Source organism: Pseudopipra pipra, chromosome 1 (assembly GCF_036250125.1).
Source record: "Pseudopipra pipra isolate bDixPip1 chromosome 1, bDixPip1.hap1, whole genome shotgun sequence".
Taxonomy (NCBI): domain Eukaryota; kingdom Metazoa; phylum Chordata; class Aves; order Passeriformes; family Pipridae; genus Pseudopipra; species Pseudopipra pipra.
This window is the reverse complement of record NC_087549.1, coordinates 17,785,273-17,857,361: the sequence shown is the minus strand read 5'-3', so window position 1 is coordinate 17,857,361 and position 72,089 is coordinate 17,785,273. Positions and strand designations below refer to the sequence as shown.

Genomic DNA, 72,089 nt, shown 5'->3' with positions numbered 1-72,089 from the left:
ATTTTCAGGCCTGAGGCACACCTTCCTCTGTTGTACACAGCCATATAAGACCTTTGGATGCTTCGTTCCTAATGAACTGTATGAAATGTAAAGACATTTCTGCTCACAGAATTGCAGAGTTACTATATATCTCTACACACCTGCCTGTGCCCTACAAGAAAAAACGGCCTCTTGGGGAATGAAAAGAATATACAGCTGAGACTAACTGAACAAAGCACTTAATACAATATAACTTCAGGAGGGTGAGTTGGCTTCCATGGAATACCCAAATGCTTTGTCTCTTTAACTGGCCGAAGAGTGGTCTGCATTCTCAGGAGGAGCAAGGCTTCCTAGGACACATCCATGGACGCAGAGTGGTGCAGTGGTTGATGCTCCCAGTGAATCTGGGAGTCAAGGAGAGGAGCTGCCCTTCTGTGTGGCTGCACTGGGCAGTACCAGTAGGGCCTGTCCAACAGCAGCCAGAACCACCAATGACAGTAATTACCTGCCAGTGACTCCCTCATCCCACATCAGAGTAAATCCAATTGTGGGCATCATAGTACACTTTAATAACATGTATCTGATTGCAAAGAGTGAAAAATCTTTCTCTTCTTGAGTTTATTTTCACCTTGAGCAGCATGAAATAGGAAGACCATTGAATGAATTTGCAGCAGGGAATAAACAAAAAGTTATTAAGAAGCTTTTAAATATCTTGGTTTTTTTCAGCAATCTAGTTTACAGATGTACCACTTTAAATGTAAGTCTCAGCTACTATTGAATTCTGTCAGAACGTGACACATATTAAAGAGTATTGGACAGGCTTTAACCAGTTCCTCTTACCTTGTTCAATAGCAATTTTGCCTAAGAGCGCTGCAGGGCAGTTATAGCTTCAATATAGGTAATGTCTAGGGAAAAGAGTAAAATTCAGTGAAAAATGACAACTTTAAATTTTTTGTCTCGAAGTTTATCTATTAGAATACTTTGAGACATAAAGTATTGTCAGAACAGAAGTCACCATGGCTTCTCACTTGCCAGCATAGTCGCTTCCATGCTCTTCCCACGCAGAACCATGATAAGCAGCCTGAGGCCACAGTCTCCCTGTTGGAGCTGCAGACAAAACAGCATGTACTGCTTTGGCTTTGCTCTAGACCAGCTCTTGTTCTTGCTAGAATTATATTTTCCCATTTCTGTGCACCAGAAACAGAAACTGAGGAAGGTGCCTTGTTTTTCATGAACATTTTGCACAGCTCTTGTATATGACATTTAGAAACTTGAAAAAAGGCTTTTCTGTTCTGGTAAAAAATCTATCCAGAGTGGGATGAAAGAGCCCCTCCAGCATTGTAAGGCTTTCCTGTCCATATTACTTTGCACACCCTGCCAGCCCATCACTTTCATTTACATTCAGCCATATTTGCAAACTTAAAGAGATCTAAAAATACCCTGATAGGCCTCCAATTTAAATGTTAAACTTGTGAATTGTGAACCTCTGTCTGCTGCATCTAAAAGATTCTATTCAACACTCTCTGTATGGGAAGAAGAAAGTGAATAGATTGCCCAGAGATGTTATGGAGTCTCTCTCACTGGAAATATTCCAGAACCATCCAGACGCAATCCTGTGCTATGTCCTCTAGGATGACCCTGCTTGAGCAGGGAGGTTGGACCAGATGATCCACTGTAGTCCCTTCCAACCTCAGCCATTCTGTGATTCTGTGAACAGTCTGTATCCTGCTCTGTCTGCACCCTTGTTTTAACTCCTGTTTTAACTTTGAAGAGCTCCACAGGGACTTTCCAGCTTGGCAGAGTGATGGCAAGGACAAGGGAGGGACCAACAGTAGGAGGTTTTAATCAGCAGTATAGGTCTGACCAACTTCTAGGAGCTGGCAGAGATTTGGCTGGAGCAGACCCAGCTGCAGAACCCATGCAGGCTGTGTTGCAATCTTTCCTAAATCCTCTGCATTGTGGCTCTTCCTTATTTATGGGGGGCTGAGGCTTGCCAGCTTGTCTGCCTCAGCAGCATAGACCACCAGGCACATCCGGTGGGGTCTGTTTCTGTGCAGATGCTCCAGCACTGTGGCACCTGAACACCCACATGACTGGAAGGGGGCTATCCAGACTACTTTTGAAATAATAAGGAAAAACTAAAATGACAGAGTAAGGCACATGCACCCAAGTGAGCAAAGTTGGCTGGGGTTCAAGAATCAGAGAGAAGGATACCAATGTATTCTTGAGTTAGTAGCTAGCAGTTGTCTCATAAACAGAATTTATAGCTGTGACATACACTTTGAATAAACTTTTGCTTCATAGAGCTTGATGTGAAATGACAGGGTTCTATGGCACTTTACTGCTCACGTGTGCTTAAAGCTACAGTTTGCCACCACAAGTGCAAGTCAAGGAGAGGTACCACCACCTGTGTAACATTTCCTCCAAAGCACCTATCAGAGAGAAATTAAATTATCTGGAACCTTACACAGGAATTTATGTTTGCTTAGCCAAGAGACATATTCAAAGTCAAAGCAAGCTTCTGTATCTGACTGAGCAAAGGCTTTGTGTCAGAGAGCCGGTACCACTTGGAGCTGATGAGAGAAAATCCCCAGATCTGAACTGGAGGCAGAAGGTGTAGAAGTGGCCACAGCTGGCGCCAGTGTCGGAAAATCCTTTTGCTCTTCACATGCTGTTTTCAGTCAGGCACCTTTCAGAGCAGGCTCTGCTTTCCAGGCTTTTTAAAGAGGTAGTAGAACTAGTTCCTTTTCTTAAAAGGTGAGCAGATGGGCAGGACTCACATCAGGCAAAGCGTGCATTACACAGAATCCTGACTGTCCAGAGAGGAGCAAAACTGCCAGGGTAAGGACTGAGCTCAGTATTCATGTAATGACAGTAACACAAACACTTTTATCTCAACGCTTTTCAGAGCACAGACTGAGCTACAGCTTTTATAGACTGACAATATCAGAAGTCAATTCTGCTTTCTCAACCTCTCTTCCATAATTGTTTTTTCTTGTTTCAGATGTTCAAGTGAGGTATTTAAGTCCATATTCTTAGTGAGGTTTCATCAAGGGCTAAAATCTATGTAGATGGTTTTGTATGCACCATCCCTTGGAATAACAAATTAAATGGAATTTTTCTGGTATTTATTTGTGCAAACAGAAATGATGATGCTTGTAAAATTGTGTGCAAAAATGCAATATTTAAAATTGCAGATTTTAGTTAAGGTGTGATTTGAACGCATAACATGCTGTGATTGTGTCTTTATAGATGTTAATTATGAAATCCACACTAATTATATACTGATTCCCACAGCTAACACTATGAAACTTTGTCAGGTACGCTAATGTGATTTTAGATCTATTTCTGTGTTTGCCCTTCTGTTTATAGCAGCAATCAACCTTTTTTCTTGTACCTAGATGTTGTAAATTAGACATGTGGGCATGTGTCTATTTAAAAATTTGAGTGGATTTAAATTTATTGATAATGATATCAAACTTCTTTTACTAGAAGTGAAAGTGACTGAATGTCAACTACTGACTGCAGTAATATAACTGTTTATCTTTATATACTTATTTTGTGGATAGTAAATTCCTCTGCCACATTTAGTTTGAAAAAATTGTCTGATTGGTACCAGTATTGAAATCCATGCCTACATCCTTACTTAATGTCTTTGATGCGAGAGATTGCACTCTTATTGCACTTTTATTTGGAACTTTACCCAAAATGTAACAGAAAAGATGATGCTGTAGCATCTGGCTTCTGGGGCTCTGCTGCTTCCTTTGTGAAATACTGAGATTTCAGAAGCTTCTGTGTTGGTAAATTGTCCAGATGAGAAAGGTCAAAGATATTGAAGCAGCTCCAATGTATTGTGAAGGCGTTTATGACACTCCCGTGGAAGTAAATGGCATAAATCAAATGATACAGGTCTCATTAGCATCCCTTCAAAAAGAACTATCTAAAAAAATGTCCTGAAGGAATGATCCTACTTCAGGAGCTGCTGCCGTAACTCCCCAGCTACACAGTAAAGGCTCAGATCAGTTACTTAGCCTTCGGAAGTAGACAAATTTTTCTTCATTGTTTTTTATAAAGCTATTTAAAAAACATCAAAACAACCAACCAAAAAACCCCAGATCTGAGCATTGTCACCATGGAAAAAAATATATATGATTTCAAGAATGTGCAAAGCTAAATTGTTCCGTCAATGATACTGCATGTGCCTATTCATTTCTTAACTACATGTTTGTACAGTTGCTTGATTTGGTACAACCTGCAGTGGAATTTAAAAATGACCTTTCAGTGTTTTGTTATCTCTTCTTCAGGCAGAATTGTTTATTTGATGTTTCTTCTTTTCAATAAGAGTTTGTTTTCTCCTGAATCTTTTGTTACTACTGAGATAAAGTGATACTTCAAATAGAAGTGAATTGGCCCAGACAAAGTGATTTAAGTTCCAGAATTCCTTAATTTGGGAGCTGAATCCTGGAAATCTGAATTCCCACAAACCATTTAAGAGTAACTGGTTTAGAAGGAATTTCTTTTTCACCTAGGCAGAATAATTCTGATTTCATTCTGACACTGCATGTGGTTTATACATTTGTTTATTAAAATGACTGTAAAATTGTGCAGAGAAATGTACTATTGATAAATGTAGAACAATTTTTGTTCAAAAGAAGCATTTTGTAATTCTTTGGTGCATTCCACTGCTGAGATTAGTCTGTGATGGATTTTTGTTGCTACTCTAATAAAATGTCGAACAAGATAATTATACTGTAAGTCTAATTTTTTGAACAACCACCTTTTGTCTTGCTGTCCTTGGCAATGGACAGATAATATAACAGCATCCTTTGTCATCTGTAGGAGAATGAGCATCCTGAAAAAAGCAGGCTTTGTTTCCTGAAGAAAGTGTAGTTTGTCAGTAGCATAGTAGTAGTTACAGTGCTTAAATAGGTGAATCCTTGCCCCTGCTACAAGGATTATTTATACATTTTGTTGGACAATATTAAACAAAATAAAACAAAAAAGACCCAAAAGGACCAAAAAAACCCAGACCACAAAACCAAGAAAAACCCCAAAACACCAGATCTTTGGAGTAGGGACAGAGATCAAAAGCCACTGTCAGTGTAGTTGATTCCTGTACTTAATGGGTATTGCCTTGCTTTTCTGGTGATGGTAGCCACTTGTGCTTGGACCCAGCCTCAAGAGGATAAGTAGAATTACATGGTCTGCTCTGATTTTCCTCAATGTAATGCTTAGGAAACTCAGTTTCCTGGGAATTGGGATATACACAAAGTCTGAATTCCCTAGAGGCTAGACTAAAGTCAAATGCATGTCTCTCATTTTTTGGGTAAATGTTCTATGCCTAGTAAAATAAAGACAGAGGGCTCCATCTCCATCTTGCTGACTTTTGTGAATCCCAGTTAGTAGGTTTCTTAGTCTTTTCATTTGTTCCCAGCTCCAGTTGACTACATGGGCCTGGATAACCCATACATTATTGCACGGTGGGGGCTGACCAGATGCAGAGCTGCTGTGCAGATATGAGGCACTGTGGATCCTGGTGAACAGACTGAGCTTGAGGCAGGAAAAGGCCTCTGCAGCAGAGATAGTCATGAACCTCCTGGGCTGCACTAGACAGAGCATTGCCAGCAGGTCAGGGGAGATGATCCTTCCCCTCTACTCAGCCCTGGTGAGATACACGTGGGGTACTGTGCTGTGCCTCTCAGTACACGAGAGATGTGGACATACTGGGATGAGTCCCGTGCAGGTCCACAGAAGTGACGAAGCAACTGGAGCATCTGACATATGAGGAGAGGCTAACAGAGCTGGGATTGTTCAACCTGCATAGGAGCAGGCTCAGGGAGATCTTGCCAGCAGGTATAAATACCTGATGGGGAGAAACTCCAAGGCTCTTTTCAGCAATGCTAAGTGACAGGGCAGGAGGCAATAGCTCCAAATTAAAATACAGCAAATTCCACTTAAAAACTGGGAAAAAGCTTTTATTGTGAATGTGGTCAAACATTGGAGCAGATGTCCCATAAACATTAAGTCAAGCTTAAGTTCTGCCCTATAAACTTCACTATTAGCTTTCCCTAACTGCTCTAGATTGTATCAACTGAGTGTTTATTCGTTACCACTCAGACGAACTTTTTTGCTTTGATGAAGATGCATAATTGCCCTATTCCTCTGCAGTACATTGCATTTCTGTCTCTTTTATTGCAAGCGAAAGAGGTGATTTTTCTAATTGTTTTGAGTCTTTTTACAATGTTTATAATACATGAATTTTTATTTATGATTTGATGTATAGAGCTTAGCTCTGCTTAGCAGAGCACTGCAGTGGGCACAATCTGGTCTCAGCCAAGGGCACTGGGCTGCTGGTGGGGGGGGGGAAATGCTCAGCAGGATGGGGCAGGGCACTGGTGTCTGGCAGAGCACTTGCCTCAGGTGGGATCCTGAGGGCCTCAGCATCCTTCAGCCACATAGAACTCCAAGTTTTAGCCCACACTTTACTGAATTTCCCTCCTGAAAACACGAGCTTACATTCACCACTGGATGCAGTTTCCAAAAGCAATACTAATACAATACCCCACACTCTGCAGACATGCACTATGCCAGCACTGACCTACACAGATTACAACTGCCTGATGGAGCATTCCTCTTTCATCAGAACTCCTCAACCCTTCTCAGGCATTTGGAGTCTCTTTCAGCTCTTGATTTCAGCAGGGAAAAGTTGAGGGAAAGCCAAACTGCATCTGTACTGGGAGAGCTATACCCTGGCTGCATGTCAGACAGTGAGGTATTCCTGCTCTGCACACATTTAGGATCCAGGCAGAGGAGAAAAGCCTTGGTCTGCCAAGGCTAAAGCTTGGGACAAACAGACAGAATGCATGAAACCATGGAAAATAATAACGATCTCACATGGTAAACTTCTATCGTGTATAAAGTATATGAATGCTCCTTCTCATTGTTAACAATTATTTATGTCTTATAGCTTGTATATATCTAAATAGGGAAAAATGAAAATAAGATTATAAGTAGAGACTTTCACCCAAAAGCTTCACTTAACTCATAACTTCCAATAAAATAAGTACAGAAAACAAGTAGAGTCTAAATTAAGAAGCACCCGTCCAACATTTGTGAGGTAAGAGATATCATGGGCATATCTTTAGTCTATATCAATTTCAGAATGTAATTGTGCAAGTCTGCTGCCAGCTCCACAGATGTAACAATGAAAAAAATCCCTGTTGACCACAAACTGATTTTTTTTTCTACTTCTGGACAATAACCACATAAAAGAAAACAATAATATGAGGCAGCTCCCAGTGTCTGGGGAAACTACAGGCAGCAAATTGGGTTAACGAATTTGTCTCATTTGCCACTGATTTTTATCTGAAATACAGCAAAGCATATTTAGAAGGCAATTATGGAAAGATTTAGGGTATCTAGAAATGCAGGTCACACTGTGTTCAGGTAGGCATTGTCATTCAGGAGGAAAATTAGCAGAAATTACAAAGGATTGCTAAGTTATTTAGGGCATAGGACACACATTTAGAAGTTAAATGAGAAAAGACAGCTCTGATGGGAGGAAGCCCCTTCAAAAACTGACTCTTTATGATGCAAACATGACATTTTTAAAATATAATGATAGATCCTATCCTGTTTATGCAGAACAACACTTAAAAGAGTGAGCAACACTGTGAGAGGATAAAGTGGATGTGTGGGAGAGGCAGATGGCCATGTCTCTACTAAAGTGAGAACAGGTTAGTCTAATTCTTTAGAAATCATGTCTAGTAACAAGTTGCACATCAAAGAAACTTCAAAAGCTATTGCTGTTACACTAAAATAGCATGCAATAAGATCTTGAAAGAGACTGCTTTGGCTGATGTACTAGAAAACATAAGGGGCTGCGGTGTGAGCTCAGGCAGCAAGATTGCATTTTTAAATTACAAACTCTCGTTTCTTTTCCCTAGTGCTATGCCATTCTGGAGTTTCAGACTGAAGTTCAATAGACCTCTTCTGTTTTGGCTTCTTAAAATAAATATTTTGGTGCTCAGGAATACTATTCTGCAGGTGATAATTGTATGTAGTGAATAGCAGTGAATTCAGCGGCAGCTCAGGACGGGCTCTGTTCTGCTGCTACCAACACTTAAGCTGTGGTACAGTCTCTGGAGCACATCTAGCCCCTGGCAAGTTACACTTTCACAGGGAAAGGATGGGAGTTAGGCTGGCCTGGCAATATTCCAAATAAGAACTTTGTGTGTTGCCACCCCCTTGTTGAAGGTAAAAGAATTTATATGGTACAAGCATGGACCATGTGGTGCCTGTTGGGTCTGAAGCTAGTGAGCAGATGGTGGTCCAGTTCGAGCGTTAGCACAGGCACAGCCACTCTCCCTCGTGGGAACTAAATGACTTTATTATTTTTTATTTATGAATTCTCTTCTCCAAAATGAAGTTAAACCTAAAGCGGTTGTTTTGTTCTCTGCCAGTAGCTTCATCCTTTACATCCAGATCTGAAATTGGACTTGTGTTCTAGAAAATTTGGAATTTTATTTTTCATAGAATAAGTGTTTTATACTGTTTGCAGATTGTGCTGTTCACCAGAAGCTAGTAAAAGGACAAGAGAAATGAGCTGTATAGAGCAAAGAAAGAAGACTGACTAGACATGGTTAAAAAACCACTATAGAAGGGGCATATGGCGTGTAATTATGGCACTAAATAACTTCAATTTTGTAAGTGCCTTTCTCAAAGATTTTAAGTTTGTGCTGAAGTGTTATTTAAGTTCTTTGTACCACCAAATTGAGTAAACACAAGCATATGCTTAGTGACTTCTTTGTGCTTAAAAGCTTTGAGGAATAGCATTGGCTAATTAATTACAAATTTATTTTTAAAATCGTATTCTAGTGTCATTAATCCCCTTGGCTTTTCACTCTGTAGGTCAAGCTCACAACTCCAGTTGCTGCCTCTGGCACAAAAAGCCTACCACTGGTGCCCTGTTTTCTGCCACAGAAAGCACAGAACAGCTCCACCTTGATCACACACATCAGCTCTCGAGATCACGACCCCTTCCTGAGATCCCTCCCTGCACACAGGGAAGCATCACCACTGCCTACATGGAGACAGCACCTTTGCAGACAATGCCTCCCCCTTCCTCCCACTCTCCCATGCTGGTGTCATGAGCATGCTACAGTGTACCTGGATAAAACAGGAGTTGTGACCCTACCAGCAATGGCAGCACCATTTGTCACATGCCTATAGCAAGCAATAGATGAACTCTGTCTTTTGTTAAAATTTAAGACTAAATCTGGAAATGGGGGTTATTTTCTCCCTTTACCCCTGTAATAAGACGTGTCAAACTTTTCAAGGCTGATGGAATCTTAGTCCTAAACACTAATCTCATTCTGGGGACAATAAGAGAAGACACTGGAATGAATTTTCCCACTTAATGAGAGATGTCTGAAGTTAGATTTTTCTGATTATGGTTTCAGTAAAATAGCTGGACTTCTGTCAGTATTTCAGAAATCTAATCTCTATGACTGTGCCAGAAGCAGCAAGTCTACATGAGTGTATTAGATGCACAGTAGGGGAACAAAAGACTGCATCGAAAAATACCTCAAATGGGAAATAAATGCTTTTAATTCCTTCTATTTCAATACTCAAAAGACACTGTTTGAAGGGATATCTCTCAGTAAACCAAGTGAACACACTGGATATGTAGGACAGTTGCCATCAGTGAGGTAGCTAAAAGTAAATTTGTATTTTATATCTGGTAAGGCTAATCACTAAAATCTGTGTTTATTAATAGTGGGTGTAATCCACATTGGCATCAGTAATAGAAATGAACAACAGGTAATCTCTGAAGCAGGGATTCAATCTCCAGACTTTTGAGTGAAGATGTTTTTCTCTCTAGTCTGTTCAGAAGGATTTATTTTTTATTTTTCCCCCAAAGGAAGCTATCTCATTCATCCTTTCCTTTTTGCTCTAGGCCATTTATCATCCCTAACTGTGCTGTTCATGCTGCAAACCCCGTTCGATGGTTTGTGGCTAGGAGGGAGTTAAAGTTTGATTTTTGACTTAATTTTGTTTCATTTGTTCACTAACACAAAAGAGTGAAACTCTTGGGGCACATAAACCTAGCACAAGTCCCCACAAGCCAAATGTCCCTTCTGCTCTCCAGAACACCCTCTTTGTGGAGCTACTTACATTTGACAGGTACATGTAAATCATATGCCTCAGTTTCATGAATGATGCTAGCCTCTTGATTTTGGCATCAGTAAGGATATTGCAAGGACACTGTCCTGTGATCTGTGCTCTCTATCACTATGGTTGTAAGAATCAGTGAGTCTTTGTGGGAATACCCACGCAAAAATGTCTTTGAGCATTTATTTCCATGCGTGTTGCTCTGATGTTTTGTAATCTGGTTATCTCAGTCTCTGAGAAGCTCATGGTCTTGGCTGCACTTATTGCCACAGCACAGGCAGAGAGAGGACGAGATTGTGCCTGTGATGAAGGCACAACACATTTATAATCAGACACACAGGCAGCTTGCAGCATCCATTCTCAGCCACAAATTGGTTCTGCCAGCACAAGGAGAGCTGTGGTGGCCAAGTTGCTCACATCCCTTGATCCCATGCCACAGGGCAGAGTCTGCTGCTGAGGCATTGACACAGCTCCCCATGGTGGGGTGCCCTATCTGTGCAAAGATCCTGAAGAAATCAGCTTCTTGGAGAGTTTTCCCGATGCCAAATGAGGAGTTGTATTTGAATGCAAATTCTTCTTGCAGTTAAAATTTCCAATCATCTCAGTGTCTTTGGATTATTTCCAACAGAAAATTTCTCCCAGTTTGTTCATTCATTTTCAGGACAGTTTCCACTACTTAGAGAGGCTGTATAGATCATTTCTTGATGTCCTGTGTTCTATTTAACTTATTTTCTTCAGTTGTTTAATTGTTGTTTACCCAATAACATGTCTGGAACAGGCTAATATATCAATTGCAAAGTGTATAGCTAAATAACAGATGCTTTGCATTAACAGGGACTGGGTTTTTATGAGGTTTGAGTACTTAAAGTTTGCAAAGCTCCCTTGGGAAAGAAGTAATAGAAAACTGATCATCAGTACAGCCACCCTGCTGCTTGTTTCCCCAGGTAACAAGTCTGTAAAAGAGAAACGAGGACTGAGGGGGAAAGGGGTATATTTTCTTATTAATTAAATTATAAACCACTGTAGTGGTCAAAGTGCTGTGTTACTGTGGCATTTTTTGCAGAATGACTAAGGGGTTTGAAACCTAATTTTTGTGACATGAAGAGAGAATATCACATGAATCATTCCCTGCCAGCAGAAGCAGGAGCTGTACCAAACTAATCCATCATTGCTCCAATCTTTAGAATGTCATTTTCATAGTCCCTCTTTTGAGGAAATTATTTGAAAATTAATTAAAATTAATTAAAATTAAAGTAATGTTTTACTGATCAGGAATGGAAGGGCAGGGCAAAAACACCTTCTGCTTCTACATCTGTTACCATGAATCCCACCAATAAACAGGAGTAGGTCAAAAATTGGTTTGAGATTTTTTTTAAGTTTCAGAAGTTGGTTGAAACAGGCAGTATTAATTACTGTCTCTTGTAGAACAGCATTTGTAGAACAGAATTTGCCTTTCGGAATGAGTAGTTTCAGAAATGCAAAGTATTGGAGCAAGGGAAACAACAAGATTGCAATACACTATATGTCCTTTAATAATACCACATGAAATTGAAGGATAAAGTTTGGTAAGAAATATTTTTAATCTGAATTTTATATCAAGAACATGGTTCAGAATTTGCAAACTGAGGAGACGAGTGTCTGGACCTAACTCCCCAAGATCTTAAAGATGCCAGAATCCTTCACAACGTGTACCACTTCCAGCTCCCTTCGGCTTCCTCCTTTCAGCTGCCACTGCTTCTCGAATAGCACAGCATGAGGACTAGTCAAGGAGCATCCTTGATTATACATAGACTGTTTCTATTGCAGGTTCTTTCACATCAGAGAAACAGCAGATGCACTCTGAACAAAACATCTGTATAATTCAGAAATTGCTTTCTTCAAGTAACACATTTTAGCATCTCCATGATATAGCACCAAATGGGCCAGAGCATGTCAGGTCTCTTGAGAAGAAGAAATAAGCCTTCATTTCTGTTGTTTTCAGATCAAATATTTGCCTTAAGTTTGCTACAAATATAATCTTTCTGTATTAAAACTAGAAACTCTTCCTAATGGATGAGTAATCAAAGCTGCAAAATGCTTATATTTGGGTAGCTAATCAGAGCTGCAGAGTGCCTGGTTGCTTAGAGCTAGACATGCTTTCATGTTCAACAAAATAATTAAAATGGAATGTTTTTCTGTGCAAAATGAGATACTCAGGGCCTAATTTGCAAAATATTTAAGTATTAGCAGCTTGAATCCTCTAACAAGATAAAGAGGAAGAACCAAAGAGCTTTGTAAGTATCTAGGCTTTGAATTAGGATTTGTTTTCTGCCAGTGGAAGTTTAACTTTTCAAAGTAATCAAAGCTGGGGGAAGATGTCTCTTAAAAAGTGCCTGTGTGTCTCAGAGATTCCATCTGTTTCAGCTAGGAAAGATTAAAAAAAAATTCACACAATCAGGTGCACTGCTTCAGTCACAGTAAATATCAAAGTAATGGAGGACTTGGCAATTTTTGTCACCAATGCCTGGTTCTTGTGCGGGTGCTTTTCAGTTTTGGGCCCTTTGCAAGACTCATTTTTCATCATTGGGAGGTTATGCTATAGACTGGGCCATAAAAGTGTCTTCCTTTTGGAGTTTGAGAATACGTGACTCCAGAGTGACTTCCCTCTGATTCTCCAGCTCAAAGTACAAGAATTTTGACTGACATGTTCAGATCCAAAAATAAAGTGAGAATTAAAGGCAGAAGTAGATACTCAAAATATTTGAATCCCAATTCTACGTATGGAAATTCATACATCTACAATTTAAAATTTGCATAGAATCTCGACAACTTCATAGGTTGCATGGAGGCAAATTCTACTGGGATACAGAGCTAAAATACCCAAACTGGTGGCAATTGCTATTCAGACACAGGAATTTCAGGTAAGTTCTTTTGGCAAAATTGCATATAGCCTAACCAAGCATTGTCAAAGTCAAATTTATGGAGCTTGAGACACAAGAAGGGGGAGTAAAACACTCACATATGTGGCAGAATCCCCACAGATGTCAATGGAACAAGGACTTTCCTCATTTCAGTGTCACCTTACTTTCACTGGAGTGAGAGTGACAGGCTTTACAGATTTATGAATGAACACCAATGTAGAATTTACAACTGTGAATGAAAATTTTAATCAAATGCATTTGTAAACGTTCCTCTATAGAAAACTCTACTTTGCAACAGTTCAGCACTTTCAAAGGACAAAAATTTCCTATCATCTCTGGATATGTCAAGGCAGCCCTCTGATTTGCAATTGGCCTGTGACTCTTAGTCACTTCAGACACAAAACAGGGTCACAGGCAGGGTGGATGAGCATGGGGGAGGAGACCTTTAAAGCAGTTCGATGCATCATCCAAGTCCTGTAGGAGAAAGCAGACAACATCCAGAACTGAACTGATGAAAAACAGATATGAGCAGCAGGGGAGGAAAAAACCCCAAACAAAACCATCAACAGGTATCTGGGTCAGGACCTGAAAAGGCAGAAATTTAATTAATTTCAGACCTGGATAATTAGCTAGATTTTTAGCCATGATAATTTAGAGTGTAATTTGTGATGTCTTCCTGTCATCACTGCTGAAAGTGAGCCTGAACAAACCCACTCTCTCTCAGAAAATAAAAGCAAGCCATCTGAATGAACAAAGAGCACTCAGGTGCTGCAGCGTTTCCTCTTTAGCCAAACACTAATCAAAGCAGAGGTACTCTTGTTTTCTACTCCTTATCTCATCTGAAAATCCTCCTGCATTTCAGATGTGCCAGCACATACAGAATTCCATCTGTATGATAGTGTTTCTGCCCATGTAAGTTATTCACCTGCCTCAGGGTATCCTATCAAATGTTGAGTTTCTAAGATTTCCACATACAGGCTGATCCAAGGCCAGTTAGAGCTAATATGCACCATCATCCTGTTTAAAAACTTTCCTCCAGTATAGGTCCATATTGTCCAGGAGCCCAGTATCCTTCTCATCCTCATGCACTTTCATGCTGTCTCTGCAATTCAGTCGGGCTCCAGACTGACACAGACTGTGCCTGTTTGTTTTTAAGTATTTAGCTAATGATATACACATGCTTGGGAACAAATTGTTCCACAGGTATTAAGAACAGAGAAATAATTTCTGTTTCATAGAAATTTCTTTGAGGGACTTTCTGGCACTGGTACGAAAGAAAAGTAGCTATGACTGATGCCTTTGCCTAAGCTGTGGCATTCTTGGATTTCTTTCTTCTTCCTAGCAGCTTAGTTTATTAAAAGTTATAAAAATCTTATTTTGCAGAGTTCTTCATGTCTCTGCTGAACTGGGTAGAAATCAGTCAACACAGAAAACCAGGCAAAAAATAAACTATTTTTTCATTTAGTTAGAGTGTACATCTTTCAATTTAGCTGAGAGCATAATCAAGCTGAAAGCATCTTTACATTTGATGAAAAGATATTTATCTCCCAAAAATTCAGTGACTGACAATTGTAAATGGCACTTGAAAGCTATGACATATCAAAGGATTAAAGATTTATGTCATAGTGAATGAATGGCTTGTGTACAACACACTAGATGTAGTCTTTGTGTCACTGAGAATACCACAGAAAACACACCAATTTCCTTCTGTGGATAAAAAGATGAAAAAAAGAGAGAGAGGATAAACCGGGCTGCTGAGATCCACCTTTTTTGATGTAGCAAAAATAAAAAAAACTGTCAACTTGAGTCCTTCCAAGAGTCACAGAAAAAAAGGTAATAGGTTTTATTACTACAGAGGTGATAATTCTAGGATATGAAAGATCTCCTATGTTTTGTCCTCATTCTCAGGTTTGGATCGATCCAAATGGATCGATTCCCTTCTCTCCTCCAGTCTTTCTAGTAGCCCACTGCAGGTGCCAACCTCCTCAGGCAGACAAAAAGTGAGCTCTCATGGGCTGGTTTGCTGCCAGTAAAGACATATGAAAACCACAAAAAATTATGTCTCAGTTTTGAGTGTCTTCAATATTGTGTTCTGCTGTGGCAGCAGAAAGGGAATATTCTCTACTAACAGAGAATTATCCCTTGGAATGAATCCACACCTGAAGGTCTCTGAGTAAGGGTCTCAGAGTGCAGGATAGAGCTGGGAGGAACTTCCCTGACTCCACAGCAAATTGCAGCAAGGAAAGGTCCATGCACAGAACCCAACACACTGAAAAGGAGAGTTTTCTAGAATAAGTGCATTTTCAGATTTTAAAAAAAACACACACCAAAAAGAAGGTCTAAGAGTGCTATTCAACCCATCTCAAAACAAACCTTTGCTGTGAGCTTCCAGGGCTTTCTAGAAGAACACAACAATCTCTTTTCAGCTACTTAACTGAGGAGCTATTATAAAGAAACACCTAAACCCCAACTGGAGAACCAATTGGAATAAAGGGTCTCCAGCCTCCATTCATGGCATAAGTTTTAGCACATCTTCAGTTATGGTGGAGCTGAGTATTCACCAGAAGAACAACTGCTTCACTAAGAAATGTTTCATACTGTAAATCAAATGCTTTTAAAAATATAATTTATTGAGAAAGCAGACCACTAATTTATTTCTCAAACATTTTGCAAACAGCCCTTCATCTTTCTTTCATACACAGCTGCAGTGATGAACTCCAGAACTCATTTGTTAATGATACTGACCTATATCCAGTTCCTTAGTTCTCCTTTGGCCTCATCCTAGAAGGACTGACTGTAAAAGTTCTCCTTTGGCCTCATCCTAGAAGGACTGACTGTAAATGAGTAAGTATGAATCCTTTCCAGGAAGGAGAAATCCCAGCAGCTGCAAAGTGCCATAATCTGGCATGAGACACTGTGCTAGGTGTGTCGGAGCCAACACATGTCAGGGAACAGGCAACCCATACATTCATTTCTCCATCTGACTCACAAGCACCTTCACATTGTTCATCTCAGTCAATGCCAGAGCAGACTGAAAAAAGCAAGTTTTAGCATTTCCCCTTGGGTTAACTTTTTAATCTTGCATCAATAGCATTTGAGCCCAAGGGAAAATCCAGCCCAATACAATTTAGCATGAGAGCTATGGCCTAATAAAACTGGTGCCACCCCTGCCACCAGAGAAGACCTGTCGTGGTTTCACATACCTGTTTTTTAAACCTAAAAATGAGAAGAAAAATTACAAGCTCTGCCAAGTAAGACACCGATTTCATATTTATCAGAAGACACCATAAATAAATGCCTCTGCGTAAATAAGAATCACTAGATCCTCTAGTTTAAACTACCAATTGGAAAACAGTGTGAGGCTGTAGTTCATCCTACATATTAATCCTCAGTAAGTGGTAGCTAAGCATTTCTATTTGTATATACAGCTGAGTGTACAGAGTACCTTACAAATACATGGATCGCAAACAGCTCATGATGTTAAGGCCTGAACTTGCCAATATTTACTTTTTGGCATGCAAGTGAAAACCAGACAAAGCCCCAGAAGCAAAAAGAAGTGACATCCATATAGAGAATATGAACTGAACCGATCAGTTGATGATTTATGTCATATCCTTACAAGAAACATCTTTCTACCCATATTGGATCTTGACCTATGTTTTCACACTGTTACCCTGAAGGCTTCTAGGGATTTTGAGTCTTTACAGTTTGTTGAGGAGACTACTGAGTTATTGAGTTCCTGGGCTTCGGCATCAACAAAGCAGTTAAAAAAATTAATCTGTCTAGTAATGTCACAGGCAGACAAATTAAAGTTGCAGCAGTGAAGAAGCTGTTTCAGCATCCCTATACTCATTTAAACTTTTATTAACTCACCAAAGCCCCTTGAATTTGGATGGTATCACATCAAACTGTGGGATTTTTTTCCCCTGACTTGCTGCAGTCCCTGTTTGATGATTTGCAAGAAGTGGCTGCCCTTTGGCTGAAGCTAGACACATCCTTCTCTCTTGATTACAGTGAAATTCAGAACTCTGTGTAGATCCACGCTGTGACACTCAGCCTGACTAGGAACTCCTCAGCCCACCATTCATGTTTCCAAACAGCTAGAATGGTTATTAAAAAAAGAAAAAAAAACCAAAAAAACAAAAACCAACAACAAACCAAAACCAACCAATCAACCAAAACATGAAACCCACAAACAAACACAAAAACCTCAGAAGATGGCATCTGGACAGAATGACCACAGAGTATGTTTTTGTAGACAGGACAACTAAGAACTTGATGTAAAAGAATATAGGCAGAGAAGGAAGTTATGATGGATATGCACAGCTATTTCATCTGCAGATAAATGCATCCTGTATCCCCCTCCCCAAGAAAAACAAAATAATTTAAAATGCCAGATGATGTACATATGTAAAAAAGTGCTTGTGAACAGAAGTTATTGACAGTCACATCAGCAAAGGGTTTGAGCAATGGTTTGAGACTAGAACACATTCTTCATATTCACCACTCAGACACATACAAGTCTATGGGGCCAAATGGGACCTGGCAGAAGTGCTCAGCAAGTCACTTTCCATCATTTACCAGCAGTCCTGGAGAACCAGGGAGGTCCCAGTTGACTGGAGGTTAGCAAATTGACACCCATAGATAAGAAGGGGCAGAAGGAGGACTCAGGGAACTACAGACCTGTCAGCCCGACCTCAGTGGTGGGGAAGGCCATGGAGCAGATCATCTTGAGTGCCATCACATGGCACATGCAGGACAACCAAGGGATCAGACCCAGCCAGAGTGCGTTTGTGAAAGGCAGGTCCTGCTTGGCTAATCTGATCTCCTTCTGTGACAGGGTGATCTGCTTAGTAGATGAGGGAAAGGCTGTGGATGTTGTCTACCTGGAATTTAGCAGCCTTTTGACACCACTTCCCATAGCATTCCCCTGGAGAAACAGGCTGCTCATACCTTGGACTTGCTGGAGACACTGAATGCTGATGGTTGTCAGTCAATTAAGATCTGATTACATTTCCTTATAAGTTTAGTGATACCACTCTCCACTCTCACATGAATATGATGTGATTTTTAACATTCCTTCAGAGCAGACCTAAACAAACAATGCAATGCACTATTGGTGTTTACCATGCCTGTTTGTTTTCTTTCCAGGAAAGCACAACATTAAGAAGTCCAGCTCACGTGGGGTTAGGGCACAAAGGCCTTGCAAAGTCTTAGTTGAAGTGCAAAGACCTCACTATGGAGGAGCTTTGCTGGGCTGTTTGTGTTCTGCTGGGGGGATAGCTGAAATATTCTCCATACAGATCCCACCCTCGTGCTGTAACAGTTTCAACATATTCCCCCAGGGAGAATATTATCCCCAACAGCAAAGTAAAACATGTCCCTCATAAGATGGATATGTGTCCTGAAGAAAGAACTCCAAATATCTTTGCTTTGAACTTACCTTTGTGCAGTTTCCAGTGCATTTTTTTCCTGATAAAAGTTTGTGTTTTTGACAAAGACACAGGAGAAAGGAAGGAATCTTGTATAAAAAGCTTTATGGTTTTTATGAAAGGGGAAAGCATGTATTTTGAGTAAAAGTGACTGATGTGTCTAAAGGATTTTTTTAATTACTCTGATTCAGTACTTAAAGATGTTAATATTGATTTAATAAAATATTTTTACAGGGTAAGACAAAAAAATTGTAAACATAGGAAACATACTTTGTAGCTACAGGGCAGCACAAATATATAAAGATAAACAAGCTCATTTTAATCTTACTTGTATTTCAGTCTTAGCTGAAGCCCAGACCTTTTTGATAAGTAGTTTTTAAGGACTTCTTCTCTGAATTTTTAAACTTGGTGCTGGCTTAGTGTTTTGTTTTTTAAATGTTTGTTTATTGATTCAGCTGGTTTCTCAAAGCACAAGCATGAGAACATGTGAACCCCAGCAGGCCCACATATATCATTGCTTAGAGTATTAATTTCCCTAAGCAGTACAGCCATTTGTAACCCACTACCATATGGCTGTCTTCTCTCCTCATCTTCTGTGCACATTTTCATACATATAAACACATATGATACTCAATTTATTTAAAATATATGCTTATTTTTCTCTGAATAATTTCCTCAGTTGGCAGCAATCATATACCCTGTTTCCACTCAAGTATTTTAATGTGAAAAAATCAAAACATTTTAAAAAACAACACACCTTCCTTGGCCTGACTTTTGAAAATTTCTCTGAATCTGGGCTCTGTGCTGCCATCACAGGAACTCTAACCCACACCACATCTGAAGGCACAAAAGTTTCCTCCATAAAAATGAAGACAGAATAACCAACTGAAAATTAAATACTAATGAGAACTGCTAATTATCTCCAGTTCTGAATTCATGTTCTCATATGTTAATCTACAAGTCTGTGAATAATTCCACTAGAAAATTTGAGATCTGGGAAGTCATTAATTATAAACATTAAACAACCTGAAGTCAAAATCATGTAACTGATTTGTCATGGTATAAATTGCATTTGATATAGAAATGTATCTCCAAGAATCTAATGTGTGCTCTTTCCTTCCAAAGTAGTTAGCAAATCAGATAGCAAGTTAACTTACTTCTGCTATCATAGAAAATAGATTTGTGATGTCGGGTAACTGAGTAAGAGCACCAAAATCTGCACAGACACATCGGATGGGTTCACACAGTGAAACATTGTGCTAACTAGCCCACAGCTCCCCCTTTGGGTATCTGAGACTTTCCAGTATGTTGAATCACGTGGACTTCAGAGACTGCAGCCATGCAAACAGATACAGTGAACCCAGTAAAAATAAGCTGACCTCACTTTTCCCCCACTTCCCAATGGAACAGCTGGCAGTTTAAGCAACTTGCACACTAATTTTTCTCTGAAACACAACTGAGTCAGTCACAGGTACACTGCTGTGCCCATGGCATTAAGACACACCAGGATCAAACTTTGAGGATATTGCATCTGTTTTTTATAGCACAGGACAAAGATTTCTAAAAACAGAAAGAAAAAGGTATTTGTGTACTTCCCAGAAAAAAACAGTGAAACAACAATAAAGCAACCTGAGTTTTAGGTGTTTTGGGGTGTTTTTTATATGGGTTTTGTTTTTTTGCTTGTTCAAGGGTTTTTTTTTTGTTCATTTGATTTATGAGAAAACTGTGAAAAGGCAGATTTTATCAGATGTCACGTTGGATTCAAAGAGGTTCAGAACTGTGCTGCTAACAGTAGCAAATACTTTTTGCTTAAATATCTTGTTAACTACTATCCTTGTGAATTTTTCAGACAGCAGCAACCATCTGGAGCTGCATCAGGCAAGAAACAGCACAAAAGGAGTGACTCCAATCATGCCAGCATCCTGGCAGTTTTGCTGATGACTTATCCTTGCCAAATGCATAAAAATGGCAACAGAGGAAGAAGATCACAAACGTTCTCTTTCTGATTGATCCAACTGCTTTGAATGCAGTATAAGATTTTAAAAGGCAGCCTGTGTATATCATATCTTGCCTAAGCAGGCTTATTCTCCTGTGAAGACAGGCAGAGAATGTTGGGGTTGTACAGCCGGGGGAAGAGATGGCTCCTGGGAGACTTTACAGCATCTTCCAGTACCTAAAGGGGGCCTAAAAGAAAGTTGGAGAGGGACTTTTACAAGGGCATGTACCTATAGGACAAGGGCTTTAACTGAGAGTAGGTTTAGATTAGATAATAAGAAGAAATTCTTTACTGTGAGGGTAGTGAAGCACTAGGACAAGTTGCCCAGAGAATTTGTGGATGTTGGTCCAGTGAAGTTGGTCCAGTGAAAGGTGTCCCTGCCCGTGGCAGGAGTGTTGTAACTGGATGATTCTTAAGGTCCTTTCCAACCCAAACCATTCTATGATTCTATGATGATTCTGGACAGATTCCCATATTTTTACTCTTTTTAGAATCTGACATTGCAAATCACAAAAATGTCTTCAAAGCATCAGTTTTTATTTTTGTTTAGATGGTCACCAGCCCTTGATCAAATCAAGAGCCTGAGTTCCTAGTCTCTTTTTGACTAGATGTATCCATCTTGTACCTCATGCCTGCATGTTAGATAGTCCATATGCAAGTCTAATTCAGTTACTCAGAACATTCTCATAAATTGTTAAAACTAAAATTACCATAAGGTACTCTATATTTATTAGAGGGGAATACATGAAATAGGGAGAACTAATAGCTTCAAAGAGAAAAATCATTAAAGGCCAATCAGCTCCAATTTTCATGCCTGAAGTGACTGAATTAGTATTCAGTGGATCTTATTTCTTTTCCTGCTAAACATCACTTGTTTTGATAAAAATAAATGCTTATTATTCCTGCATCATTTCTGCCAACTTGAGTCTTCTACTCAATACTTGGCCTCTGAGCTGTTTAAGTTTGGGTATAATGAAATATTGAGATATATCATATTTAATCCTCAGCAGAAAGAAAACACCACAAGATTGATGTTTTCACATAAAGCAGTTCCTATGACATTGCAATATATTTATGTCAGACTTATAGGTGTTTGCATTTTGATGTGGGGCAACACACACAGGAAAACCTAAACAGTAAAAAAGATAAACCAAAACCATTGCAATGCAGATTCCAAGGGCCTTTGAACTAATAATCAGCATTTATTCACATTCAAGAACTTATTCCCAAGTGTAAATCCATGTTTTAGAATACAGCAAAGTATTTATACTTAAGCTTCACAACAGAGTCATGAACAGGTTAATAAAGAATCTGTGCTTTGCTGTCAGTAATGTTAAAAGATTCTCCTCTCTGGAAGTGTGTGCATATAGAGATGTAGATGAAAATACCAATGTACATACACACACAACTCTTCAGAATGTAATTAATAGATTAAGAAATGTATTAGTGGAATACACTAGTAGTTAGGGTCTATTCATCATAGCATAATGATGAATTATGTGACAGTCTAAAATGATTAATTTTTAAAAAATTTACGTTCCCCTGTTGTTCTTGACAATTCTTTGCAACTGCCAATTGATTTGTCAAATCATACTGAAATATAAAGGATATTTTGCCTAGAGCATTAGATTAGTAAAGATTACAACAAGTATTTTCCAGGTCTGCTTCTGAAATTGTTAATTATATCTATCATCATATTTTGATACTCAGCTACCACTTCATGATAAATATCTTTATGAAAAAAAAAGTAATTTTTTCAGGAGTAGCTTAAACCTTTTATAAAGCAAAAAAAAAATATTACTCCAGCAAATACTTCTCCAAGCAAAAGGGACTAAACTTTGAGTTTGAAATGCTTGCAATAGTCTTTGAGGTAGAAGAGCCAAGCATCAGCTAAGCCTTTTGGTCAAGATCAGTTATCTTTTGACCTTGCTGATCTTTATCCATAGCACAGATAAAAATGGGGAGGAGAAACAAATCCCACCAGATTTCCAGAAATGTGTTACAAATGGCACATAGGACTGGCAGCACAAATTTTTAAACCAAAATTAATGTGTGATTGACTGCAGGCTTCAAGTTCTTCTGGGCTGCATAATGAGAAGTGAAAACATAAATCGACAGAAGGCAAGGAAATGACAAAGTTCTAGTGGTGCATTATTGAAACAAAGTACAGAAAACTGAAATAAAATATAAGCTTCAACCTTATTTCTACTCTCACAGGGTCTACTGCTTCATTAATGAAGAGCCACTTTCTGACACAGGACATACACACAGATCAAATCCTTCTTCTTTACTTTCCTGCAAAAAAGGAAGTGCTGAGGTGGGGGAGAAGAAGGAAGGGCAGATCTCCCTCTTCCATCTAGAAGAGTTTGCCCAGAACATTTGGGTCTTGCACACAAAAGAAGACACAGGATAAGAGGTGCAATGTGCACTTTAAAACAAGAACACTTATCAAACCCCTCCAGTAACTACCTCTGTAAATTTGTATGTTGGCAGAAACAGAACATTAACAAGATTTCACAGAGATAAGTGAGGAGTGCAATAGTGCCACAGTCCTGCAGCAGACACCCTTTAGAACTTTGCCCTAACAGAAAGCTCCTTAACATAAGTCTTACTTTAATGATTTATTTCTATTTTTCTATTTTATTTCAGTAGCATAAGAAGGATACAGATTTGAAATAACATAAATCCTTTAAAATAATTAAAAAACCCTTTATTAATAACTTTTACATTTTTTCCATTTATTTAAAGTTGTAGAAGAATACATGATACATTTCAAACATGCAGCCAAGGAAAGCACTGAAAAAGAATACTAAAAGCAAATAATGCAAATCTGTAATAGCCAAATAATTTCTCAGAAATTCTGTAAACAGATTGTGATTGGGACCTCTCTGGAAGAACTGTCTCTTAAAATGTAAGATTTCAAGAAATAAAATCCTAGAAAAATTGAAGCACGATTCTCAGTTCTCAGAAGACCATTTATTTTAAAAATCCACATTCTATACTTTGTATAAGCCTACTCAGGATATGCTGAATAAATGAGCCTTAAATGTAAGTGAACGCAGAAATGGAAATACTGATAGTGAGTGCATCCCAGTGGCTTGCAGCCATTTAGTTAGTATTGAATGGTTTGGGTTGGAAGGGACCTTAAAGACCATCTAGTTCCAACCCCCCTGCCATGGGCAGGGATACCTTCCACTAAACCAGGTTGCTCAAAGCCCCACCAGCCTGGCCTTGAACAATTCAAGGGAGAAGGCAGCCACAGTTGCTCTGGACAACCTGTCCCAGTGTCTCATCATTCTCTAAAAGTAAGCATTTCTTCCAATCCTAATCTAAACCTACCCTCTTTCAGTTTAAAGCCATTCTTCCTTGTCCTATTACTACATGTCCCTGTCCAAAGTCCCTCCCCAACTCTCTTGCAGACCCCTTTAGGTACTATAACGTCTCCCCAGAGCTTTCTCTTCTCCAGGCTGAATAACCCCAAGTCCCACAGGTTGTCTTCATAGCAGAGGTGCTCCAGCTCTCTGATCATCTTCGTGTCCCTCCTCTGGACTTGTTCCGACAGGTCCACGTCTTCCTTATGTTGGGGAGCCCAGAGCTGAACACAGCACTCCAGGTGGGGTTTCACCAGGGCAGCTGGTTTCACATTTTCACCTGGTTTCACCAGGGCAGAATCACTTCCCTCGACCTGCTGGTCATGCTTCCTGTGATGCAGCCCAGGACGTTTGGCTTTCTGGTCTGTAAGCGCACATTGCCAGCTCATGTCCAGCCTCTCACCCACCAACACCCCCAAGTCCTTCTCTCCAGGCCTGCTCTCAATCCATTTCCTGCCCACCCTGCTTTTGTGCTTGGGATTGCCCTGTAACAGCATGCCAGGTTCCTCAAGATAACAAATCTTTTAAATAATAAAATATCCTTAAGTCTCATAGAAAGCAAAATAAGAGAGAGAGTATTTAATACATCCCTTTTGAGAACACCATGATTGCAAACAGATGAGTAACATGGAAAAAGAGATGTTCAGTTATTTCCAGAGTAAACAAGAACTCCCTTGAAATGGACACATATTTGGGCAGAATGTGAGTTTTAGTCATTACATATTGTAACATAGCCTCTGAAGAGGTAACCATTTTATTTGTTTCCACTGTTGCCTGAGACAGCAGAGAATGTTTCCAGATATCTACCTCACAGCAAGATGAATTTGACAAAGCTACAATTCTCATCTATATTGAAGCTTCCTGCAGTAGACACAAGGTGACAAAATCATGTTGCCTATGAATCCTTCACTCCTCCATTTCCCAAATATCATGTTCTTAACTCCCTGTTCACAATGATTAAATCTCAGGTTACTAAGTAATATTCATATACATGTAAAAACACTTTATGCTGCAAAGTAATAAGCTATATCAAATCTTTTCTACAGGACCTCTGCAGGAATTCTACCACCTTGTTTGACATTATTGCCCAACAATTAAAATTTAGATGCAAAACAGTCATGAAATGGTAATACGTTCACTGAGCCTTTTGAAAAAGCATTTCCAAGATAGTTTTAAAAGAGCAAGGAAAAACTTTTCAATATTAGATATACGACATAACCCTGCTGTAAGGAGAAGGAAAATCAGGTTCCTTGGAAAGTTTCTGCAAGGGTTTTTGCAAGGTACAAGTGTTTGCCTCCCTCTTAAATTCTCACTCATTATTTAATCAGTTCACCAATACAAGTCTGGAGAATTTACAGGAGAGTAAAAACAATCACAACTAAAGAAACACTTATTTTTCTCTCAATACTCTTAACAGAGTTCTGAAATGATATCAGAAGAGAGATGCAAACTAGAAGGCCACTTGTATTTGTGACTCTCTCAGTACTTTGGTACCACAGATAACAGCAGCATTCCTGCCAGTACACAATATATTAGGCATTCTTTGTTATGGAGTTTTAAGCAAACTATGAAAAAAACCCCAACCCAGGGTGGAGCTGTCACAACTGACCCTTTGGTTTAAATGTATTGACAATGCCAATTTAAAGAAAAAAAAAAAAACAAAACCAAAAATCTTCAGACACAACTATTGAACTCAACCACAGCTGTTTGTTAAACCAAAGCATCCTCACTGGTCTGAGTACTCTTACGTTGCAAATATACCACACCTGGACTTGAGCATCACAGACAAAATGGTTAAGTAATAACACAGCATTTACAGTGGGATCAGAGGCAGAAGTAGCACTTCTGAGTTTCCCATCCCAGGTTACAATACCAGTGCTTTTTACAACATTGGTGCTTTTTCTGTCAGCCATTTTCTCCTTGTAAATTAGTCACTTGAGATGAAGTACAAAGTCAAATGAAAATGGCACAACTGAGAGTATAACCAGACCTTAACTAATAGCATTCAATGTGTATTTGCCAGCTATACTTTGACTCTTACTTCGCTTCTGGAAAAAGCTACTAGAAGGTATTCTAGTGTCTCTTAAAATATGAACAGATTGCACTGCAAGCATAAGTAAGTCCCAAACCAATAATCTAAAATGTGCATATGCCATGAAATTGCTCCACTTAAGTACCTGTATAAGATACATAACACTGCATTAATTTCATTCACATTTTACTCAATACTACTGAATGTCAAAATATCAAAAGTTTTTGGTCAAGAGTATTTGAATTGGGGATTTTTTTTTTAATGATACATTCTACTTTGCACATCATACGCTTGTAACTCTTTATCTGACTACTTTTTTCATAGGTAAACAGTGGCATTTAAAAACAGAAGTGAATTCTCAAAATTCAGAATTATGGCAAACAAAGTCATTTGGAACAAACAATGCATAAATCTATTCACATGTGCAGTAGCAGCCTCTGTCAACTGCTTTGACAAAGCTGTTGACGCAGAAGACACTTTCCCATAGCTCTGAAAAAACTTATTTCAGTGGCAGCAAAGTCGAAAAACTTTGTCGCTATCTTACAGACATATTCTAATGAAAAAGTTTGATTCCCCTGTAAAACATCCCCTTTTTGAATTTCAGCAAATTGCACTGAACTTGTCAGATCATCTACCTATCCAGTTCTACAACAAATTGTTAACACAAACTACAGCAGAGCACACTGAATAATTAATTTCCAGAGTTCACCTTTATTAAAAACAAGGTTTTTGTTGTGAGAACAAATAATCTCTCATTTGTAGCTTGAAAGCCTAAGATAGGATCATTTGATTCCAGGGTTGCTACTAGCTGCTTAGCAACCTGTCCTACTTGTCTTCCTTCCTTCCTGTTGTAGAGAACTGTGGCCAGAGGTGTCGGCTGACGGTAGATGAAAACTCGGCGCAAGCACTCGCAAAGAGCAGCATAGGAGTAATCTGGAGCACAAGCCATGAACTTCTTGTCTTGCTTTGATGCTTGGACATAACCTGTGTAGCCCAAAACCAAGCAGAAGGGATAAGTAATATACTGGTTTTGAGAGCGCTTTAACTGCCTGATACAAAACCAAGCTTAACTTAAAAAATAATATGCAATTAGTAACAAAAAAAAAGAAGATATATGTTCTTATTACATAAGGCAACAGTTTCTGGAGGGATGCATTAACCATTTTAATGCCAATATGCAATTCTTCTGTACACCATCTTAACTGGTGTTTTTTATACATATGTATGTACAGCTAGATAAAAGCCCCACAAGGTCTTTCATTTTCTCAGCAGGATCATAAGGCACAGATATGGCCTATAAGGGCAATCTTGACCCAATATTAGCAGAATAACTCTTTTCTCTCCCTTTATCTCCCAGTGTGTAATTACATCTAAAAATTAAGATTTCTGAGCCTCTCTAATCTCGAACAGACACTTAAAACCTGTTTTCTATTTAAAACTGACTGAAAAAAATGAGTTACTTTTCAACACACTGTAATTTCCGTTAATATTCACTCAGAAGGAGAAAAATCTTCCTTTTTCTCTTTCATTACAGGACTCTATTAGCAATCAGACTTATTTCAGACTGATTTCTTTTCACACTTTTGTAAAGAGGCTTGAGACACAATCTTTGCCAAATGATCTACCATCTTTCTGAAAGGTTATTTGCTTCACTCCCATTGAACAATGCATGGCAATGGTTATGACATGGGACGAGACAGCAAAAATCTAGAGGTCTCTTATTAAAACATCTTACCTTAAGTTTACATATACCTAGACACATAATCAATTAACTGCAGCTATTTCCTGGATGTTTTCTGTGTGGGTGTTAATGTGGTGATTGTGCTTTTCAAGTCTCTAATTCAAGTTCACTTATCCAAGGAACTCTCCTTTTAACTGTGCAGTACTGTGCTTGCATCCTGTACATGGTCTGAAAAGGCTTATTTTCCTTCCAGAGCATAAACATTTTATTTCTATGCTCTCTTATGTCTAAAACTAAGCTACCACGCTGCTATCAACAAAGTTATAGTAACTTCCAATTCAGATTTAAGTAAGAGAAATATCAACAGAAGCCATACTAAAAGCATTCAGATAGAAAAGTTTCAGGTGTGTGACACAGAAGTTAATTTCCTACCTAAAGCATTAAAAGTTGCAATGTGTTCCCACATGTTCTCTGGTTGGTCAGAGTGAGGTTGCCAGAGAAGAGCATCAACATCGTGTCTCAGGCAGAAGCATGGCATTTCTCTGGGATTCACAACAACTGAGAAAAGATACTGGTTGCTTCCAAGATTAATCTGAAAACAAAACAAATATTGATTCAAAGCATAAAAAGCAGATTCTGTTACACATATGCTAAAGTCAGATGATCAACGTTTTCATGTCTGTTAGTTGACAAAATGTTTGAATACATTATGCTGCATCCCCACTGGTCAATAGCTCAATACATCACAGATACCTTACACATTTCAAACAGATGCAATTAAGTTCCTTGGGATAATATTTAGAGAAACATTACGTCTAGTATACAAGCAAATGGGAATGTGTTTTGTGCAGAAATGGTTTTCTAGGATAGAGGATCCTAACCTGCAACTTCTAATGTTAGGAAAAGGTTCTCTCTAAGTAATCATGTCTGGTTTTCTGCAATGCCAACAGGAAGGAAATACTGTCCCTCTGAGGTAAAAGCTGGTAAGCACTGAAACAAGGATTAGTCAGAATACTAAAACTAGAAAATGTCAACATTTTTAATTTAGTTACAATCAAATAATTACTAAATATCAGATTGGCACACTTGTCAATAAATATGTTTGTAGGAGTTGTGGGTGAAAAGCTGTACCAGCCACATTGTGAAAGAACAGGCCCCTGAAATGCTAACAAAAAAACCCCCAAACAACTTGAAAGAAGAACTAAATAAAAATGAAAATACATTTCTGTAAGCTGAAAAATATACTGAAATACTCATATTCCTACACACTCCAACAAGGACCAAAACCACAAGTTCACATAGATGAAGTTGAAACAAAAATTTCCTATCCACAGTAACTGTCCTTTGTCCATAATGCTTGACACACATTAACCTTTGAATTACTTTTATGCCACCCATTTTAGGAACTCTTTACAAACATTTTGTGGAGTTCAAACTTGCACCATAATATCTTGCTGCCCACTAGAAAGCAACCTTTCTTGATGCCATGATCTCATGTTTCTCCTGATCTGGGAAATGTCTCTGGGACACAAATTTCTTACCCTTCATAGTGAGAAGCAGTAGTTTAGGCTCAGTTATTTAGGACTGTATCCATGCTACAACAATGGTTGTTTTTCCTTTTATTCAGTTTGAACCTCTTATTTCTACTTATGCCTGATGTGTTTGGTGTATCACTAATAGCTAAAATCTCTTTGAAATGAGTTTCTGTAAAATATCCTCCTACCAATAACAGATTTTTTCTACAACAAATGTCTGTCTATCACACTGTATCCACAAAACAGACTATTTTCTTGGTGGAGCCATGTATCTGTACTACCAGAGAAAAAAAGACAAGAGATTAAAAAAAAAAATCAAGGAAGAAAAAAAAAACCCAAACAAAACACCAAGCTCTCTAAGATACAGACTTCAGACTTCTTCTCTAGCTTTTTCAGAGGAAACAGAAAATTATGAACTGAATCAAATCTTATCCTGTAACTATGATATGTTTGTACAAAACAGGTTATCCTACATGTACTTTGTGTGACACAGAGTAGTGATGGGGTGCAAAACCAATGTTTATTACAAGCTTAATAGAAACATCTTGGAAAAAAACCCAAACAACCACGAGACAATGAGTTGATCTGTAATGTTTTTGTAAGATTTTGCTGTTTCCCACTCTAGCCAGATGACCAGATCAGGTTCTAATTTTACCGTTAGTCAAGGTTGCTTACAGCCCAGATCAAGTCTATTATTAAAGTATTTTGCCTACAATCTGTTATTTTCAGTGTGATTGACAAAGAAGTATCATAAAGTGATCTATGCTCCACCTTCTTAGTAAAAAGGGTCCACTTTCTACCAGGCTATCTGAAAAATTATTAAGAAAATTGCAAACTAAGCCATCTAAAGAATATTATGCCACTGAAAAAGACCCTTTTCTTATAATTATTTTGACATAACTTTGCTTTTTCAAATGGCTGACTTGTGAAAGTATATATATTTTTAAATCAGAACAAAAGGAGCCTTGCTTTTAATATTAAAATGACACTGAAGGACACATCTGGGTGAACAATTTCTGTTGCTACTGTGATATGATGTTATGGAAGAAATTTATGTGTTTTCAAGAGTTTGAAATTTTTGTAATGATAATAGAATTCAACTTGCATATAAAAATGTTTTAAAGTATTTCTGTAGTAATTTGCAGTACTTACTATATGAGTAACTTTCAAGGTATCGCCATCAAATCTGCACAAGCTTGCGCCATCTTCAAGGAAAGCATCACATTCTTCTAATTCCTGAGCATTACAAGGTGGTTTTTCCTTTTCAGGGTTTGGATTCTGAAATAAAGACAGTGGACTACACTGAAAATCCAAACTACAGAAAAAAAAAGTATAAATCTCTTTACATAACAACAATAAAAAAAAAATCAATAGAACTGGAAGAATCATTTGCCTATCCATACATACTGAAAGATTAAGCTATTATGAAATTATTCAAAATTAATAGAACTGTTTCTGATGTGGAGGATAGCATGAGTGGTAGGTATAACAAAATCCATTTCAGTTTGAGGAAAGGCACATAAGCAACTAAAACATGGTCAATAAATTCCCTTCTCTAAGTAGCAAAAGTATACAACCCTGAAAACCTATATATATTTAGTAAATGTACACCAGTGTAAGCTTGTTTCAGCCCGTTATTGAAAATGCTATTAAAAAATGGATTAATTAATTTTGTGAGGAGCTCTCAATACATGCTTCCTTTTAGCTTTGCTAATAAAAATTTTAATTTATTTAAATATATTTAATGTTTTTAAATTAATGAAAACTACAATTAAAAAAAATCATCATTTTAACCTCAGTATGGGGTACAAAAGAAAAGATATTTCAAGTTCCCAAAGAATCTATAGTCAAAAGATATACTACAATATTTTACTCACAAATAGTAAGGGAGAGAGGAGAGAAATCAATTTGAAGTACTAAACAGAATTTACTAACACTTTTCAGCCTTATTTAAAAAAAGTAATAATCCAAAACTGATACATCAAGAACCACAAGGAATCACTTCAAAAATTTTAGATGAGATGCCATTTTCTAATTAAACCAAAGGGGAAGTATCAAGCAAACAGCAGTTAAAAATTACATTTTATTTTGTTTTAAGTAGACTTCCTGCATAACAATAATGCCAGAAAGTTCATGAGTCATGTTTTTGAACAGGTCATTTACGCTCACAGCATGTAGGTCAAATACAGTATCCCTAAAGTATTGCTAACCTATTGATAAACAAGAAACAGACAGCCTCCAAGATCAAATTAACTTCTTTAAAACAAACAGCCACATCCTAAATGGTGGGAACAAAGTTTATTTTCAATGTTAAATCAGGCTTCTGTTTGGTGCACAGACACTATCATGTAAGCTAAATTGAGTCTCATATGAAGATGATATTACTGTTGAAAATACATTCACAACTCTAGTCCCATTTGTTTGTTAACAGTTTCAATTAAAAATGAATGTAGTTAGGAGTCTGAATAGTAAACGAACTAATGAACCAGGTCAATGAACTGCAAATTAGGATACCAAGAAAAGACAACATGCAAATGTACAAGAATTTTGAATGCTTTATTTTCAACTCTTTACCATTACTTCAGAAGTCAGATGCATCAGGCTTTCAGCTATTTCGGAGCATTGGGAAGGGTCCATAATGAATTCCCCTCTTGTGTCACCAACTATTAGCTCTGGCCACCGGGATCCCTCATTTTTCTTAATTAGAGAAATTTCCAAACTAAAATGCAAAGAGAATACAAAGAGCAGCACATGAAAACACTATATCCATTTGTCAGATTAGTAAAAAAATCCTCTAGATTAGAGCACTTCTCTTCAAGTTGAATTAATAATGAAAATCACAGAAACTATTAGCATTCAAATTATAAAACAAACCATTCTAAGAAAAAATATTCTAAAGAAAAACAGACCAAGGATTGATTTCTAAAAGCCTAAGCACAAACCTCAGGGTTTTCAATGTAAATGCAGTTTCCCCTAAAGCAGACTCATTAAAATATTTCATATACAGCAGGAGATCACTTGTAAAGCAATTTTTTCAAATACTGCCAGACTTTTAGTACAGCAGTTTATTTGAAACATAAGTAGTGGTTCCTAGGGCTACTTAAGTGTGGACATCTAGGACAAAAATATTTGTTTTAATAGACTTCGGAAATACTACAACAGTTAATTATATAAACTATCTAAAATAATATCTCAGAAGAAGTAAGATTTCTGTAACGTAAAAAACCCCAACAGAATAATCATTTCTCAACAGAGAATAATCTTTAAATTATTAGGGATAACTAATTAACTAAACGCAAAATAAGACACTTAGCCCAATGCACCAACACAGCAATTCCATTTAAATGCTCTCTTAGACAAACACATAGATATAACCATAAAATTAAAGTTAGTTTTATTACACTCAGTTTTTAGATACACTTACAGGGTCTCCAGCAAAAACAGCTATAGTGTTTCTGACAGAAAAACTTTAAAGTTACTAACTACTGTATCATAGCAACAACTATTTGGTGAACTCTGAATCAGTTTCTGAAGCAATTTCATTGGTATTAGAAATAGCACACTTTTACAGAAGACATTTAGAGCAAGTTTTAGACTTTTAATCAACAGATTTATAGTGGCACTTCAGTATAAACGTTAAGAACTGAGTGCAACTAATTACACTGAAATATGGAATTACTATTTCTCATTAAAGTAAGCTTGAGATTCATGTAATATCACTCACTCAACTGAATAAAAAAATTGAGTTACTCAGCTGAATTATTTTTCAGCATGATACCTAATAACCAACAAACATGAAGTCATGAAGTTTAATATACAGTATTAGTATAATCTATATACAAACATATAATTCTTCTGGAGAATTACTGTTTTTTACATTTAACCTTTTGGGGACCTGATCTTGACACAAATGGTGGCCTTTGCTGTAGATAAACAGCTATCAAGTGTTAAGTGGATCAACTGGTGATGTACATGTTTCTCCTTGAGTTCATTATAAGAGTGTGACTATCTCCCTGAGTTAGCCTGACCAGCGTGGTGAGTGAATATATGGCTCGGTCCAGGCAGAGTGTGAAAACTAGACAACTCACAAAACAAAAATCTGACTGTTTTAGGGAGATCTGAATTATTTCCCCCCCCCATTATTTCATATTTTTATTTTAGAAAGAAAACTAAAATTTACTTCTCAAATAAAAGCATGAATATTTCTACTTATGGTCTACAGCATATTAGGTTCACACAGATTCATTTTCTATAATGTATATAATGTATAATTGATTAGGAAAGTATAAAAAGGAAATTATAAGTCAAATCTAAAGAATTTCTGTTACATTATTACTAAAAAGGCTTGTTTGTGGAAAGTTGAAGTAAAAAGAGAAATTATTAACACAAACAACGAGATACATTCAAGTTGACTTTGCTTACAAATCTATGTTGAACATTTTGGTGTTTGAGTGTTTTGGTTGGCTTTTTTTTTCCTGGCAAGTTTACTCCCTGTAAAAGGAGGGTGTGGTGGGGGATTACTTTACAATTAGATAAAAAAACAGTATTGTGAGACAGCATTGCAAAAGACAGTGAACTGTTTTCAGCAGAGGAAACAGATTCTTGCAAGAAGGGACATCGGGTGTAGCATTAAAAGAGCCCATTCCCAGAGAATACGGTATAAACTCTGAAATCAGTTCCTACCAACAGGAAAACTAAAATCATATACAATACCTTTTGTTCTCTCTAATTATCCAGGTGCAGCTTTCATGGTCCACAGACGTATAGAGTTTTCCTTCCATTAAAGGAGGCTGGTCTCTCAGCGTAACACATATGTTATCAGGAGAAAAATGCACTTTTATATCATCTTTAGTGATGTCTTGAGGCAGATGAACTGTTATGGTCACATCATCTTCGGTCTGCTGCCAGTAATAAAGAGGGTCTACAATTGGAAACATGCAGGAAAATACAAACTAGATTATAAGGATACAAGGATTACTGGATCCCACAGCATACAATGCTGGGACATATGAAATTTTGGGAAAGAGTGGAAATTAACTTTTACTCTGAACAATTTACACAAAATATATTCTGATCATAAAACGAAGAAACACTTTTTTAGCAATCAAGTTTGTCTGTGTCCTTCATTTGGAAAGTAATTTATATTCATGTCTACACTCAAATATGCTGGTAGAGTTATACAATGGACATTAACTATTACTCTTAAGTTTACTGTAGCATGACAAAATTGAGAGCCAAAATGTACTTAAATACACTGAAACATTAATGATTAATAATCTGGTTGAAGAGACATCGGGTACAGTGGTACTTCTAAGCTACTGAATGTTCAGAAGTATATGCCATTCAGAGATGTGAACATGTTTTCTTACATATTTTGCCAGAGGTTATGCTGACTATTCAACAGAAATGATTTTGGAAGACCAAGTAGTCTTAATCTGCCTCAGCTAATGGAGATGAAATAAAACTGCCTGTCCAGAAGTAGTGATTGACTTTTTCTACTTGGTCTAAAATCTGTCTGATATCTTTCTTTACTATTAAACTACTAGAAGTGGCCTTTTAAGGGAAATGTTTATACAAAAGGAAGGCTATGGCAACATGATTGGGTAGTGCACAGTTGGTCACAGAAAATACAAATACAGATGAATACATTTTCTAAAGAGCAATCTTGTATGAGTGACCTTTCTATTTGGAGAAAAAGTACAGTACTGGCTCCCTTTGGAAGCTCTCAAGTTGTCACAACATGATGTGAGGTTTAATTGATTTAAGCTTCATATCAGTAACTGTGACACTGGAAGGACTCTTGCTCTGTTGCCCACTGCCACGAGTTTCCTGTTTGCAATGGATCAGTCACAGGTGCTACAATTATACTTCCCAGAAGCTACTAGTATCTGAGACATGACAGCCTTCAGAATTCTGAACATTGACACAGATTGTATCTGATATTAAAAGTCTTTTATGCCTGCAATTTTATATAACCATGCAACTAAAATTAGAGCCTACCTTAGGTCTAGCAAAAGACAAATTCTCTCTTAGAGAGGTATTAGACTTTTCTCTAAACTAGGAGTTCAGGTTGTAGTACTTTCTTTACCATTAGATTTTTGTGCCACGGGAAGTTTTCTAAAGGTATTGATGCAAAGAGTATTTCACACATTACAGATTTCTGGGTAACACTCTATGTGCACAAACATGCATGAAATGAGCTATGTTAAGAGCCATATAATACTCTTTACTGTGTTTTTTTATTCATATTTAGCCCACAACTCAAGCCCTTAAAATCCTTAAAGCACTGAACTAGCTAATGCAGGTGACACCTGCATAGATATTGCATTATGGTGCTCAATCCACTGAAGAACTTCTTTGCCTCAAATTTATATGTACAGACTATTCTTAATACAATTATGCGTACAACATTATGGTTATCTCAATTTGCAATGTCAACACATTCCAGAAATTTGATCTTTTTGTACTGTGTTCCAAGTTAGGACTTGTTCATGAACAAATGCTTCATATTCAAAAGCAAAAATAAAACCTGAAATAATACTATGTAACTACATACAACATAAGTCATACTTAAGAATAAACAACTTTATTAATAGGTTTTTAGATATTTAGTTTTATTTTGATTGCAAAGAAAATAAAGTATGAATGCCTTTTGTTGAAATTATTATTTTTTTCTGAACCACTTTCCCACTGGAGGAAAGATAATCTTTTACAGGATTCTCATTCTTTGAAAAGGAAAAGGTTTTTTAAAATTATTACTTAAATTTTAGGCAGGAGTGAATTACATATCAAAAAGCTTTCTTAGGAACAACAATTTGAGGGGGTCAATGCCCTCCTCCCATCTAGGAAGATTGGCTTCCTAATTTGAGTACTTCAGCCAGATGCATAAATTTAGGTGTTACCAATCCAATTACTATCAAATACTTAGTATCGTTCTGTTTCCAAAATAGCCTCTTTCTTAAGACAGAAAAATTGTGTCTCCTATCCAAAAAAGCACCTCATATAGGTTTAAGCAAAAAACAAACAAACAGAAGAAGTAGCCAATCTGTCTAGAAGACAGATACTAAAACAAACATTTATAGCTAGAGCTTCCAAACAAATGCTAAACTGACAAGATATTTTCTAAGCCAAAGAAGAGAGCAGCCTACATACCTTGCCAAAGAAGAGAGCAGCCTACATACTTACATAAGTCTTACCTTTCTTTTCATTTAGTATTTTTGTATCATCATTTTCTTCTAATTTGTCACTTTCACTTTCCATAAATTTGAATGGTTTGTGGGAAACAATCATTAGACCATCTCCACTTTGCTCTATTGCTGCATAATGGGGGACTGATTTTCCTTGTAAAACTCTCCTTTTAATGATTTCATATTTATGAACACCTATAAAAAAAAAAAGTGGTAATATTTTTCTGGAAGACAAATTATCTGAGAAACACATCACGCTCAAAAACACTATGCAAATCTACTGCTTAAATCACCGGACCGTATTTTAAAAGAAAATTTCTATTTCCCAATAAGTTTGTTAAATATTGGATTATTCTAAGATTGCCTTTTTTATTTATGATGTCTTTGTTGATCAGAGCTAGCCCAGCACAGTCTCTGTACAAACAAGTTTTCCAAATAATTTTCAAGCTGCTGCCAAAACCTGAGAAGCAATGAAATAGCTAGTGATAATATTTTACTCATAATGGAAAATGCCCATATTCCTTAACTCTTTTAAGGCACTGCTCTCTAAGAGGGAGGTCCCAGATGTCAGCTACTGGCATCAAAGACCACATCACTCCCCACTGTGCTCTGAAACACATGGGTACTCCTGACTCCAAACACCAGTAAAGTCACAGGTTCTAGCACGTTTGTTCTTTTTCCATCAGAATCTTACTGCCCACAATCTTCACGAACAACTTGATAAAATGGTCACAGGTGATAAAATCATCCCCAGGAATTGTTTAGTTTTTCACATTTCTGCTTCATCTCTTCATTAAAAGAAATCACTGTACTTGTAGTTACGACTTTACTTGCAAGAAATTGGGAAATCATTAGATTTCTCGATCAGCAGATACATTAGACAAGATCAGAGATTATGATGGTAAAAATCCTCTATGTCCCCCTAGCTCTCCAAAATGGGTTCCTGTTTGACCTCAATGTTAAACGTAGAGAAACATCAAAGTCATAGGAGAACACAGATAATTATCACAGAATTACAGAATAGGCTGAGTTGGAGGGGACCCACAAGGATAATCAAATCCAACTCTTAGCCCTACACAGGACCATCCATCCCCAAGAATCACACCATATGCCTGAGAGTATCATCCAGATGCTTCTTGCACTCTGTCAGGCTTGGTGCTGTGACCACTTCCCTGAGGAGCCTGTTCCAGCTTCCAGCCACCCTCTGGGTGAAGAACCTTTTTCTAATACTGAACCTTAACCTCCTCTGACACAACTTTAGGCCATTCCCTCAGGTACTGTCAATGGTCACCACAGAGAAGAGATCAGTGTCTGCCCCTCTTCTTCACAAAGAAGTTCTAGACTGAGGTCTCCTCTCAGTCTCCTCCAGGCTGAACAGACCAAGTGACCTCAGCCCTTCCTCAGCCTGCTTCCCGTCAAGGCCTTTCACCATCTTCGTTGCTCTCCTTTGGACGCTGATGGATAACCCAGGTATAATTTAAATCCTCTCAATTGGTTACCTTCTTTGCTAAGCAAGAAGTGAATTAAAGGTTAGTAACTGGACTATAATGTAACTCCAGTACTTAATGGCGTTAATTAAAGCACCACTCTTTTTCTTAGAAGCTTTGGTTGGACTGCAGGGAGAGCAGCATTAATTGAAGAGATTCAACCATTCTAATTAGAGACAGAGTAAGACATTCATATAATTAAAAGACTCCAAGCAAGAGGGTAACATGCTTTATAACATTAAAAAATTACTTTGGCTTAGATATATAATCAAAAGGAGCATGTTTTTGCTGCAGTGGGCGGTTAGCCACTCTGTGAATAAGCTGTTTTAACTGACAGAATCTAATCATGCACTGAAACATAACAAATTAGTTTGTACGTCTCTCCTACAGCATTTGCTCACTGGTTAAAAGGCATTAAAATATCACAACTTACCGTTGTGTGACAAAACCTTTGTAGAGTATTTTTAATCAAACATCAGAACTTCAAAAAGTTTTAAGTAAGTCTTTATGATCTTTCTGGTAAGTTTATACTGAATGATTTTTCTTGTAGAGGAGGTCAGAAGAAAGCTAATGCCATATTTTCTTAGCCTGATAAAGCAGCAAGGTGGCTCTTCATTTCAAGCTTTTACAGTGAGGATTCCTAAAACATTGGTTAGCTGAAGAAAATAACAAAGTTTGAAAGGGTATACCTTTGTTACAGTCCTCTGAGGTTCTACACAAGATGTGAACAGACCTAACCACTCCCTCCATTCTGATTTATTTTCATACTTCCATTTTTTTTTGTTCTTAGGTAATACAATAGTGGTGGGTGTGATTACTGTGTCTGGCCAAGCAGACATGGCAGAGACTCTCACAGTTTTTAGTGTCAAGAGACATAACTATGTTTTAAGGCTTTGCTTTGATGAATCACAGATTTTGGCAATTTGAGAAATGGCTTGTTGATTAACTACTTACTCTTACTACAATATGATTTGATAAACTGCACCCACAGGCAAAGTTTCAAGAAAAGTTAAGCATAGCAATTGACTACGGATGAAAGAGGATGAAAAGAATTGTAATTCCTCAAAACAGTTTTGTCTTTGAGACTGGTTCATACATCAGTCTGATTTTTGAGTTGTTTATTTAAATTAACTCAAAACTTACTTTTCAGTTTGCTTTGAATCTTGTTATTTACATCTCTACTGACAATAATCTCAAAAATTTTGTCTGTTTTTTGGAAATGCTGGAAAACTGGCAAAACTTTCTGAAAGATTTTTATATCCACGTCTATGGATTCCATGACTATTTGTCATAAGTTATAAAAACCACATTGTTAAAAAGAATTTGTTCATGAAAATGTACAGTATTAGACAACATAATAAAAATTTGTGTTACTGCTTTCACTAAGCAACAGTCTTAGTTTAGACTGACCATGTTACTGATTTAGTTTGCCTTCTAAGTTATAACCAGTAATGTTCAGAGGTTTCTTTTTCTTGTTGAGCTGGTCACAAAAGCATAAGGCAGTCAGTCTCATGTGGCTTTCTGTCTCTCTGAGATATACTGGCATCACCCAAGATTTCAATAGCAGAAAACATATATAAAGTCACTGAGGGCAACACAGCTGATGAAAGGGCTGGAAGGAATATCCTATGAAGAGTGGGTGAGGACTTCAGGCTTGTCTAGTTCACAGAAAATGAGGCTGAGGGGCCACCTCATTGCTCTCTACAGCCTTCCTAAGGAGCAAGAGTGGAGAGCTCTTCTTCCTGGTATCCAGTGACAGGACATGTGGGAATGGTTCAAAGCTGCACCAGATGAAGTTCAGACTGGGCATTAGGAAGCACTTCTTTAATGAGAGGGTGTTTAAACACTGCAATAGGCTCCCTAGAGAGGTAGTTGAAGCCCCAAGTCTGTCTGTTGATGCCCCAAGAGGCATTTGAACAATGCCCTTGACAACATGCTTTAACTTTTGATCATCTGTGAATTGGTCAGGCAGTTGGACTAGATGATTGTTGTAGGTCACTTCCAACTGAAATATTCTATTCTATTCTATTCTATTCCTACAATATATGTAGGAGATTGAGTAACATTTGACTATTAAGACCACAGGATGCAATCAACTGCTTTAGTTCAAGTGTTTAAAGATCTTGTTTCTATCAGTATCAAAATTATACTTCTTGGAAGATAATGAGCAAGACCATATCACAGTCTTGCCAAGAAGGTATATTAATTTAATCCATGCATCTTTCAATCAGATAGTGAAGCATGGGGTCTTGCATCCTTTATGTAAATCATGATATTAATGTATCTATATATGGTCATATTGAACACGAAAAGTACCATTTGCCAAACTTTATTAGGATAATATATTAATAGGTATTAATACACTAACTAATACGTTTTTAATGTGTAGTTCTCAAATTAACGTAATAACTTCATACTTTTATTGCAGGAAAACCTAGAATATGCAGCATTTATTTTTTTATGTTACAGCTGTTATATTTATCTCATACTAATTCCAATCCCACTATGGCGTTAATTGGAAGCTACAAAAACACCAAGAAAATCCATAACCAAAGACATATATCCAGCTGTACAACATTTTGAAAAGTAAAACAGAGATTAGTTAGGAATAGTTTTGTATAAGCTCGATTTTACAAGACCAAGCTAAAACAAAATTTCATTTCATAACATCAAAGTAAAGTTCTATGTTGTTTTTTAATTATCTTCACCACACATACATAAAACTTTACTTCTTCCTGCTTTCCAAATGTCTATCAGAATTTAGGCCTACAACCAATAGCTTGATCCCAAAATGTAAGAAAAAATTACCTATGTAAAATCTAAATTGAACTTTTGGGGAAAAGAAATATCAGCAGCTGTGGAAAAGCAACTTCTAAGACAAAAAATAAAAGCACAATTTTTATTTTTTTAAACATTAATCACCAGTAATATAAACGTAAAACACTTACCCTCTTTGCTTATCTCTGCAATCGTAACCCATTCCAAGGTAACATGAAATCCACTTCCTTTTGTGTCCAATTCATCTTTTTCTACCCTAAGCAGCAGCACAGCTAGTGAATTTGTATCAGATTTTACAAATGAAACACTGTGTGCTATAATAAATGGACTCCCTAGTTCTTCATTAAACATAATCTAGAAGACAAAAATGTAGAAAAAAGTCAGACAGTTAAACCTGGAAGCCCTGATCTTTCACAGGAAGCAGTGAAAGGTTTCAGTGAATATCAAATTAGTAGCATTTTGCCTCCCACAAACCTCTCTGCCAATATGAATCCATGAATGTCACACATTTCTGGCTCCTCCTTCTGTGACTGTCAAAATACTATTTTCAAATTTTTTTAGTTATTATTGTTTATATTATACAATCATTATAAGGGTATATTAAGCAAAGCACAAAGATCCCCAAACCCATCTGCATTTTGGCTGTTTACTACCACATATGTGGAGGTACAACTGATCCATATGGATCCTGAGCACAACAGGATCCATAAACACTGTCTATCAACTGGGGAAACAGTATCACACTCAAGATGAAAATGGAGGCATTTCCCCAAGGCCCTCACTGCTTCTCTAGACACCCCAACATTCTGAAAATCTTTGTAGACCTTGACATGTGCAAACATGAAGATAAAAAGGTCCAGTGCATCACTGCCAGTGTTTATTCATCAAAAATAATGGGAGGAGGAGTCTCTTTATTTGGCTACTATCTTTTGCAAAGAGATTCCATTTTCCTTATTTATGAAGTACTATGAAGGAGAGTAAAAAAGAAAAACCTATAATGAAATTAAGAAGCTGGGGTTAGAATTCTTTTAATTTTTATTTATATATACAGATAGGAAAAGTCTATCCAATATCTGATAGGCCAAGTAGATAAGTATTACTGCCATATTGAAAGGCTAATAAGCACCACTGTGAACATGAAATAATTAAACACAGAAGGACTCCACATTTTGTAGCACAAGATATTTAGCATTTGGTACATATAACAGGAAGTTTTAATTCTAGAAACTATGTATTTCAGCTTTTCTCAAAAAAGTATCCATTCAGAAAAACCACTGGGTACTCTACATACTCAGGAAATCAATTTAAACGATGACAGAATCTCAACATATAAAGCTCATGTTTTTGTTACACTGACAACTCCAATGTAACTTGTAACTCCAACGTATCAGCATTCTCATACAGAACAGAATAAAAACCTGTTGGTATTTATTACCAAGCATCCAAAGAACAGGATGACCAATTTCCTTTACTGAACTCTCAAAAAGTGTAGGGAAAGGAGCTAATCCATCATCCTGAACTCTTCCTTCACTATATACACCTATATTTCTGCCAATAGTAGAACATCCTTGATTACTTAGGAAACTTCCCCCTAATTAAGAAAACAGATGCAAAGTGCAGGCACTTCATAACAGATTTGTCTTTCATGAACAAAGAGGAGTGCACCACTGAACAGGAGATTCACAGTTTCAGGTAGGAATGTAACTTATATTTGTTGTGTCCAAGGAGGATAACTAATACCATTATTAATGTAGAGATTACTTTGATATGGATACAAAAAAATGCTACTTATCAAGACTCCTTAAAAGAATTAATTATATAAATAATTTAATCACAAGAAACATAAAATTCAGCATAAGAAACATACAATCAACAATTTTAAATAAAAATTTGAAGCACCAATTATTTTCCAGAGCTAAGTACACATTATGAAGAACGAGCCCTACAAGAGAGGTGGAAATAATATTGCTTAAACACTATACCTACTTTTAAAGTAACCCTCAGGGTTACTTATCAAAGCTTCTAATCGGCACTTTTGTTCAAGTTTTATTCTAGTCTTTGTGGATGTATTTTTAAAATGGGGCAAATTAAATGGTGAGTATTTCAAGCACAATTACATCCACTGAGAAAAACATCATGCAGACCAGAAACCTCGTAACTTAAAAACGAACGCAGTTTTTAGCTTGGTTGAGAATAATTTCAAATTTAAAAAAAAAATATATTATTCCACAGGCCAATGGAAAGACTAAACAATAAGAGGTGAAAAGTGGGGGGAGAATCCCAGACAGACACATATGAATGGAGAAAGGAAAGGAGAAATGTTTTTCAGAAAAAGTTTAGCTAGATAAGCACCTAACCACCTTTTAGAAACACTCACTTTTACTTAGATTCCTCTTTAGTCAAAAGGTCGTTCCCTTTCAAAAACTTGAATTTCAGGCATTTTGTTTATAAAGAAATCATTTAGTAATTTAGAACACATTTATGTATCAGTGATACAGAGTTATGATTTAAAGCTTAATTCTTCAGACATTACATACATGCAATTCTCATAAGAAATGTGACAATAAGAATTACTTGGTAGACATACAACTCCTAAATATGTTATTGCAGGACTCACCTCCCACTTTTCAGATGCATTGTTTCCACGTTTGCCTGATTTAATTAAATACAGTCTTCCTGTACCATCAGAAAGGGTCACCTGTGTGGGGGATGAGAAGTGTATCGAGGCACAGAGGCGATTATCACACGCAGTCAAGTCTGAAGGCAGCCTGAAAACTTCTCTTGGTTTTTGTAGAGCAGTGTCCTATAAACAAACAGTCATGAACTAAGAGTTGGTGAGGTATTTATTAGTTTCAGTTAATATTACAAACTAAGAATAACAAAATCTCAGTAGCAACGTACCAGGTTCTTTGTGCCATTAAGCATTTTTAGAAAGAAGTGGCTAGCAAGGGTAATTCCCACACATGTGGAAAAGGTGGTGGAATTTCAATAAATTGGTTTCTGTGAGCGTTCCCTAATTGATATTTCAGCACTCTTTTTTTTTCTTTCTATTTTACAGCATTAATTATATTTTGCATTAAATCAAGGCTTTTCATTTCTTCTCCCCTAGCATTCCCATATAATTAATCACTTACCTCATATAATTCTAGTCCCAGTAAAAATGTGGAGACTTAAAAATAAATTAACTTGGGGAAGAGTGGTTGGAAAGCAGCCCAGTGGAAAAAGACATGGGGGTGCTGGTCTACAGCTGCTGAACATAAGCCAGCAGTGTGCTCAGGTGGCCAAGAAGGCCAATGACATCCTGACCTGTATCAGAAATAGTGTGGCCAGTAGGACCAGGGCAGTGATTGTCTCCCTGTACTCAGCACAGGCGAGGCTGCGTCTCAAATCCTGTGTTCAGTTTTGGGCCCCTCACTACAAGAAACAAGTCTGAAGTGCTGGACCACATTCAGCAAAGAACAACAGAGCTGGTGAAGGTTCTGGAGCACAAGTCTTACGAGGAGCAGCTGAAGGAGGTGGGGGTGTTTAGTCTAGAGAAAAGGGGGTGTCATGGTTTGAGATAGTCCCCAAATCCAATTCCCTAGTTCCATCCCATCTGGCTGTCCTGGTCCAACTTCAGGACGCCTTTGAGCTTCTCAGCTCCTCTCTCTCCAGTGCTGCTGTACTCCAAGGCTCCTCTAAAATAGGAGTCCATGTCCCTCTTCTCCAAGAGGGGTCTCAAGGGAGTTTTGGGGAATCTGGTACAGTCTCTTACCCCAAACCATGACAGGGGGCTTAGGGGAGACCCTATTGGTCTCTACAACTACCTGAAAGGATGCTGTAGCCAGGTGCGAGTCAGTCTTTTCTCCCAAGTAATAAGTGACAGGACAAGAGGAAGTGGCCTCAAGTTGTGCCAGCAGAGGTTTAGATTGAGTATTAGGAAAAACTTCCTCACCAAAAGGGTTGTCAAGCATTGGAACAGGCTGCCCAGGGAAGTTCGTGGAGTCACCATCCCTGGAGGCATTTAAAAGACGTGTGGATGTGGCACTTAGGGACATGCTTTAGTGGTGGAGTTGGCAGTGCTTGGTGATTCGTTGGACTCTATACTAAAGGTGATTTTCAACCCAAACAATTCTATGATTCTACTACTCATCAGGATAACTTTATTTAGCATTCTCTTGCAGTGGCACACTGCAATCTTTCTTAAGCAAAACTACTGATAGTTGTTGAGCATGTATAAACAGACACTATAGTGAACAAACTGCACAGATGATGTGATTCTCCAGTGAACAATAAAGATATGCAGATTTTTAAAAAATTATACATACCACTGTATTAAAAAAAAACCCCAAAAACCAGTATTTCCTTCTGTATTATCTTTACACAAAACAGCCTGATTCAGTAATAGTGCAAAATGAATGCTAGATAACCAATTTCATCTTTATTTCCAGTAATTCTTCTCAGAAGTCCTGCTTTAGTCTTGTGATGTGTTCTTAATTTCCTGCTAATTCTAACAGAAAAAATGGCTTTCCTGCTGAAAATTTGATTTTCAACTATTTTCATTAAGTACAGCAGTATGTCTTCCAGAGTATCTTTCAGGGATTATTCTTTATCTTGTGCCTTCACTCTCACATACAGCTCCTTCTCTGCTGAGTAAGGCTTTGTAACTCTGCTCATTATTTGGTTCAAGGAATGCCAGCAATGTCACTGCCTTCTCAGGACTAAGATTTACCTACTTTTTTTGTGTTGAAGTAATCTCTGAATACCTAAGAGGCTTGTTGAGGAAAAAAACCTGACAAAATCTTTATGATTTGAAAAGAACTTGGCATCACAGTTTAAAAAAAACAGTCAGGACATCCTTAATCAGCAATACAGCTTGATCTGCTACTCATGATGTTGATCAGGCTGCAGTATTAAGAGCACAAATAAAATATTCTCACAGAAAAATATAAGAAGTAAACTGAAGATTCAGTAACATCACAGTCACATCTCTACAATCTTTCAAATAAATGAAATAGAACTTAATTGCTTGAAGTTTTTCAACTGAACTAATCAGCTGTTAAATAAAATGGGCTGGCAGTCTGTCACAAGTGGGGTCCCTCAAGGATTGATACCAGGCCCCACACTGTTGAACATCTTCATAAATTATCTGGATGGTGGGATTGAAAGCATCCTCACCACATTTGCTGATGATGCAAAACCAGGTGGTGACATAGACATGTTATAAGGGAGAGCCATCTGGCACAGAGAGCCAGTCAGCCTGGAGGAGTGGGATAGCAAGAACATTGCAAAGATAAGCAAAGACAAGTGCAAGGTCCTACACCTGGACTGAAGAGCCCAGTACAGGGCAGGATCTGTGTGGGCGCACCAGGAGAAGTTTCATCGAGACATAAAAGAATTTTTTTAGAACAAGAACAATCTGTGACTGGAACAACCTCATCAGAGACATGGTAGAATCTCCCTCACTGGAGGTTTTCAAGATGTAACTGAACAGGGTGCTAGATAATCTCATCTAGGCTCCTTTTGCCAGGAAATCTATGATCTTTTGAGATCCCTTCCAATCTGGGTTGTTCTATAACTCTAAAATAAACTCCACAGCATATTCAGCTGTGGAGTTTCCACAGGAGGTCTTCCAGTGATAAGAAAACAAAGGAATTCTTGTTGTGTCTTTTCGATATCTTAGATGAACATTTCTCACTAAGTTATTGTCCTTTCCCCTCATCTCATAGACAGTTTTATATATATATATATATATATATATGTATATGTATCATAAATGAAACAAAATTAGATGCAATGGGTTTCATACACATTTTACAAGCTAGTGTACCACTTGTATTTGAACAAATAAAGTCAACTCTGGAGAAAAAAACAACTGCCTGATTGGCCTTTAAAGATCAATATTTCCCTTTATAAATCCAATTTATCTTTTTAATCCAACAACAAATAGACTATGTTGAGAACATAACTAGTAGTCACAGAGCTAACTAAACTATTTTCTGTTTTATTTCACTAGGCTAATTTCCAGTCAGTTGATCTACAACTATTTTTGAAGCTCCACAAATCAGAAACCTCTGTTTAACAAGGAAATTTTTCCCTTGTTACTAAAATCTGCATTAGTGTCACAAAAAAAAAAATGTATTTAAGTAGAAGTATATTTGTAAAAACAGAAAAACAGAATTTGAAAAATATTACAGGGACAGTTTTGAAGATATTTACAAGTATGCAAAAGGAAGCACAAACAGAAGAATATTTTTGTATTGAAAACCTGGGGAGGAAACAAGTAATTACTTTTGCCACACAAAATATGTCTTAGTCTCAGGCTCATCCTTAATTTAATAAGGCAAGAGACTAAGAAATAGCAGTGAAAACATAAACTAAATTCAGCTGCAAACTGGCTAATCATCTTCTGTCTCTCTATTTTCTCTCAAACTGTCAGTAGCTTGGGTGGGGGAATAATCTGTATACATATCTACTTCTTGCAAAAGAAACTCACTTATTCTGCTCTGTGAAATAAGCAGTGAAAAATACACATACAAATCACTATCTCTAAAAGAGTACTTTGCACTTGGGTACGTGCATATGATACAGAAAGAGCACATTTGTGAATGCAAAGCACACCATGGTCTCATTTGTTGAGAATCCAGCATTCGAGGGGATTTCAAATCCTTCACACTTTCCAGATGTTAGTAACATCAGATGTGCATTTAACACATGTTCAAAGATAAGCAAGAGAAATTGGATTTGGGTAAGTACCATTTTAATAAGCAACAGGAAAAAAAGACCAGATGACAAGCAGATAGCCTGCTTGCCTTCTGGGCCTACTTGAATTCATATTAGAGATTACTGTGTGCTACATAAAGGTTATGAAACCTGCAATGGAAAATATGCAAATTTGATTTTTAATTATTGGAAGCATTCAGGGTCTGTTTGTAGATTCAGTTGTATCATTAGACCCCTTGAACTATTCTAATGATTTTAACACATTCAGTAGGGGAGAATGAAAGAATTAAAATGAAAAAAAAAGCAAAGAGACCAAACCCGCAACCCAAAAAAATATCACACAAACACTAGATATCAAGAATTTTGGCTCACTCATATTTTACTTAATTTTTAGATTTCACTGAAAGGAGTCTTTTCTACAATGAAGTTGTTCCATGGTAACTAGCAATGACTACTGAGCCTAGGAAAAAAAAGTCAAAATCCCATGTATCTTACCATGAAAATAAGAAGCAGCATTCCTCTTGACATTGATTTACAGGCCTATATTATATAACATTACAGAAGACCACATGTTTGTTAGCCTTCAAGTGAATCTTAACAGTAAGCTTCAAAAAGTTATGGATGCAATTAGAAAAAGAATTATCTACTCCTTTGTCTTCAAAGCTCACATCAGATTTATCAGCACTGAGCGGGAATTTCAGAACTCAATAGATCTGAAAAAATGAGAAATAATCTTCACTACAAAGCCTTTCTCTCAATAGGCAAGAAAGGAAATGCTCTTATTCACAACCTTTTTGTACAATAATTTAACCCTAGGCATTTATTAGAACAGTTTTTAATCTCATTCTGATGATGAAAAGGATGGTCTTCCTTGAAGCTGAAACAAAACCTGCCCTCAAAACCCTTCTGTGTCAGATTTGCTTTGTAACTTACTGTTTCTTTGTTTACCAGCTTGTTAACTGGTGTTAATAGTAATTCCCTGTTTCAGAAGCACGAGGGGATAGTGATATTCTATAGTCATGCATTTTACTAGCAAGAACTGGCTAAAACAACTGCAATTTTAGCAGAAGTCAGGTTTACTCACTGCAATTAGGTTTAAATGGCAGCAACACGGTTTCTTTAAGAAAAAACTAGGTACAGCTTCTTGTCAGATTCAGTTTTTCATCTCTCTTCAATTCCTACAAAGATTCTTCCTTTGTTTAACTATTTTTCACTCCCCAGTCTCTCTCTTACCTTTTGCATTGGCCTTCAATTCTCGCTTTGCCCACCTCTATACTGCTTGACAGTGCACTCTGCTTCCTTTTGGCCTCTGTTTTTCCATTCATCTATTCCAGATTTCATCTGGATGCCTTTGCTATTACAACTACCCCTTTGCTTTAAGTAGTTCATTTGCCTCACCTGCCTATGACACTAATCCTGATTTTGAGCCTTTGAAGAAGCCCAGGTTTCAAGTTTGTGTAGAAATTCTGAGCAAATGGTTCCTCCATAGGCAAAGTCAGGCAGACCAAGCCAGGCTGTGCACGTACAAGAGGCAAAATGTAAGACACAGGCTTAGAAAGTCCCTCTACTGTTCCTGACTCCCCTATGCCAGGTCCCATTTAAGTAAGCATGTCTTACCTTCATAATTAAGTAGCGACATTTTACTTAGTTTCTTTGGCATGCCTGTAAGACTTAAATTTTTTAAGTTGCATTAAGAAATTGTATTGTTCCAAAGACACAAAAAGTTTGTCATGCTGTCCTGGTTTTCGCTGGGACAGAGGTAGTTTTCATATTAATGCTTTGTTCTGGATCTAGTATGAGAATAATGTTGATAACACACTCATGTTTTGGTTGCTGCTAAGCAATGCTTTCCCCAAGTCAAAGACTTTTCAGTTTCCCATGCTCTGCCCATGAGGAGGTACACAAGAAACGGAGACAACATGGCCAGGGCAGCTGACCCCAACTGGCCAAAGGGATATTCCCGACCCTATGGCATAATGCTCAGCATATAAACCCAGGGGAACTGTCCAGCAGGGACCAATCGCTGCTCAGGGATGGGCTGGGTACTGGTCAGCAAGTGGGGAGCAACTGTACTGTTCATCACTTGTTCCTCCTTGGGGTTTATTTCTCTCGTTTTGCTGCCATCCTTTTCATTATTATTTTTGTTGTTATTATTATTATTATTAAATTTTACTTTATCTAAATTGCTAAACTGTTCTTATCTCAACCCACGGATTTTACCTTTCTGGTTCTCCTTCCCATCCTACTGGGGATGGAAGAGGGGAAGTAAGCAAGCAGCTTCATGGTGCTTAGTTTTCAGCTGGGGTTAAAGCATGATACTTAGTGTACAAACACATGATATTGCATAAAGGATTTAAAATGAAAATGAATTTTCCAAGGAAAAGACAGGGAATGAGAAAAGACAAAATATACCAAAAAAGAAAGGAAAAATAAAAAATATAAGTCATATGGCAATTCCCACAAAATAGCAATAACAAATACAAAACTTTATATGAAAAATCAAAATACCTAGGCATCTGACACATCTCTCTAACTGTGAAAAACTGTCCATACCCTGCACTCTGAATAACAAAGAGACAAGTATTTAAAACCCTGAAGCAGAACACTAAAAGATTTTGTTATTCTTTACTTTATCTGCTTCCTTATTCTGACTTATTTTAAACAGAATTCCCACATTGTGTCTGGTGCCACTAACAGTTGTTCTGAATTGAAGCTAACTGAAAGTTATGGAAACAGTATTCCACAGCTAATTCTTCTTGGAATTCAAAAAGATGACAAAAAGATGATTCAAAAAATATAGATATCACTTAGGGTTTTAATTAAGCATGAAAAGAGTTCCTGGCACAATTTCTTGATTTGATTATTTGGAAAAAAAAAAGAAACAAAGTTGTATTTGCAAGAAGAGCTTAAGGTCAAGAAACCAAATCCAAGTATTTAACTGCTAGAGGAGAAAACTTTTGAGTATTTTCCAGCTATATTCAAGTACTACAAACAACAAGCAAAGTTGAGTCAGATGCAAAAAAATGCCCAATCAAAAAAACCCAGCTCAGTAATCCTGTCACTACTCTACCCACTGGGTCTTTAAAGCAAAGTATCAATCAATGCTTCTTATTGAATGAAAGAAGTCCAACAGCTGTAACAGCAGAATGTTAAAGCTATTTCCAGCATTTCCAGCCAAATTACGGTAACAACTTCCTCAAGCTGGTATAAAAAAACCCCACCTGAATACTCATCAACCAGCACTGAAAAACTGCTCATGTTGATCACTTTTCTTTTTTCAATTATGTGTGATTCTGAGCAAGCGGCAAGGTATTATAAACACTTTTTGCCTTCACAGATGACATCTTTCTAAACACCTAAGTTGCAAGGATAATTCATGCTTTATGGATAACCAACACACTGTTATATTAGAATCAAAGTTGCAACAAAAATAAGAAATAAAACTGGAAATAATGTGTTAGCCTATGTGTTCTTTCACTCTGGATTTAGGATGAACTTGTTAGCCTGTTCAATCTTCTGTTTTAACAAAGACTGAAATTAATTTTAATTGTAAGCTACACTTGGCCAAACCCAATCTTACTTGTAATATACATTTGACTAATATATGACCAGGCACATTTGTAACGCGACACCTTGTTGATGTTTCTGAACACATATTCCTTTTTATACATATGCAAACATGTTTCCTTCGCAAAACAGCACTGTACTGTGTATTAGGACACAAGATAGTGCCCATTTATTTCACAGTTTAATCAGTTTTATTTCCCAGTTTAGGTGGAACTGAAACTTGTGACAAGACATTAATCAAGTGCCATTATCTTGAAATTTGTTCTGAGGAAGAATATTTCTTATGTCAATTTACTGCCTGTTGCAAAATCCTTTATCTGCTGAGAAATACTTTTACACACACAGTGCCCTCCTAATAAAGGAATGTAGTGGGTGTCTGTGTTGTGCAGGCAGGGGGGGCCTGCAGAGGTGGCCTCAGTGGGGAGGGGCCAGGGCTGTCCCATGCCACATACAGCCACTTCCAACTGGCTCCACGGGAGTCACCATTGGGCACAGTTGAGCCTGTCAGCCAAGACAGTGGTGGGGAGCAGAGGTTTGCCTGTAGCTGTCCCCCTGCAGCCCACAGAAAACAAAAGTGAGGCAGATATTCACAAACCTCTGTGTCTTATTTTCTCCCCATCTTGTTGAACATGGGGAGTGAAAGATTGTCTGGGCGGATATCCAGCAGCAAGCCAAGGTTAACCAACCTCAAGGATAAAACACAAAAAATGAGATTGTGACAAGCCACTGTTCACAGAAGGCTTTCCCTGGCAAGTTCCTTTCTTTTAGATGTTCCTACTAGGAATCCAGATGAGTTCAAAAGATTTGGAAGAAGTCCTAGAAGATTATTTTGCCTCAGTAAGAGTCTGCCAAAGGCCCCAACTGCTTCTATATTCTCTGAAAAGCAAAGGAACTTTTCAAATTCAATGATTTAAAAAAAAAGTTTATTCTTACCAGAGTCACTGACAGATTCATAATCCTTCCAAACTGATCAACATAGTAGACATTATCCTGGTACCAGGAATCAAGGTGAAGATAATTATACATGCCAAAAGCACGCATGTGGTCAAGGGTATATTGATCATCATGAAGTTGCACTTCTGCTACAGCTGGAGGGAAAAGAAAAAGACTATTTTAACAATTACTTATTTATAAATTAATAATTTAAAATTCAAACTAATAATTTAAAAATAATGATTCCATTTTCATTCCATAGGTCTGCTTTATTAAAAAAAAAAATACATTACATACACATAGTTTAAAATTTCACCATAAAGTTGGAAAGAAAGTCATCCACCCTGAAGGCCACTGCAGTCATTGGCTTTGATCGTGTAACAACTCCTCCCATTTACAGTGGTCTATTGTGGTGGCTTCACCCTGGCTGGATGCCAGATGCCCTCTGAAGCCATTCTGTCATTTCCCTCCTAAGCTGGACAGGGGAAAGGAAAATATAACATAAGGCTCATGGATGAAGATGAACACAGGGAGGGATCACTCACCTATTACTGTCACAGGCAAAACATACTCAACCTGAGGAAATTAGTTTAATTTACTGCCAATCAGAGCAGGATAATGAGAAATAAAACCAAATCTTAAAATACATTCCCCCCCCTCCTCTTCCCTGGCTCAATTTCACTCCCATTGGTCTCTCCCTCCTCTCCTCCAGTGGCACAGGGAGACAGGGAATGGAGGTTGTGGTCAGTTCATCACACCTCTCTGCTTCTCCTTTCTCCCCATTTTCTTCCCTTGCTCCAGCATAGAGTCCCTCCCACAGGAGACAGTCCTTCACAAGCTTCTCTAATGTGAGTCCTTCCCACAGGCTGTAGTTCTTCACAAACTGCTCCAGAGTGGGTCCCTTCCACAGGACCCTCAGGAACAGACTGCACCAGAGTGGGTGCCCCATGGGGTCACAGGTCCTGCCAGCAAACCTGTCCCAGCATGGGCTCCTCTCCCCCTGAGTTCACAGGTCCCGCCAGGAGCCTGCTCCAGCACGGACTTTCCGTGGTATCACAGTCTCCTTTGGGTGCATCCACCTGCTCCAGCATGGGGTACTCCACAGGCTGCAGATGCATCTCTGTTCCACTATGGACCCCCATGGGCTGCAGGGGCAGCCTCACCATGGTCTGCACCACAGGCTGCAGAGGGATCTCTGCTCTGGTACCTAGAGTGCCTCCTCCCCACTCCTTCTTCACTGACCTTGGGATGTGCAGAATTGTTTCTCTCACAGTCTCATTTCTCTCTCTGGCTGTGGTTGTTCTTGTACAGCAATTTTTACCCTTCTCAAATACATTATGCCAGAGGTGCTACCACCATGGCTGATGGGCTCATCCTTGGCCAGCAATGAGTCCATCCTGGAGCTGGCATTGGCTGTGCTGGACATGGGGGAGCTTCCAGCAGCTTCTCACATAAGCCACCCCTTGTAGCCCCCCTGCTACCAAAACCTTGCCGCGCAAACCCAATACACCTATCCTGTCTCTTACCAGCATGTGTTGAATTACAGTTCATCAATAACCCTCACAAGATGAAAAACATATGCAACAACAATGTAAAACCAACTTCTAAGATTGTACATGGGAAAAAAAATTCAGCTCTACAGTAACTCCAGAAAATAGCAAGCAAAAGAAATACAACTACAAATAACTACATGGCTTTCATAGTCTTAATTTCTGAACGAAGTTATGAACATTTGCAAGGCAAAAGATTAAAACAGTACAAATCAGTATTAATTCATGGTAATTAAAAAAAAATAACAACAACAACAAAAAAAATCAAAGCCAAAAACCTCCTATGTCCCTAGTACTCCCACTGAGGCTGAAATCCTCAGGAATGTTCAACATAACGTCAAAATTTCAGGCTAAGTTTTTCTAATTGAAAGAGGCTGCAAAGAATGGCTGTTCACTAGAACAGTACCTTCTTAAGGCAGGAAGTATGCCACCTACAGTCATCCACCTGAGCAAGATTTTTCCAAACAGAAAACCTCTACTCAACTAACAGTAATCAAAACTAGGTTATCTTTCAAAGACTAATCAGGTTTTTATTTAAATTATCTGCAGCTCTTTTTTTCCTATTCCCTATCTATGCAGAGATCAAGCAGCTGTAGTTCCAATGTCCTAAAATACATCAGCAGAGGTGTAGTCCATCCTTCTGCAAATAATAGATAGACCAGAACTCCATTTCACTCTCCACTAGTTATCCCAGGATCCTTAGCTTTCCTGCAGAAAACTTATCTTGAACTTCACACAACAAGCAAAATTCTTTAGAAAGTTATAAGTAAACTCTCTCAGTCCATGATGATTAGCACTCAAGCCCAGAGAATGGGGAAAGCACCTCAAGGCTAATTCCTTTCATAGCAACGGTTCACAGTTATTTTAGTTCCTAATCATCCAACTTCTGTTTTCTTCTCTTTTCTGCTGAAAAACAGAGCAAGGAAATATTTCCAGCATTTCACTTCCATCTCACCCCATAAGAGGGACCACTCACAACGCTGTGCAGCAGCACTCATCTTAGATTTCTTAGACTCTTCTATAGCACCCACTTAAAACCTACCGAAGCAGAAGTAGTTTACTCTACTCTGTCAGAACACCAATTACTGCAAAGAGCTGTTCATTTGGCAGTGCCACTGCACAGCTATCACAAACCCAACAATCAGACAGTCACTAGATGGCTCAGAACTGACCCCATTAGAGACACTGGCTATTAACACAAAAGTGGTTTCAGGAAACTATGCAAGATTATACTGCCTGATTAATAAAAAATCCAGTCATACTATACAAAATGCTTTCAAAATGACAGTATAATCAGCAATTAGTCTCCTAATCACTGTTGGTACTTGCAAACCAGCAGTATTAATTCCACTCAGCTCAAATCATTATTCATATTCACCACACAGGAGGGATTTCCGTACTTTTGCAATTAATAAATTACTGTTCCACAAGCTATGGCCCTTCAAAACAAGCTAGGATATCAACAAAGGAGTGAGAAGAAAATACACCTGTCATAATGGCAAAGACTGCTACCCATTCCCATTTCTATTTTAACTAATTATAATATTTTACAGTAAATTACACTGTAAAAAAACTTAGAAGAATATATTGTGAAAGTGCATTTTAAAACTGTTTATATAATCAAGCTTTATCATAAGATATTTTTCCCAACAGGACAAGAGATGACAAGACATGAACATTCTGTAAACAATTAAAGACGAAAAGAAATATAATGCAGGATAATTATTTTCAGTGAAATCAAGCACATGTCATCTACTTCGTGCACAGCTACATTAACTGATCTTCTGAAATTAGAATACACATGCATAAACACAAAGATTTTTAGCATAAAAATCCTAAAATTGTAAGGCTTCCTTTCACCACTTCTCCCTCCCCACTTCCCTAGATATGTTGCTCTTGTCAGAACTGCAACTAAAACACATACAAATAGTAAAAACAGTCCAAATTAGATGAACGTATAACTTTTCACAAAAATTATGGGAACAATATACTATTGATTAGCTGATTGTAATGTTATGAACTTTATAAAAGCTGGAAGAACATGAATAAATTCTCTGTCCTTGAGTTTTCCAGCCTGTAGTCCTAATAAGCTCTGAATAATAAGGGGGGTCAGGAACAGGAGATCCAAATCCTTTGTATTATTGCAATATGTAATTAATTCCACATAAACAGAAGTCAGAGACTATACAATTTGTAGGCGACTTTAAACCAGGAAACCAATCAAAGGTATACTGTCCTGTCATGAAACATTTCAAATGAGGTTATCAACTGCTTTCAGAATGCAACACACACATATGTTCCATATATGTCAAGATGAAGCAATTAAAGAACCTATTCCATCCTCCATTAATTGAAACCCATATTGTGATCAAGTGAAATCTGTGCACAGCTGCCACCTGCTATCACATACCATGTGCTCAGATAGCTTATATAGGAGATTCTACACTAGGATGAAGTTCATTCCTTCCTTTTTACAGCCTTCAAGGTTTCTTGATGGTCCTTGGAAAAAAAGAAGAGAAAACCAACAGAGCTGAGTGGAGAAAAAAGTAAAGGACAAAAGAAAGAAGAAATTAAGACTTTTACTTAAATTCAGAGAAAGATAAGTTAATATAAATGGAAAAGAAGAAATACTTCAATCAGATCATCACCTTATTCAGTCTCACAGTTACACAGTTTTGCAGGTTTTTATTTGGTTTTCAGTCAGGATTTTTTACTGATTTGTTGTTGCTTCATTTGGGGGGAAGGTTGTTTGTTTTGTTTTAGGGTTTTTGTTTGGGTTTTTGGGGTGGGAGTTTTTTGTTGTTTATTTGCTTTTTAAGAGTCAGACTAATTAATTCAGTAGCTTCAGCTGTTTGGGTTCAATTAAGAAGCAGCAGTCAAAGGCAGCTATTCAACAGAATGATACGTGGCCTCTTTCAAATTTCTGATAAATACACTAATAACTAATAACTGCACTGCTAAAACCCAGAAACATTGATTCATACTGTGTCACACCAGAAAAAAAAGAAAATATACAAAATATACAAATTAGATCTCAGCTTTCAATATTATTTCCCAACAACCCTAGTTTGGTGGGATATTTTGGACCAGTACAAAGAAAAACACAATCTGAGAAAAGTAGCATGGTTATCTTCAGTTCCATGCTTTAAAAAGTCATTTGATTCAAAATAGTTCAAAGATAATTAAGCAAAGATTTTCACTCACAATGCCTTTACTTAAAAGCAAAAGCACTAAATACAAAGCAATTCAAAACAATCAACAGAAGTAGTAACATATCCCTAATCTAACTGCTATAATAAAGTCCCTAACTGGATATTATAATCATTATTGCTCTGCACTGCAAAAAAAAAAAAAAATAAATCTCTGAATGAAGAACGCTATCAACAAACTTATACTTTAAATGAATAGAAAAGTCTTACATTTGCCATCAGACACATCCCCCACCACAGGCCCTCCATTTTTAGATGTTTTACTGAATACACCAAAGTAACTTTACAATACAGCCAAAGATGCAAAGTAATTACATCAGCATATTTTGTGGCATCAAATATATGCTTGCATGTCATGCCTTGTTTTGCAATGCCACCCAGTGGAAGCAATTTTGTATTTCATACACGCTGATCTACTGGTGGAAGAGATAGTTTATTTTCTAGTATCAGCATTCAAAGATCCTTCTAACCCTGCATTAATGCTTTCTTTTTTAATTTAAAAAAATATTTTTTTATTGTTAATGGCAGTGTCATCTCATTGCTGTTGTTGAGTACAAGTACAAGGCTCGTTTAATCTACTGCAATAAGTATGTTAATAGAAAAAAACAAAAACAAACCTGTCTAATGAACAGGTAGCTTGCTGAAAACAAGCACGGGCTGACGGACACCATGTGATGAACTGGTTTTGCCTGATGAAGTTATTTACACAGGTGTGAATTCAACAAGATCCAAAAACTAGCAAGGCATTTGTTAAAGTATCACTATAGCAATGCCTCGATTTAAAAGCTGACTTGTGCCAGCTGCAAGAATCATTTTCTTTAACAGCAGTTCCAAGGCAGAACCTGCCTCTACATTATTTTTTTTTCCCTCAAAAAATGAAAGTACAACAAAACAGATACATGCCTGAGACACAAACCTTTATGAACTACAGCTGTAAATGTCTGCAAGAGCTCACAATTTCATACTATTTCCCATACATTAAGACTTTTTTCTACATTTAATTTTTCAAATGAAAATGGAAAATGAAAATGGAAAATGAAAATATCTAAGTGTTTGAAACATATCAGTGCCTTTTGCTCCATAAAACTTCATTACAAAGCTCAATGCAAATAAAATGTTTGAAAATAAGTTATGGAAATAAACTAAAACAAAAGTAAGGAGAAAGATAGACAAAATTTAGGATGAGGAGTTAGGAATTAAAGGCACAATAGTGTGAGACTCATTACTAGTTGAAATATGTTACCAGGATGAGAGATGAGACAAGAAATGACTGTGAAAGTTTAGAATTAACTAGGGCAGAATGGGTAGGAGTAAGGAAGAAATAAAAGAACATGCAAATCATAGTATTTAAAGGGGAAGGAAAGGTATCAGAATTCCCCCATTCTTCTTCTCTGTGACCATACATTTTAAGAAATTCACTAGAAAATTTCCTTGTACCACAGATCAAATAAATAAATAATTTTTAAAAATTTATTTTGGTGTCAGTTGCACATCTGACAACAGCAAATTCCTGGCAACCACAGTTTGACAGCTGAAGGCAAATTAGAACTGAATACTAAGTTGAACACAATGGTCAGAAAACGAAGCTCACTGTTGTCCACATGAACATGACAATCACCACAAGGTGTCCCACAGTACCACATTCTGCTATCTACCTATTCCAGTGGCAGAACCCTGCATCAATTCCATATGGCAATTTTTTTTTATTTTATTTTATACCTAGCAGTGAAATTAATAAAAATAGATAAACATAAAAACACAGATACAAATATTGACAAAAAAGATTGATACTCTAAAACTTAATATGTAAGTTTGTAATAACATTGCATAAATACTTCAACTACAGCTGAGATAAAACTCAGTTTTACTTAAGAAGGAGCACCTATTTCTATTTATTGTCATGTATTTCAATTACTCTAAACCTCACATATTCCTTTTACTGCCATAAAATTTGGGATGCCACACAGGCAGAACTTCAAATCTCAGGTCATTTGAGACAAGCACTCACAAAGTCTTTTCCTGGAAAACAAACAAAAAACTCAACAGCCTTTTTAGATTAATCTTCCAGCCTTTTAACATTAATCTTCCAGATTCTACTACCATATTTGTTCAAACAGTTCTGAGTAAAATCAGAAATAATCATGCTGATAGAGTTCCTAAACATATGACATTTCTTTTAGCTTTTGTATTCAGTATCACTTTGAGGAAATCAAATCAAACTTTTCACACAGTGACAATTATTAATTTAATAACCCACAAACTACCAAGTTCTTCATCATGTTCCAGAGGCTTTGAATCTGCTCACAAATGTGCTGGAAAGTAGAAATTCTTGGCCTTTCACACAGTATTAGTTTCTTCTCACATGCCATAATTTGAAAAAGTCACAGCCTCCACATCATTCATGGTCTCTACAACTCAGCCCATTGCTCCTGTACAACATAAAACCCAAGTTTTGGAAGGAAACCCTCAATTGAACACATGTGTAGACCACTGACACCGGGAAATAAAAAGTTCAGGTACAGAACACCTCTCCACTGTGAAGAAACTGCCTTGAAAGAAGCAGAAAAAAATCATCAAGGAGGAAGAGGCAGCTTGAAGGCCTAAGAGCAGGCAAAAACCAAAACATCTAGAAGACAGTTATAAGGTCTGATATACTTCCTGCTACTAATTTCCAAACACAACAACAGCAAAACCTTTCCACTGTCCAGAGGACCTATATCTGTACTTATATATACATACACACACAGAGAACAGAATAAGTCAGTTAATGTTAATGAGTCTGTAGGACAGATAAGTAAGTTAGACTGAAATGAGTCAGGGTTTTTGTGCTGTGAGAAATGGGGAAAGAAAATACAGTCACACATACCAATTCTCTATCACACCAGTTCCTGTAACTATTATTTAAAATGTCTGAATGAACAAGAACTGAGTAGATCCACCTGTCCATTAGCAACTCCATCATTTGTGTATTATAATGAAAACCTGTAATCCTCACACTTTAGAACAGGTGCACAACCGACTAGCCAAGAACCACAAGGCTTGTTTGATCATAGGCAGAACATCAAATAAGGGACAAACTAAAAGACTGCACCTACGCTATGCCATTGCCACCTTTGACACAACTGTAGCACGCCTCCACACAACTACATTTGGACTCTTTTGAAAGGTGACACCTAAATCAGTCTTACAGTAAAATTGTCAAAATATGTAATAAAAAAGTTACTCATTAGATTTTCCACTCCCACCATAGACAGTACCACCTTGGTTTGTTCCCTTGTCCTTCAATACACAATTTACCTACAACTTCCATCTTACTGCTGACAAATCAGTGTGGCAAACATACCTTTCCGGTCCACTAGTGATACAATGTATTCAACACAGCTAAAGTAACATATAATGGGTAACTCTGTAGATAGGTATATTGTTCAGTAAATATATAGAGACAGCAATTAGTATATTACGGTCTCAGCATTATAAAAAAAAAAAGAAAACTAATTCATCCACCTTACAAAAGACTTAAATTTCACGAATCAATAAACGCAGAGTGTTGAGAGATTTCAAGGGGCATGTTGCAGGCACATATTCAACAGGACTTAGCACTAATGTACTCCTCAGTGAATTAGCCTATTAATGGAGCAGCATCTAAAATACTGATGATGCTTGGCAGAGAAAGCAGGGCATGGAATGTATAGGCTGAGGATCCACCTCTGAACTGTGGGCAGAGCAAGAAAGAAAAACAGCTAATTTGTTGAAGTTCATATAAGATATTAATTTCACGTGCATTTATCTAAATTCCACATTCTCCGTTCACACTCCACTCTGAACTACCTCAGGTGGTTATCAGCCTCAGCTCGTCTGCACAACCCAAGATCAGATGTAGCATAAGGCTTTCCTCACCCATTTAGAAACTAAGCCCAAACTTCCAGAGGCAGGGAGCTGCGAGGCAAAGATCTGACAGAGACCTCGGCCCACCATGAACCCACCCGAGGCTGAGGAGGAGAACGGACACCACCGCCAAACCGCAGCCACTTATACCGAGAGAAGCCGATCGGTCCCTTGAGCCCCCACGGGGCTCCAGCGGGCCGGGCTGTCCCAGCTCGAGGCACCTGCACCCAGGGCCGCTGCCGGGCCGCGCCGCACCGCCGGGGGGACGAAGGGAAAGGCGGGCGGATCCGGCCTCCTGCGCTGCCCAAGGGATGGCCGGCAGGATCAGCCCCCGGCGGGATCAGCCCCGCGCCGCACCCGCCCCGCACCCGCTGCTCACCCGCGTCCAGCCCCAGCTGGTAGCAGGCCAGCGGCTCCAGCGACAGCTTGTACCCCTCGAACTTGGGGTCCAGGAGCAGGCGCTTGGCCTGTAGAGAGCAGTGGGCGGCGCCCGCCATCCCGCGGCTCTGGGAAAACTTCGGGAAGCGCCGCCAACTCCGCGGCCCGCGGGGAACGCGCGGGAGCCGCCGCCGAGCTCCACGGGAAGGGGATGCGCGGAGCCGCGGGGCACACTGGGAGTCGTAGTTCGGGCCCGGCGGCGGCCGCCACCCCGTGGAGCGCCGGGAGCTGTAGTCGCCGAGACCGAACTACATTTCCCGGCGGTGCCCGCGCGGCAGGGGCGAGTGGCCCGTTGTGCGTACGGCCTGGTCCTCGCCTCCTGCGGTCCCGGAGCGGCGGCGCTGCGGAGGGTGAGGGGGGAGCGCTCCGGCACCGGGCCCTGCCCCGCTCCGATCCGGGGCGCCGCGCTCTGCGGGGGCGCCGCCAGTCGGGAGAGGCACCGGGAGGGCGGGCCGGACTGCGAGGAGGCCCGGCGAGGGGGGGCGGCGCCCGCGCGGGCGGCCCGGTGGGCTGGGGCAGCCGGGGGGGCTCCACGCTATGAGCTGGCCACACGCCGGCGCTCCGGTCACTGCCGCGGGGGTGTGTCAGTGCGGACAGCGCGGCGTGTCATTCTGCCTCGGTGACTTCTTTGTGTTGTGGGAGTGACACCAGCGCTTGTCGAAACTCTCTTCTGCTCTCTGTGCAGGTTTGTGGAAAACCCAGATTTCCAAAATGAATAAAGATGCCCAGATGAGAGCAACCATTAACCAAAAGCTGATAGAAACCGGAGAGCGGGAACGGTAAGTTGGCGTCCTACTCCGTGCCGGTGAGAGGCTTTAAAAACATCAAACATGAGCTACACCTAGAAGTAGAGATTAAGTAAACTTAACTCTAAATTCTTCAAATGCCTGCACGTGAAAGTTTTAGGCATTATATAAAGCCATTTAAAAAATGGTTTTTGAACAGTTTCATTTTAGTTTTACACTTGAAAAGAGATGCTGGGGAGGTAAAGGATGGGGTAGTTGGCTTATGAACACTTATTCTGATATTTTGTGTTGAAATACCCTTGGTTCATATAAAAATCACCACTGTTATTTCCTGATAAAGAGAATGAGACAAAACTTTCCTTTTTGCTTTTAAGTTTTTCTTATGTTTCTATCTCTTCTGATGTTACTGAAAGAAATACATGGTAGAACACATAAAACAGCACTTGTGCAAGTCATTGTAGAGATCTCGATAAAGACAAACAAGCAAATTGGGCAATGTAATGTGGCAGCCAGTTCTTGGCCTTTTGTTATCTCTTCCCTCTGTTTTATTTGCATTGTATTTACATATCATTAGCATGCTTATGACATTTCCCTCATTGTTTCACTGTGCTTGTAACCCCATGCACCAAAAGCTCCGTTTCCTTCATTTTCAAAGGCTTGTATGAGGAGTTTTTTCCTGGGTCATGGTGTAGCCCTGTACCTGGTGTAACCTTTTGCAGCCTGACGTGGTATCTGTGCTCCACTTCTTTCCTGTTTGTGACCATCCCCTTGTAGATTGCACAGAGCTTCAGCAGAGCAAGCAATTTCTTGAAATGATATTGGAACCTATTTATCCTAATTTAAGAGTAAGAAGAGTTTTAACAGAATGTCAAAAGCTGTATTATAAACTGGCTTTGTCAGAGCTGTACTGTGATCAGAGGCAGAGCACTTGGAATTTCTTTAATTAAGAAATATCCAGAAGCAGTCCATTTCGCCTGTATTGTTACTCTGCTTTTTGTCATCATTTCATCTGCCCTCTACACAATTCACTGAATAAAAGGGATTAGACCTGCACAGTTCAGCATCTTGCTACAATCCTTTCATTTATAAAACTGGAGTTTTGCCAAGAGTTATTTAGGATGATACAAGATAAGCAGGATTGCTAACTGATGGAATAAAGGGTAAAGATATTAAAGCTTATTTTATCATAGTTTATTTTCATTTTCCCTTCTGATTTTTAATACTAATTTACACTTTTTTAGCTTGCTTTCAATATTTTTTTTGGTATATGGAGGTAATGTGTAACTGGGGAGAGAAACCTGCAGTTGGAGACAGTCATGCAGAATTCTCTTTTCAGAAGGTGGGGGAAGGTTTTACTTATTTTGAAGACTTGGTTTCAAGTGAAATACTCCCAACTTTGAAAGTTAGCATACATCTGCTACTAGAGTAGACTCAGGCAGTTCAAGTGATCCAGGGGCTTCTACTCCTTTGCTGTGGCTGCAGCATCAACGCTGCCTGAAGAAATTCTGTGAATTAGCTCCTGAGCCACCAAGTCCTCATAGTCCAATGTGGTAAACTGAAATTGATACTCATTTGGTTTAGGATTCATGTGCTGTTCAGCCATTTCTGCTGCTGGTCTGGGAGTTCTTGGGTAGTAACTGTAGGCTTAACTTTCACGCTGAAGCATATTTAAGCTGTCAGGAGTGTTTGCTGTTCCTAACAAGTTTGTATATTGTCTTAACAGCCTTAAAGAGTTGCTAAGAGCCAAATTAATTGAATGCGGCTGGAAGGATCAGTTGAAGGCACATTGCAAAGGTAACTGTGGTCAAGTAATTAGTATCCTTTGTAGTCAACTGAGATGAAGGCTGCACTGCCTAACAGTCAATTTAAACAAGACCTGGGAAAGAGGAAAGTATCCCTGGCAGTTAGTTTTCCATGCAAGAAAGCGTTTCACTATCTTGGCAAAAAAAATCTTGGAAGAACTCTGATCTGAACCTTATTAAGCTTCTGAGACAAGGGTAGGAATTGATTCCCTAAATATTAATGATGATACAGCTTTTTGTTTTGAGAGAGATAACTTCATTACTACAGGAGAATAAAAAACAAGATAAAGGAGAATTGAGCAAATAGAGTGGTTTGCAGCTTAGAAACTCTGAACTTACAGAACTTTGTCCACACATGGGATAGAAATAAGTACATTTGGACTCTTTCTGAATACAATTCTTGAAAATAACGTGATCTGCTTAGAGGAGCAAAACAAGCAGATGAACTTCTAAATACCAAAATCTTTAGTTTTGAGTTAAGTGTTTAGCATTACTACAATTTACTGATTTATAAATCATATGAAACTGTTATAAATACTATTTAAGCATCCAGGAATATTACCATGGGATGAAATTTCCTTAAAGCAAATAACAAATCCCTTGAGATTTCACTTTAATTCTGATTTGGTCTATTGTGCCTGGAAACTCAATATTCCATTACAAAGTTGTTTGTTTTTTTCTGTAGGGCTGTGTGTGTTAAATTGTTTTCATAGGTTCAGCAGAGAAGGCTGAAATTATTCATGCTTGCAGTCGTCTGGCTGATGCCACTGCCAGAGATTATCCATTTCAATAGTACAGATAATGAAAGGGATGTTTATTTGCCTTCTCAACTATATGCTTTACACTCTGCTATAGTAAAGAAATGTAAAATTATTTGGCTTACATTAGTACTTTGAACTGTAACTGCAGCTGCTGAGACTGGAAAAATATAAGTTAATTTGTCTGCTCTAAGAGCCTAATAACCTCTAAAAGAAAGGACAGAGAGACATGGAGCTCCTGGAGTTGATCCAGCAGAGGGTGACAAAGATGATTAAGGGATTGGAGCATCTCTGTCATGAGGAAAGGCTGAGTGAGCTGGGCCTGTTCAGCCTCGAGAAGAGATAACTCAGAGGGGACCTCATCAATATTTATAAGTATCTGAAGGGACGGTCTCAAGAGCCAGGTTTTTCTTGGTGATGCCAAGCAATAGGACAAGAGGCAATGGACAGAAACTGAGGCACAGGAAGTTCCACCTGAACACGAAGAAGAACTTCTTTCCTGTGCAGGTGACCGTGCAGTGGAACAGATTGCCCAGAGAGGTTGTGGAGTCTCCCTTACTGGAGACACTCAAGAACTGTCTGAACACAATCCTGTGCCATGTGCTCTAGGATGGCCCTGCTTGAGCAGGGAGGCTGGACCAGATGACCCACTGTGGTCCCTTCCAACCTTAAACATTCTATTATTGGGGAAGGTTGTTTTGTTTTGGTATTTGTTTTTTTTTTAGCTTGTTCTAGAGCTTCTTGCCATTATGGATTAGGACCAATAATTGAGCAATCCAGGATTAATTTCAGGGAATTCAGCCAAAAAAAGCAGTTTACAAATAGTTCATGTGATGTCAGTTCAGAAAACATTTAGTGTCTTGGGGACAAACAATCCTATGTATTGACATACAGTTAAAAACATGTATGTTTAAATAATATTTTAGGGTCATGCTACTGAATTGAGATTACTTCTCAGCTTTGACTTCTGCATTCTTCACTAGAGTGCAAGACACCATAAGTAGACAATTGTTTAAATACATATGTGTATTAATCATACACTGTATCTTAATCATCACATTTATTTTGCTATAGTTGTATTCCTTTCTTCCAGAGATACTTTTTGACTTTGCTGAAATATCGAGACATGTTGTTTAAACAAGACAGGAAGAATAGTAAGGATTTACTGTCCATGCTCTCCCTTTTTGTATGTTCCAAAGTCTTTTTCCAGTTGCATCTTTCTTGCTATTATGTAAATAATGTGTTCTAAGAGATAAACAGCCAACTTGTGCTACAACACTCCAGTAATAGCCACATCTGGTAATGCTCAGATGAGATAAAACTTTGTAATGTTTGCTTTTAAAATATGAGCTGAACAAGATGCATCAGAAGAGACAAGTTCCCATCCTTAAACCTGTGGCATGAGTGAGAAACTAATCCACTGTAAAATGCAGTAGGTACTGAGTTAATAACCTACATTTAGGTAATTTGCTACTTCATATTCTCTGATGACATATGCATGCAGGTTTTATATTCTAATCACTGGCACAGGTTTTGTCTTCTAATGAATGGATTAAAAGACTTAAAATATTGGTCTTGGTCTTCCCCAGATGTCATTAAAGAGAAAGGATTAGAGCATGTTACTGTTGATGATTTGGTGGCAGAAATCACTCCTAAAGGCAGAGGTAAGAAAATGCATACATGGATGTGGTAGTACATCGATAAACATGCCTGCCTCTATTTCATTAATGTTTTGAAAGCAACATTATGAACTTGCCTGTGTTGGATTCAAGGAAAAATGTTAGTAGCCTAATTTTAACAACAAGTAAAACATGTGAATATGTATTGTGTAACAGTCATTCAAAATCTATAATGAGCTGTGTGTGTAGACTACTTTGCAGGTTACATTATTTAGTCATGTCTGTATTCATCTTTATAATTGACTCAATGGTCCCAAGAAGAGTTGGAGTATGCAGCACAGATGTTTTAAAATTCATGATCCTTTGAGATGGAAAATCTGGACTAACAGCTTTAGTGTAATGGGAATGGGAAGAGTAAAGGGCACAGCATACAGATAGAGGAAAAAGTGGAATCACTTAAGTCTTCTTTATATTGTTCCTCTTGGGCTCCCTAATAAACTTTGATGTTAGTGGGAGAAACATCATTCAGTTTTAAATAAAAATAGGCTTTCAAAATAACTTGCTGGAGACCTTTACTCTGAGGTCATGGCTGAGATTTTTGGTTTTAAATTTGTGAAGAAAAAAGGTGGGATAATCACACTTGTGGTGATTATATCCTGTTTACTATTCAATAATCCTTTCCCTCAAACTTTCCTATTTTCTGGACTATGACTAGGCAAAAAAACCTACCAGTAACAACAGTGTTCTCAGTAGACCTCAATTTTAGCCTATTTTTAATGGGAAAAATATAGATGTGCTATGTGAAAATCAAGTAGTTTCAATTACTCAGTGTATTAACAGAACTGTGAGAACAAAAAAAGGATCGATGTCACTGTTATGAGAGTTCGGTATTGGCATATGTTTTGTTTTGTCTTTTTGACTTTTTGCCTTCTTATTTGTGTTTCAGCATTGGTACCAGACAGTGTAAAGAAAGAACTCTTGCAAAGAATAAGAACCTTCCTTGCTCAGCATGCCAGTCTTTAACTTTGACCTTCATCTGCGTTACAATGTTTCTGTTTCTGTATTGCATCAGTCGCGTCAGGATTGGAATGCAGTTTACATACTTAAGGATGGAAAACCATTAATTTTTTTTGTATGACAAATTGAAATTTCTTTGCACTGCATTGATTTCTTAAACTTGGTGTTATTTTAATAAAAAATTTTGTGGACTCATGGCTTTAAGGCTCTTCTCTCTGTGAGTGCACTGTAATACGGTGTCACCTGTTCCAGTTTTTAACGATCTGTAATTTTATGCATTTGTGAACCCCTGCTCAGATTTTCAAAAAAGAAGCGCAGTTAAAAAGTATGGTGACCATGAATGTGAAAGGGGGTAAAAATTGTGGGAAATGGAATATGACATACTACTGAGCACATCCTTTCTGATGAAGAAGTTAAGACTACATGAAAGTGGTGGTGGTGTGCCTCTCAGTAACATTTTTCTAGAGAAGGAGTTGTTTGAAGGCTCTGACTTGTGTTACAAATATTTACTCGGAAATTCATAAGAGGTTGAATTCTTAAAAAAAAAAGGCAGTTTTATCTAACATCAATAATTCTCTTCTTTTCACATTTACTTTAATTAAAGAGTCAGTATTCTAATCCACAGCAACTACAATTTTCTAGCTTTGCCCATATTACTGGTAATTTTTATTTATTGGATCTTTGGGGCCTTCTGAAATTGAAGTATAATTCAGTAATTTGCCAGCATAAGTCTCTTAACATGATGGATTTGAAATTCTTTGAGGTGTCTGATTGACTATGAAGTGGAGGAGAAGTATAAGCAGAAACTGAATGAGGAATTGAATACTGTTGTGTCTCGGTGGCTACTGTGAAAAATTAATTGACCCAACATAAATATTCATGCTCCTAATTAGAATACTCTAAAAACTGCCATTTAGAAAGTCATTCCTGTGGCAGTGGGCTGTGCCCGTTCCGTGGTCGCTGTGAGTCCCAGCCGAGGAGCCGCTCGGGGGCACCCGCGCCCCACTCATGGGGAGGGCGGCGGCTGCTCCCCCTTCGCTCTCCAGTCCCTCCCAGTCCCGTGGCTTTCGGAGAGAACAAAAACTGCTGTGGTACAGAGCCAAGTGTGTGCTGCCCGCGCTGGAAGCGAGCGGTGCTAAGCCGAGAGCATCACCTGCACTGGGCTGGGGCGAAACGGCAGCGGCAGGATGTCCGTGCCAGGCTGAGAGTGCTACAGTCTGCTCGAACTGGGGAATAGCTGGGAGAGAAGAGTCTGGCAACAGCCAAAGGTGAAATTTGGCACTAGACAGGAGTCTGTGTAACCAGGGCAATATCAACATCAATAAGACAGGATGTAATTGGTCATGAATACCTTTTGTCTACTCAAAAGTGTAATATCACAGGACCCAGGATCAGCAATCTGCTGAAGATATTCCTCCTGACAACCTAGGCTGTATTGTTTTAAATCTGTCTTCATGTTAGTTTGAGCATACTTGCTGCATGTCACTGTCTCCATGCTAATAATGGTGAGTGTCAGATATAAGAAAGTTCTTTCTTCCACTTAAAGGTCCACCTTGTTTTTGAAGAAGTTTTTTTGCATTCAGTTATGTGTCATGGATTAACCCCAGCTGGCAACTCAGCCCCACACAACTGCTTGCTCACTCCCCCCTCGGTGGGATGGGGCAAAGAATCAGAAGAGTAAGTGAGAACACCCATGGATTGAGATAAAGACAGTTAAACAGGTAAAGCAAAAGCCATGCACACAAACAAAGCAAAAGCAAACCAAGGAATTAATTCACGACTTCCCATTGGCAGTCAGGTGTTCAGCCATCTCCAGGAATGTGGGGCTCCTAAGTTATTTTGGAAGACAAATGCCATCACTCCAAACATCCCCCCCTTCCTTCTTCCCCCAGCTTAATGTGTTGAGCTTGTCATCATATGATCTGGGATGTTGCTGTGGGCAGTTGGGGTCAGCTGTCTCAGCTGTGTCCTCTCCCAGCTCCTTGTGCACCCCCAGCCCCCTTGCTGGTGGGGTGGGGTGAGGAGAAAAGGCCTTGGCTTTGTGTAAGCTCTGCTCAGGGATAACAAAAACACCCTTATATTAACACTGTTCTCAGCACAAATCCAAAACACAGCCCCATAATAGCTACTATGAAGAAAATTAATTCTATCCCAGCCAAAACCAGCACAATATATTAATTCAGTTTTGGACTGCAACTTCATTTGCTACAAGTATGTTCTGTCTGAATTGCATATATGTAATTTTTTTCTGAGCTCTTCATTCTACACTTGATTTACCCCATACTAGTAATTGATGGAGTACAGAATGTTTCTTCACATGATCTAGCAAAATATATGCTAGCTGAGTGTGTTTTATATATGTCAAAGCTATAAAATACCATCTGTAGTCTTGTTCTTAGAGGTCTTTGCTGATGTAATATATTGCATAGGATTTTAGAAGTCTTTGCTTGATGAATGGCTGCAGCATGTCATGGACACACAGGAACTTGCTTCAGTTTCCACTTGATTTCCTTCACTGTGGTGGGAGAGGCTGAGATTTAAGGTATTCATACAGTGAACTGTGGAAGGCTTGTTGTCTAATTAGAAAACATTTGAGATTCCACCTAGAACATGACGGTTCAAATGCAATTGCTATAAGTGCAGTGTAGTTCTCTGCAGGCAACTCATTCTTGGCACAGAATGAAGACTGAACGCTGTATAAATTTTCAGAAAATTGTGCTGACCAATCTGAAGTTAAAGGTTTGACAAATAGCTCTTTCACTGGCTTCCAAAAATAAGCTGTAAAGTTCTGCCCAGAGCGGCTTTAAATGCAAAAGCGTTCAGAGACCCAGAAGGAAGGGGAGAGAGTGACTGCCTTCCAGAGATACACCAGTGGCTCCTGTCTCAGGAGGCTGCTCTCTGATACAAGCAGCCCAACGCTGTGTATTCCCCACATGAGTTCTGTCAATAACACCAGTGCAGCCTCCATTCAGTAAGTAGGCAAAAAACGTCGGACAACATGTGCAGACCCAAATTACACTGGACTGTGCTGGTCAGAGGTATCTTGATGGATCTTCTAAGAATGAAGTCAGATTGGGAGTGATATCAGCAATGGGAGATGGTTTCTTTTTACCTGCAGGTTTATTCTCAGATGCATAGGGTAGCTTGTTCTGCAAACTGTTCTCTGCAGAGCCTCAGTTTCTACTCATTTGGTTGAGTGTTGAAAACAGTAACATGCAGGAGTCAGTCAGAACACTGTCCTGATGAGGTTTTTTTTTCCACACACTGAAAAATAAGATGATCTATGTTGTTAAAGGTTCCATACCTGTAGCATATACAGACAGATAGATGCATTAACTGATTTTTCTCCAAAATTTCAGCATTTTCAATGTCACTAAATACATCAGTTCCTTACAGAGGCAGACAGCACACAGAACTAGATAGCCAAGAAGTGACAACTCAGAACTGATGTGAATTACCTTGGCTGTGGCCATATACTTCTTTTATCTGGCAGCCCAGTGTATATACACTCTAGTAGCTGATTTAGCCCAGTCTTTCTGTAGACAAGTCTGCAAAAAAATAAAACCAGTTTGTAAATAGACAATGAAATAATGGGTTGGATAACAGCTAGAGTAAATTGGTATAGCTCTGGATGCACATTAATCCAAATTCTATGTGACAGCGAATTGAATAGTTCTACTGCTGTCAATGAAAGGCCAACAGAAAAAAGTTAGCTTAGGCTCTCCCTTGGTTAGGCCCTGAGGGGTATGAAGTGCACAATGAACTGAAATTGGTTAGATTCTAATTTGTTTGATAATTATTTTCCCATGAGTACTTCTCCATATTGACATAGTCCAGTCAAAAAATGTTACAAACCAGTGACATCACCAAGAAATTCTGCTGGCATGTCAAACTTACATTCACTTCTTAGACAGATCATTGTGATTTTGCCATCACAAGTTCTCCAGCTGGTTTTTTGGGGTTTATTTCCCTCCTTTTTCCCCCGTTGTTCTTCATTCTTGTTTACTGCTGTAATGTTTCAGTATGGACCTTTACCACTTGGAGAATAAGTACATCTGAAATCTGCTCAAATTCAGTAAGAGTCCATTAGTGCCATTGCAAAATATTTATTGCTTCTCATTTCTCTCTGGAGGGTCCTTTGGGGTGACAGCTCTGCAATACCTTGCCCATGTCCTCATCTTATGGAATATGTTTAATTGTAGTGGCACCTTGAGAGTTTGGCTTTAACGTACTTAGTGATTGAGTTTTCATTGGAGCAATGAAAATATCCAGTCCTTCTATCTGCTGTATTTCTTTGGCTTTATTTAAATTTCTAAGTATTTGCAATTGAAATCAGTTGTGTTCTACTTGGCCTGTTTTTTCTCAGCTATTCAGTTTCTAAAAGAAACAGCTGTGGCTGCAGAGCCAAATGCATAATGACTGGAGCTCAAGATGAGGAAAAATAAATTCCTTTCCTCATAAATAATTTATACTTCACCACTTTAGTGTAATAAATTGGTTAATCAGCATTCTGCTTGGAATGACAAAAGGCCTAATCTCACTTCAGTGTATTTCATATTTACCATGGTGCTTTCCACCTGAACAGTACTATTCTTAAAAATGTTCTTTTTGCTTACCTTATGACTAGTGACGTGATTTAGTAGCAGATCATAAAAAGTTTCTAATAAATCCCTGCTGATTCCTGTTTGTTGAAGTCACTAGGAAAGGGGTATCCATCCTTTAAATCATTGATCCTGAGGTAAGGTATAAAGTTGCTGCTGATAAAATCTGACAAGGGCAGAGCAACCTGGCCTCTTCTGCTGGTTGGCTCTGATCTACTGCCTGTGTACAAAGTCAGTGTAGTGTTGGGCTTTCTCATCTAGTGCACAGGGCAAAAGCAACACAATTCCCTGGAAACCAATGACACTGGAAATCACAGTGAAAAAATCATCTGTTTCCGTGGGATCTTTGAATACAAATGAGCAGAGATAACATTGATCTTAGCTTTGCACGCTGCATTGGTGAGTCTGACACTCAATGTACAACTCACAATTTTGAAAGGAAGAAAGAAAAAAAGGAATACTGCAAGAGAAAAGAATTTATTGAGGGCTAACACTGCTAGTTAAACTTTAAAAATCTCCCAATGTTACTCTATTGAAAAGAAAGCTGATACAAAATATGGTTGTGATGTGTCATAATCTCCTCAGGGAGACAAAAAGGAACAAAGGGCACTTTAATCTAACAGAGAATGGCATAAAGAGTAGCTGGAAATAGAAGCCAGACAGATTCAAATTTAAAAGTACAGCTGTTTAATTACTAGGACAAACCATGAA

The 72,089-nt window shown here is 38.2% G+C and overlaps 3 protein-coding genes across 7 annotated transcripts in view; 2 read left to right on the top strand and 1 right to left on the bottom strand.

Annotated features, from left to right (window-relative positions):
* TRHR (thyrotropin releasing hormone receptor) overlaps positions 1-3,810 on the top strand; it is a 13,282-nt gene extending 9,472 nt beyond the window's left edge. For both annotated transcript variants that reach the window (XM_064646619.1, XM_064646609.1), the window contains exon 3: positions 9-3,810. In XM_064646619.1, the coding sequence (XP_064502689.1) occupies positions 9-14 (6 nt within the window). In that variant the 3' untranslated portion in view covers positions 15-3,810. The remainder of the gene's footprint in view (positions 1-8) is intronic.
* Positions 3,811-21,661: 17,851 nt separating this feature from the next.
* NUDCD1 (NudC domain containing 1) lies at positions 21,662-60,996 on the bottom strand. Of its 4 annotated transcripts, none has more exons than XR_010428535.1 (11): positions 60,777-60,996; positions 51,754-51,908; positions 43,169-43,354; positions 40,722-40,905; positions 36,296-36,481; positions 33,813-34,020; positions 31,674-31,818; positions 30,252-30,377; positions 27,997-28,156; positions 23,957-26,867; positions 21,662-23,091 (listed from the first exon to the last, which is right to left on the bottom strand). XR_010428535.1 is itself a non-coding variant. In XM_064646536.1 (11 exons), the coding sequence occupies exons 3-11, from the start codon at positions 51,859-51,861 to the stop codon at positions 26,575-26,577; spliced, it is 1,596 nt and encodes a 531-aa protein (XP_064502606.1). In that variant the 5' UTR covers positions 51,862-51,908; positions 55,714-55,802; positions 60,777-60,892; the 3' UTR covers positions 23,190-26,574. The 4 variants fall into 4 exon arrangements, 3 of the variants coding, with proteins under 3 accessions (XP_064502606.1, XP_064502594.1, XP_064502615.1); XM_064646536.1 differs by lacking the exon at positions 21,662-23,091 and adding an exon at positions 55,714-55,802 and having other exon boundaries at positions 23,190-26,867; positions 60,777-60,892; XM_064646524.1 differs by lacking the exon at positions 21,662-23,091 and having other exon boundaries at positions 23,190-26,867.
* Positions 60,997-61,076: 80 nt separating this feature from the next.
* On the top strand, positions 61,077-66,968 carry ENY2 (ENY2 transcription and export complex 2 subunit). Its single transcript, XM_064646596.1, has 5 exons — positions 61,077-61,185; positions 61,521-61,614; positions 63,305-63,375; positions 65,731-65,805; positions 66,707-66,968. Exons 2-5 carry the CDS (start codon positions 61,547-61,549, stop codon positions 66,781-66,783), a joined length of 291 nt encoding a protein of 96 aa, XP_064502666.1. The 5' UTR covers positions 61,077-61,185; positions 61,521-61,546; the 3' UTR covers positions 66,784-66,968.
* The last annotated feature ends 5,121 nt before the right edge of the window (positions 66,969-72,089 follow it).

Excerpts from the sequence above, each read along its gene's own strand:
- NUDCD1 (XM_064646524.1), bottom strand. The coding sequence starts at position 60,894 with ATGGCGGGCGCCGCCCACTGCTCTCTACAGGCCAAGCGCCTGCTCCTG. Across the intron at positions 40,906-43,168 it reads ATGCATCTGAAAAGTGGGAG|ATTATGTTTAATGAAGAACT; the intron begins GTGAGTCCTGCA and ends TTTGTCTTCTAG. Across the intron at positions 31,819-33,812 it reads ATAATTAGAGAGAACAAAAG|TTTGGAAATTTCTCTAATTA; the intron begins GTATTGTATATG and ends TTTGCATTTTAG.
- ENY2 (XM_064646596.1), top strand. The coding sequence starts at position 61,547 with ATGAATAAAGATGCCCAGATGAGAGCAACCATTAACCAAAAGCTGATA. Across the intron at positions 63,376-65,730 it reads GTTGAAGGCACATTGCAAAG|ATGTCATTAAAGAGAAAGGA; the intron begins GTAACTGTGGTC and ends GGTCTTCCCCAG. Across the intron at positions 65,806-66,706 it reads AATCACTCCTAAAGGCAGAG|CATTGGTACCAGACAGTGTA; the intron begins GTAAGAAAATGC and ends TTTGTGTTTCAG.